This window comes from Homarus americanus, unplaced genomic scaffold, assembly GCF_018991925.1.
Source record: "Homarus americanus isolate GMGI-L3 unplaced genomic scaffold, GMGI_Hamer_2.0 scaffold52512, whole genome shotgun sequence".
NCBI lineage: Eukaryota > Metazoa > Arthropoda > Malacostraca > Decapoda > Nephropidae > Homarus > Homarus americanus.
This window is the reverse complement of record NW_024735442.1, coordinates 5,885,710-5,957,798: the sequence shown is the minus strand read 5'-3', so window position 1 is coordinate 5,957,798 and position 72,089 is coordinate 5,885,710. Positions and strand designations below refer to the sequence as shown.

The following is a 72,089-nucleotide window of genomic DNA, read 5'->3' as shown; positions in this document are numbered from 1 at the left end:
TTTTTGCGTTTTTCATGTCAAACCCAAAAGTATCCACAAACCTTCTAATGCAATGATGTAAAAAACTCAAACATATTCGGAATTAGCGTGGCCGATAGACAAATAATCCAACCCAAGCAATTAGATTTTGAAAACTTTTGCCAAACTGTCACTCCCTACTGTACACTGTACGCATATATTTAATGAGAGAGAGAGAGAGAGAGAGATTCACCTTGCGTACCACAGCCTAGAGGAAGAACATTGGTGTTCTAAAGGGGTTTGAACTCCGCCTCGAACTTATTCACGAGTTTCAACTCTCTCCTGGCTCCTGTTCCAGACACTGCGCAGAAGTCAGGCTGTGTTATAGTCGTAAATAAGTTAACATACTATAGAATAGGGAGGTCGTACAAGAGACAAAATGAGGTAGTGAGGTTGTACTGGTATCAACATGAGTTTAGTCGAACATGGGGTGTTGTGGTCGTATATGAGTTAACATGGAGTGGTGAGGTCGTACTTCAGTCAAAATGAGGTACTGTAGTCATACATGAAAGGAACATAGGGTGGTGTGGTCATACATAAATCAACATGTCGTGGTATGGTAGTACATAAGTCACCTTGTGATGGTGTGGTCGTACTTAAGTCAACATAAGAACATAAGAACATAAGAATGGAGGAAAATGCAGCGGGCCTATTGGCCCATACTGGGCAGTCCCGTTTACACCCTACCCCTATTGCTCATATAAGCATCCAACCTATGTTTGAAGCTATTCAGCATATTCGAGTTAATGATGATATTTGGTAACTTATTCCATTCATCCACTACTCTGTTTCCAAACCAGTGTTTACCTATTTCACGCCTAAATCTAAATTTGTCTAATTTAAAACCATTGTTACGAGTTCGCTCCTGGTTGGATAGTTTGAGTACCTTTGTAATGTCCCCTTTGTTTAGCCCTGACTTCCACTTATACACCTCTATCAGGTCACCCCTCGCTCTACGTCTCTCGAGGGAGTGCAAATTAAGATGCTTTAACCTGTCTCTATATTCAAGGTTCCTAATGCCCGGGATTAGTCTTGTCATTCTCCTCTGAATTTTTTCCAATGATTCTATATCCATTCTGTAATACGGTGACCAGAACTGAACTGCGTAATCCAGGTGTGCTCTCACAAGTGCAAGATACTGTTTTAGGATGACCTCGCTAGTCTTGTAACTAACACTCTTTTGTATGAACCCAAGTACTTTATTAGCCTTGTTACGAGCAAAAACACATTGTTTACTTGGCTTAAGGTTCCTACTTATCATTACTCCTAAATCTCTCTCGCAGTCGGATTTCTCTATGGCATCGTTGTTCATCTGGTATCTGGTTTCCCTGTTTACATCTCCTATACTGAGTACTTTACATTTGTCGACGTTGAATTTCATCTGCCATTTTTCAGACCTTTCGAAAAATTTGTTTAGATCTTCCTGTAGTTTTGCTGAGTCCTCGTCAGATTTAATAACACGTCCTATTTTAGTGTCATCAGCAAATTTACTTATGCTGCTGTCTATGCCGATATCTATGTCGTTTATGTATATAATAAATAATAATGGTCCAAGTACTGAGCCTTGGGGAACTCCACTAGTGACGTTGCTGCAATGGGACTTAGTGCCTTTAATGCTCACTCGCTGTTTCCTGTCCTGTAACCACGCCCTAATCCATTTAAGGATGTTACCTTTGATGCCATGTGCTTCTACCTTTCTAATTAGTCTTTCGTGGGGGACTCTGTCGAAGGCTTTGCTAAAGTCGAGATATACCACACCATAATTGTGCCCCTCGTCCACCGATTCGAAAACTGATGAAAAGGATGTTAACAGATTAGTTAGACAAGAACGTCCGCTTGTGAAGCCATGCTGGGAATCATTGATCAATCCGTGCTTCTCCAGGTGGTTTCGAATAAAGTTTGAAATGATTGCTTCCAGGAATTTGCCTACTATTGATGTTAGACTGATTGGGCGGTAGTTAGAGGATAGTGATCTATCCCCCTTCTTGAAAATCGGTATTACATTCGCTATCCTCCAGGATTCTGGAACTACACCTGTTTTTAAGGACATGTTAAACAACTTTGCTAAGGGCATACTAAGCTCTTCCTTACATTCCTTTAATACTGTGGCAAATATCTCATCGGGACCAGGTGACTTATTAGGCTTTAGTTTGTCTATTTGCTTACTAACATCGTTACTAGTCACTACTATCTCGCTTAATTTGTTTTCTTCACTATCTCTGAATAGAGTCGGTGCCTCGGGTATCATGTTTAAATTTTCGGTGGTGAAAACTGTTGAAAAATATTTATTCAGATTATTGCTCATTTCTCCTTCGTTATCAGTTAGCTCGCCGGTATCTGACCGTATTGGTCCAATCTTTTCTCGTGTTTTAGTTTGAAACATTTGGTAGAATCCCTTGGGGTTTGTCTTCGCCTCCCTTGCTATCCTTACCTCATTATTCCTCTTGGCTTTCCTTATATCGGTTCTAACCCTACTCGCCAATATCTTATAATAATCGTGGAGGTAAATTTCGCCATGCTTTATCCTTCTACCTATAGCCTTCCTTTGGCCAATGATGTTCTTTAAATGATTATTTATTCATTTAGGGTCATTGTTGTCTGATCTAAGTTTTTTGTATGGTATGTTCTGCCTTTGTGCATTAAGTAACTCATTATTTAAATTGTAGTGGAACTCGGCAATCTCAGATCTCGTTATCAGGTCGGAGTCATCTGTCAGGTTCATGGCCAAGAGCGACACCCCCTCTCTCAGCTGTCTCTTTAAACTGTCAAAGTTTGCCTTTCTGAAATCTGGTACTTTAGTGTTATTTTACTTACGTCTGCCCTGAAAATCTAACTGGAATCTAATTTCTTTGCGATCGCTGTTTGCAAGTTCGTTCCCTACCTCGACGTTGCTAATGAGGTTTTCTCTCTTCGACAGAACTAAATCGAGTATATTATTACCCCGTGTGGGTTCGGTTATATGTTGACTTAGGAAACAGTCCTGGATCGTCTCGAGAAAATCCTGTGATTCTGAGTTACCAGTAAGGTCTGTCCAATCTATCTGGCCAAGGTTAAAGTCGCCTACTATACAGACTTTGTTGTGTATGGAAGCCCTGCGCATTTCATCCCAGATAAGTCGCTCATTGACTCTATCAAGATTGGGAGGTCTATATATTACTCCTGTGATTAATTTTTCCCTACCGTCGCTTAATTCTATCCAAATTGTTTCTGTATTCCGCTCAGTTTTTATTTCCTTATTTATTTCACACTTCAGATTATCCCTAATATAGATTGCTACTCCTCCTCCTTTCCTGGTCTGCCTATCGGTATGGAATAATTTGTAACCCGCAATTTGGTATTCGACCGGCAACTCACGTGAGTCTAGGTTGATCCATGTTTCAGTGAATGCTATTATATCAAGGCCCTAATATCATCCATTTTGTTTCTCATAGTTCTACTGTTTGCGTAGTAGACATTTAAGTTAGTCGTGTTCTGAGTCCTCCCTTTACCGCGTTTAGTTTTAAACTCCCTGTTTAATTTAGTTTTGTCATCATTCCTAACACTATTTCCCTGTAATCTTTTACTTTGTTTACCCGCTCCCACTGCAGCTTCCCCCACCCCCGTGCCCATATGTTCCCCTAGCAGTGGTGGTATGGTCATACATAAGTTAACATGTGGTGATGTGGTCCTGTGTAAGTCAGCATGTTGCATTGTGGTCGAACATAAGGCAACACGTGGTGGTGTGGTCGTACATATGACAACATGTGATGGTGGTGTAATTGTACATACAGTATGACAAGTGGTGACGTACATAAGTCTACATGTGTAGTCGTCGTACATATGATAACATGTGGTGGGGTGGTGTGGTCGTACATATGACAAAATGTTGTGGGGTGTTGTGGTCGTACATATGACAACATGTAGTGGGGTGGTGTCGTCGTACATATGACAATATGTGGTGGGGTTATGTGGTGGGGTGGTGTGGTCGTACAGATGACAACATGTGGTGTTGGTGTGGTCGTGTGAACTGTGCAAAGCGAATGACTGTAACGCACGACATGTACGCTCTCAACAAAAACTTCTCCAACACCTGGGCATGGTGGATGTGAGAATGAGCAGAATGGAGCTTGTCATCTCGGAATGGTTTCAGATTCTTCATTCATTTTTCAGATTGCATTGTGTCAGTAGTCTGATATGCCAAGAGAGTATCTTAAATATCCTAACGGAAAACTTAAAACGTAGATTCACAACCAGGAATCTCTAACGTTAATAAAATCACATTCTTCATAAACGTAAGGTTGAGCTCCAAGATAAAAGTATATTAACTTTGTTCTAATATATCGAACAAACGCTGAAATTTTATCTCATTTCGAAATGTGAATGAAATTGCCTGAAGCCTCCGGCACTCATTCCACCAACCTACAAGCAGACTGACACTCAAACAAACATGTTTAATTTAATCGATTACTCCAACAGTAAAGGTTCAAAATAATAAGAATTATATTTATTCCTAAGTTGAATACAAAGTGAGTTTGGAGATATTAACAATTATTTAAAAGGTCTTGCATTTCTTTAAATTTAATAACTCACTTCATTATACTGCATTTACGGCCTTAAATTTAACGCTAACCTTGAAATATTGTATTAAATCCTTTAAATGCAATACAAGTTAAATATAAAACAACTTTCTTAATTATATTGCCACAAAAAGTTGTGTGTGTTACATTTTAGAGAGTTTTTGTTACATTTAAAGGAAGCATTATATTTAAGGAGGTTATTAAATGTAAATGTAATAACGTCCGTATGGTAATGGCTCCCTTAAGGAAGTCATTATATTAAAGTGAGGTACTACAGTTAATGGAGTTATTACATTTCGGAAGAGAGAGAGAGAGAGAGAGAGAGAGAGAGAGAGAGAGAGAGAGAACGTGATATAGTCATTAAATCTTCTCATATTCCTCGTGCAGAATGGCTCAAAGTTTATTTATCCAATCACGCTCTACGATTAACTTCCTTGCTATCTCATTGGTGGCTTCGCTGGTGACGTCAAAGGGTTGGTATATTCTTTGTCAGGGGAGCCACAATGGCGGAATCTAAATCAAGTTGTGTGGATCAGGTAGCGAAACCTTGAGCCGTCTCCTGTATACCGTGACTACCACACCATATTACCTTTCTTTATAACCCAACACGAGAACCGCTGTTTCTGTCGATCTAATGTATGTATATATGTATATATGTATGTATGTATATATGCATGTATATATGTATGTATGTATGTATGTATGTATGTATGTATGTATGTATGTATGGATGTATGTATGTGTGAATATATGTATGTATGTATGTATGTATGTAAAATTGTATGTATAATTGTATGTATGTATGTATGCATGATTGTATAATAACATAAGAACACAAGAAAATAAGAAGTCTGCAATAGGCCGATTGGCCTGTGCATGGCAGCTGCTGTCGAGAGTTACTACCACTCTCTATCATCCATGAATCTATCTAGGCCTCCTTTTAAAACTTTCCATTGTTCCAGCACTTACTACAAAGTTGCTAAGTTTGTTCCATTCGTCCACCACCCTATTTGTGAACCAGTTCCTTCCTATCTCCCTCCTAAACCTAAACTAATCCAGCTTAAATCCGTTGCTACGCGTCCTATCCTGCTCGGATATTGTAAGAACTTTATCTATATCGCCTTTATTGATTCCTTTCACCCACTTAAATACTTCTATCATTTCTCCCCGCACTCTTCGTCTTTCTGTGGAATGCAAGTTTAGTTTCTTTAACCTATCTTGATATGGTAGGTTTCAAAGTCCCGGAATCATTTTCGTCATTCTTCGCTGCACCGACTCCAGTGAATTGATATCCATTCTATAATAAGGGCACCAGAACTGAACCGCATAATTGAGGTGCGGCCTGACTAGCGCAAGATATAGTTGCAATAAGACCTCTGCACGCGTATTACTTACACTTCTAGATATAAAACCTAATACTCTGTTTGCCATATTTCGAACATTAACGCACTGTTTTCTAGGCCCTAGGTCCAGGCTTACAAGTACCCCTAAGTCTCTTTCACAAGTCGACTTCTCTAGGTTGATGTTGTTAAGGCTGTATATATTGACAGTATTTGTTCTTCCAATATTAAGTACGCTGCACTTGCTGGTGTTGAATTTCATATGCCATTTTTCTGACCACTCCTGCAATATATTTAAATCCTCCTGTAATGCATTTCCATCCTGCCCTGAATTAATCTGCCGCCCTATTTTGGTGTCATCCGCAAACTTGCTTGTCACTGGTGATCCCAGTATCTAGATCGCTTATGTAGATTATGAACAAGAGTGGGCCCAGTACTGACCCCTGGGGAACCCCTCTGGTTACACAGCCCCACTCAGATTTAACACCATCTACGCTGACCCTCTGTGTTCTATCGGTGAGCCATGATTTTATCCAATTTAAAACTTTCCCCTCGATTCCATGAGCCTTAACTTTTCTCAGAAGCTTCTGATGCGGTACTCTATCAAACGCTTTGCTAAAGTCTAAGTAAATACCATCGTAAATTTCGTCATTATCTACTACCCCGAAGACTTTCCTAAATGTATGTATGTTATGTATGTATGTATGTATGTATGTATGTATGTATGTATGTATATATGTATGTATGTATTTATATATATATATATATATATATATATATATATATATATATATATATATATATATATATATATATATATATATATATATATATATATATATATATATACACGTGTCAAAGGAGTAAGGCTCGCAACAAACAAAAAGTGAAGGTATTTAAAGAGAATTACAATATATGGTTCTTAAATTTGTATCGAGAACAACAACTACGGTAAAATGTATGGATTGAATGCAACCCCTTTTAAGAAATGAATACTTGATGATTGGAGTAAAGAAACTTAAATGAATTGTATAAGTATATTTACAAACGCTTACCACCAATAACAATGAAATAAAGCTTATCATACGAACATACTAGGTTACTTTAAGGTTGACAAGCAAATTAAGAACATAAGAACATAAGAAAATAAGGAGTCTGCAATAGGCCGGTTGGCCTGTGCATGGCAGCTCCTGTCGAGAGTTACTACCACTCTCTATCATCCATGAATCTATCTAGCCTCCTTTTGAAACTTTCCAGAGTTCCCGCACTTACTACAAAGGTGCTAAGCTTGTTCCACTCGTCCACCACCCTATTTGTGAACCAGTTTCTTCCTATCTCCCTCCTAAACCTAAACTTATCCAACTTGAATCCGTTGCTCCGAGTCCTATCCTGCTCGGATATTATATGAACTTTATCTATATCCCCTTTATTGATTCCTTTCATCCACTTAAATACTTCTATCATATCTCCCCGCACTCTTCGTCTTTCTAGGGAATGCAAGTTAAGTTTCTTTAACCTTTCCTGATATGGAAGGTTTCTAAGTCCCGGAATCATTTTTGTCATTCTTCGCTGCACCGACTAGTGAATTTATATCCATTCTATAATAGGGGCACCAGAACTGAACCGCATAATCGAGGTGCGGCCTGACTTGCGCAAGATATAGTTGCAATAAGACCTCTGCACTCTTGTTACTTACACTTCTAGATATAAAACCCAATACTCTGTTTACCTTATTTCGAACATTAACGCACTGTTTTCTAGGCCGTAGGTCCGGGCATACAAGTACCCCTAGGTCTCTTTCACAAGTCGACTTCTCTAGGATGATGTTGTTAAGGCTGTATACATCATAAGTATTTGTTCTTCCAATATTAAGTACGCTGCACTTGCTGGTGTTGAATTTCATTTGCCATTTTTCAGACCACCCCTGCAGTTTATTTAGATCCTCCTGTAATGCATTTGCATCCTGCCCTGAATTAATTTGCAGCCCTATTTTGGTGTCATCCGCAAACTTGCTTATGTCACTGCTGATCCCAGTATCTAGATCGTTTATGTAGATTATGAACAAGAGTGGGCCTAGTACTGACCCCTGGGGAACCCCACTGGTTACACGGCCCCACTCAGATTTAACACCATCTACGCTGACCCTCTGCCTATCGGTGAGCCATGATTTATCCAATTTAAAACTTTCCTCGATACCATGAGCCTTAATTTTTTTTCTCAGAAGCCTCTGATGCGGTACTCTGTCAAATGCTTTGCTAAAGTCTAAGTAAATAACATCGTATTTTCGTCATTATCTACTACCTCGAAGACTTACCTAAAAAACGTTAGCAGATTTGTTAGACAAGATTTTCCCTTTGTAAACCCATGTTGAGAGTCGTAGATTAATTTGCTTTTCTCTAGATGCGATCTGATGCTATCTGCTATAATTGATTCAAGAAATTTCCCCACTACTGACGTCAAACTGATCGGCCGGTAATTTGACGCTGATGCTCTGTCTCCTTTTTTGAATATGGGTACTACATTTGCCTGTTTCCACAAGTCTGGCACAACTCCAGTGTCTAATGATTTTGTAAATAAGTTTACGAGGGGTCCGCTAATCTGTTCCCTACACTCTTTCAAGACTCGAGGGAAAATTTCATCCGGCCCTGGGGATTTTGTTTTCTTTAGTTTATTTATCTTCTTAAGAACATCCTCTTTTCTGATAGTGATATTCTTTAATTTCTCTTCTTCCTTTCCCTTAAATATCAGTTCCACCTCTGGAATTTCATCGCAAATTTCTTCTGTGAAAACTGGTAAGAAGTAGCTGTTCAATGCTATGCTTATTTCTCCACTGCCATTTATCACTTCTCCCCTCCCTGACTTTAAAGGCCCAACTTTGTCCTTGACCTTTGTCCTATATACCTGGAAAAATCCCTTGGGATTCGCCTTGGATTCTCTTGCTATTTTGATTTCATAGTCTCTCTTTGCTTTCCTTACATTTTTTTTAACATTCCTAGATAGTTCATTATACCTGTTTCTGAGCTGCTCCTCCCCTCCCTTTAATTTCTTATATATTCCTTTCTTTATTCCTATGTCATGTTTAAGTTTTCTGGTCATCCACCTTGGCTCATTCTTATTTGACCTAATTTTTCTGTATGGTATATTTTGTTCTTGTGCTTTATGTAGTTTACTAGTGAATATATTAAAGTCATGATCAATTGTTGTGTCATCTATGACCTCACCCCTTCCTACTGGGAACTGACGTGACTGTTCCCAGGTGACCTCACCTAGGTATCTTTTTAACCCCCCATAATCCGCCGATCGAAAGTTTGGGACTCTGACCATATTGTCATTGTTTTTCGTTTCCCAATCTAGGGTGAACCTGATTTCTCTGTGATCACTGTTACCTAGTTCTTCCCCTACTGTGATATCTCTGATAATATTTTCTTTATTTGTTAATACTAGGTCTAATATATTGTCACCTCTAGTAGGTTCTGTAATTAGTTGTTTAAAAAAATTGTCCTGTACTGCGTCTAGGAAGTCTTCAGATTCATAGTCGCCTACAATGTTGATCCAGTCAATATTTCTGAAGTTGAAATCCCCCATAATGCATAGGTTGTTATATTTTGCTGCCCTACTCATTTCCTGCCATAGGAGCTGAGCTGCTTCTTTGCCAAGACTTGGGGGCCTGTAAATCACTCCCATAATTAGTTTTTCTCTTCCTTCCGTCATTTCTACCCACACAGACTCGGTTCCTATTTCACCCTTTATTGAATTATTAATACAACATTTTAATGTATCCTTGACGAAGAGTGCGACCCCTCCCCCCTTCCTACCTTCCCTGTCCTTGTGAAAAAGGTTGTACCCTTCTATGTGGTACTCTGATAAAAAAATTTTGCTCGCCAGATTCATCCAAGTTTCGGTGATTGCTATGACGTCTACATTCTCGGTACATACAACCGCTCTCAGCAAGTCTATTTTATTTCTAACGCTCCTACTGTTTGTATAGTATACATTTAAACCTACCCTTCCCTGGTCCTGTTTTACCCCTTGTCCTGAGCAACTAATTTTATTTCCCAGGACCTGCTTGTTTTTTGACTCCCACTTTCCCCGACCTCTCTCTACTGGCGAAACCCCCCCTTCTGAGTGACAATTTCACGCTCCAGGGATGCAGACAACGTCTTTACCCCCTCACGAGACAAGTGTACTCCGTCGCGACAGTACAGTTAGTCGTTGCCATAGAATCGTTGCCAGTTATCAATGAATGCCCAACCATTGTTTGCACAATGTTTTTCCAGTCGGCAATTTATAGCAATTGCCCTGGACAGCCATTCACGACCAACCCCTCTTCTAGGCAAGACACCACATACTATCGGGATCCCTCCCCTATCTCTAATCTTCCCCAGCGCCTCCCTATACCTCTTGAAAAGTTCCTCACTCCTAACCTTACCTATGTCGTTTCCTCCCACACTAAGACACACTACTGGATTGGTACCCTCCCCTGACAAAACCCTGTCTAACCTCTCGGCTACATGCCCTATCCCAGCCCCAGGAAAACACACCCTAGTCCTACGTTTCCTATCTCTCGCACAAAAAGCCCTATCCACAAACCTCACCTGGCTGTCCCCAACTACCACGGTCTTACCTGTGGGCAGGGTTTGTACAACTGCCCTTTCCTCTCCTTGATCCATACCGTCCTGCCTCTTCTCTTCCTCGCCAGCTTCCTGCAGCACCTAGTAAGGGTTACTACACTCCACACCCTGGTCAGCTTTCCTGAGCCTGACCCTAGTCCCCTTGGAGACAACCACTCTCCACGCCTGCTCCTCCTTCGCAGGTGTCCTGCTAGGCAGGACACCTACCTGAAGGAGTTCCGTCCTGAGGGCTTCATTTTCCCCCTTTAGAGTGTCAACCTCACTCCTCAACTGCCCCAGCTGCCTTAACAGAGTAAATTGATACATGATTCTAGAACAAAAATAAATAAAACACCAAAAACATCCAGCCAGCCTCAACAATGAATACCATGAGTACATCACCCGATCGAAGACAGAAGTCAACTTTTTTCTTTTTTCTTTTTTTTTAGGTTAAGGTGGGGAATGGATGGAAGGCATGCTGGGGCTCAAGGCACAGACAGACATGAGGGATAGAGAAATCACAACATATAGTCGTGAGGGGAAAGGTTGGAAAAGAAGTTTAATGAGTTAAACAGAGGGGGACGACACCCCTTGTTTTACATATTACAGAGTTTGTTGGCTAACTAAGCTAACCTAGGATTTAGGATGAGGTTGCACAATGGTTACTTTGGTGGACAATGACTAGTTTCGTTTTACAATTACAAGTTTAATAAAATCTTATACTGCATTATGTTATGGACTCACTAGATTGTGACTTGTTAAAGGTGAACTTATATCATCTAAGTTTTAATCTAAGGTGGATCACTGTGGCGGACATAGATGGGTCGCGGCAAATTAATTCAGGGCAGGATGCAAATGCATTACAGGAGGATCTAAATAAACTGCAGGGGTGGTCTGAAAAATGGCAAATGAAATTCAACACCAGCAAGTGCAGCGTACTTAATATTGGAAGAACAAATACTTATAATGTATACAGCCTGAACAACATCAACCTAGAGAAGTCGACTTGTGAAAGAGACCTAGGGGTACTTGTAAGCCCGGACCTACGGCCTAGAAAACAGTGCGTTAATGTTCGAAATAAGGCAAACAGAGTATTGGGTTTTATATCTAGAAGTGTAAGTAACAAGAGTGCAGAGGTCTTATTGCAACTATATCTTGCACTAGTTAGGCCGCACCTCGATTATGCGGTTCAGTTCTGGTGCCCCTATTATAGAATGGATATAAATTCACTAGAGTCGGTGCAGCGAAGAATGACAAAAATGATTCAGGGACTTAGAAACCTTCCATATCAGGATAGGTTAAAGAAACTTAACTTGCATTCCCTAGAAAGACGAAGAGTGCGGGGAGATATGATAGAAGTATTTAAGTGGGTGAAAGGAATCAATAAAGGGGATATAGATAAAGTTCTTATAATATCCGAGCAGGATAGGACTCGGAGCAACGGATTCAAGTTGGATAAGTTTAGGTTTAGGAGGGAGATAGGAAGAAACTGGTTCACAAATAGGGTGGAACAAGCTTAGCAACTTTGTAGTAAGTGCGGGAACTCTGGAAAGTTTCAAAAGGAGGCTAGATAGATTCATGGATGATAGAGAGTGGTAGTAACTCTCGACAGGAGCTGCCATGCACAGGCCAACCGGCCTATTGCAGACTCCTTATTTTCTTATGTTCTTATGTTTATGTTTTTATGTTGTTGTAGTGCGGGCAGACACCGGGTCCACCAGGCGTGGGGTCGCCCTCCGTTGATGTCTTCCCCGCGTAGGTGGTCTGGGCTGTGAGGGTCGTCCAGGAGCGTGTCCCAAACCTTCTTCCCTAGGCGATGGGACCTGACGTTGAGGGCCTCTGTTTTATTTCTTAGGTGGATGGTTTCCACTGTCTCCTGGTAGGGTGGCGCTTGGCCACTGGCTAAACTCAAACACTTGTTCTGGAAGCTCCGTAGTTGTTGTAGTCTAGTCTTCCCGAGTGTGACGAGTGGTATATGTGGGTACTCCAACACAGGCCTCACCAGCGCCTTGTACAGGTGAACTTGTATCTTCTCAGGCATCAGTTTAAAACGTTTTAATTTGGCTGCGGCGACTTTGGCTTTATTTAGTCTGTCCTTTACGTGGGAAATGATGCCCGTCCGAGAGATGATGAGGCCGAGCAGCCTGCCTTGTTTAGAGTACTCAATCTCTTGTCGTCGATCATCAATGGCGCCGGCTTGAATTTGGCTGTGGGTATGACCTCGAATTTCGTTTTTTTTTTCATTTATTTTCATACTCCGAGATATCCTCTATTGCCCGAACAGTGAGTCGCGCCATCCTTGCCGTGGACCTTCCTGGGCAGGTGACGCTCTGTGTTACATCGTCGGCACACATGACGTACTCGCTGCCGACGATTGTGGGTAGCAGGTCAGCGGTGTAGAGCGTGTAAAGGATTGGTGAGAGACAAGAGCCCTGAGGCACGCCGCTCGAGAGTGAGAATTCTTCTCCAAAATGTTCTTGCAACCTGATTTTGGCTATGCGGTCTGTAATGAAGTTACACTGCAGGCGCGTCAGGTTTTCGGGTAGCCCCAGTTGTATGATCTTATACTGCAGCCCCGCGTGCCAAACCTTGTAAAACACCCCTCAGTACTATGTTGCAATGTAGGCGGCCAGTCATGGCATTGGTGATCTGCTCGTAGACCTGGGCTATGGCGGTGGATGTGCCTCGGTACTTGCGGGGATTATGACAATGCAGGCCAGTCGTGCTACTGATCCTGGGCTCTGAAGCCGTCGGCTTTTGTAGGTTGCATTGAGCAGACTGACCCAGGATTACTGAATTTAATAATATAAACTATTCACACACAAAATAAACAATGTAATTCTACTCTGAAAAAAATATAATCATACAATATATATGTCAAGAATACATCCTCAGTTACAGTACGTCTGGCAGGGGCATACAGCTCATTTAGTAATTGGTTGTTAGGGATAATTCTATCATGATACGTTGCACGTAATTCACATCTTCAGGGGTGAGTACAAACTAAGGAGTAATACTTGACAAGGCTAATATATACAGTAGAGGAGAGTGACATCAAGTTCCTAGGGGACAACAGGTGTCCACAATGTTCCGGTCATAAGGCAGTGACCCAACCCTTACTAATCTTCTTAATCAAAAAATTTACCAAGCCATCTCTAAGCACAGCAGCTGTCCATAGTCAGGTCATAGGGTAAGATGACCCAACCATCTCACCTGGTTACAAATCTTCTTTATCACAAAATTATCCAGTTTGTACATACCATTACTCAAATTCATGTTGACAGATTCGGTATGTTTAATGAGACTGGATTCGATAATGTTCCTACAGACAGTTGAATTACAAGGTAATATTGAGGAGGCATTATCCCAGTCAATGCAATGCTTATTATCTCTCATATGAATGAACAGTGCACTGGATTCCTGGCCTGTCCTAACACTATACTTATGCTGTTTAAGTCTAGTTATAAGATCTTTACCAGTCTGGCCTAAGTAAAACATATTACATTCCTTGCAAGGAACCTTGTAAATGCAGCCGCCTGCATTGTTGGGGGACTTCTTAATTAACATTTGTTTTGCAGTGCATGAGTTTTTAAATGTCACATTATCGTTCCAGGTTTTCAGTTGTATAGGAATTTGAGATAATTTTTTGTTAAATGGTAATACTAAGAGATTCTTATTGTCATGGGTTGGCTTAGGATCAGTTCTATAAAAAGATTTCTTAGTAATGTTAAGGCATTTGTCTATAAAAGACCTAGGGTACTTAAGGTTCAAGCCAATATTTTTGATATATTTATATTCCTCATCAATGAATTCCGGACTGCATATTCTTAGAGCGCGTAAAAACATTGATGAAAATACTGACTGTTTGACTCTATTATGGTGGGTAGAATAATAATGTATAAACACACATTAGTAGGTTTCCTATAAATATTGAACTTCAGTGGATCAGACAGTCTAGGAATGGTAATTTGTAGTCATTCTCTAATTCCACAGTGAATTGATCGAGGGGGCTAAGTTGTTAAGTTGTGGTAGAAAAGCTTTTAGGTCCTCATTAAATGGCCAAAGACATATTACATCATCTACATATCTAAACCAGACTGCTGAAGGTGGGAAAATATTACTTAATAGTTTCTTCTCAAGGAATTCCATAAATAAGTTGCTTAATACTGGTGAAAGCGGATTACCCATTGCCATACCAATTTCTTTTCGTATAATATTCTCCATTGAATTCAAATTTACAATTTACATTGTTTGGGGAGTTCGATGAAGTCATCTTTCGAGACGGGCAAAGAAATATTCTTCAAGGAATCTGTGAGGAACTTCAGTAAATCATCAACTGGGACCTTTGTGAAGAGTGATGTTACATCAAAACTGACCAGTTTAAAATCATAATTAATGTGTAAGTTATTGAGTTAATCAACCAGATCCATATTATTCTTATTATTAGAGTTAGAAATGTTGCCAACTAGGGGCTTTAGTAAAGAAACTAACCATTTAGATAACTTACAAGTGATTGACCCAACTGAGCTAATGATGGCTCTTGCTGGGTTATTAGGCTTGTGAGTCTTGATTAGACCGTACATGTATGGCAGTGAAGGGGACGTTGAAGAAAAATGTTTAATGAGATTATCCTTACGTCTCAATAGAGACTTAACTTTTTTGTTAAACTGAGTGTTAACTGTGTTGAGAGGATAATTTATGAGCTTAGAATATGTTACAACATCACATAAAAGGTCATTCATTTTAGAAAAATACTCATCTTTGTTTAAAATCACTACTGTGTTGGCTTTATCTGCTTTAGTAACATGTAGATCCTTATTTTTCTTAAGGGCTTGGATTGTTTTGGTGAATCTTTCTGGACAATTTGGAACACAAGGCTTAGACATAGATGCATACACAATACCTTTACACATGTTCACTTCTTCATTTGTCAAATTACTGAATTTCTCCAAATTGCAAAATGCTCTAGCTATATCAACTCTGTCGACTCTCTTGTTTGAGCCATCAAAACTTAAACCATAATCGAGGGCACACATTGTCTAGTTGTTTTAGAGGAGAGATTCACTACACAGTTGTGATTGGCATCCTTAGTCCAATCACTATTTCTAATAAGGAGTGCCAATTTGTGGTCTAACTTAGCATGAAAATCAGAATGCTCACATCTCAGTTTATCAAAACAGTAATCCAACATAAACTTTTTCCAATCACTCGGTATGGTCATATTAAAAGCATGCTCTTTCTGTCTTATAATGCGGAAAGCTTCATCCACTTCAATTTTCTTTATTTCAAAGAGTTTCTTTAGGATGAGGGGCCTGACGTGGAGTAGTAATTCCCTCACAGATGGTGTTATGAGGGACCTCACGTGGTGTAGTAATTCCCTCACAGGTGGTATTATATGAGTGAGGTGTGTTCCCAGGCTTTCCTATCGTAGACGGATTAACACATCGCTGGTTGTTGTTGGGTCTCACAGGCAGTTATCACTGGGTAACTGGGACCTCACTGTGTGAAGTTAATTTGGGTACGACTCGGCTGTTACTGTTGAGTTGTTCTCACTGACTTAAGCACTGTTCACCTCTGTTCAACACTGGTTCCTTTCATTTCCAAAATGAAATTGTAACTTCTGGTGAGAACTTGTTGATATTCCGGTGGGGAGGAGGGTTCAGGGGAGGGAGTTGGTATGGGCCAACTTAACAGTTGACCTGGCTGCTCCCAGAAGAGCGCCAGGTACGTCTTGACCCACGTTTCCATTGTGGATCTACATGAAATATAAATATATATATATATATATATATATATATATATATATATATATATATATATATATATATATATATATATATGGGCTAATGAAATATATATATATCATCCATTACTTTTTAGTGCCAGGAGGTTTCGTGTGACTCCTTCCCTGTCGCGAAGTTTGTTGTTGTTGTAGTTGCTGTTTGCCGGTCGCAGGCTTTGAGTTGGTTAAGCACTTGCTATGTGATGTGGGTAATTTATGGGTGTTTTTCTTGAATCCAGGAAAAAAGGTCACAAGAAAAAAAGTCAAAGGAAAAAAGGCACGGAAAAAACCTAACCTAACCCAACCCAACCTAACCTAACCTATCCTAACTTAACCTAACCTAACCTAACTTAATCTGACCTACGTGCAATGCCATCATATATATATAATGTGTTGTCAATGTTTACAAGTCATGTGACTTTTTTTCCTGTGACTTTATTTCCGTGTACCGTTTTTCTTAGCACTTACAGGAGAGACCTCATGATACAAAGGCCTATATAAAAATAATGTGTACAATTAGGTGTCATTTTAGAGAAACAAAAATTCTTCATAAATTAAATCGAGTGTAGAAGTCAGTGTCAACGATAGATGTTAAGGATCACCCAGCTTAACTTTAGGGTCAATCAGATGTTCAAAGATGGCACGATACCGTTTCTGGAGCTTAATTGTCCACCAGAGATATTCCTGTTGTGTTTATGGGACTATCACTGTGGAACTCTAAGGTTTGAACAGAGATTCACTTGAAACGGGAAGACATATGACTCACAAACATATGTTATTAATGCTTCCTGCCTACGCACATAGACAAAATATTATCGTCTCTTACACACACAGACACACACACAGACACACACACACACACACACACACACACACACACACACTATTAACGTTTCTTTCATACACTCATAGACACAATTTTAATGTATCCTGTATACATACATAGATATTCATTTAAAGTGCCCTGTATACACACATAGACACAATACATATTATATCATTATGTCTATATCAAATGTAAGTCTGTATATTTTCAGCCACCGGCTACAACTCTATTAATAAACCGTTTATTATTATTATTATTATTATTATTATTATTATTATTATTATTATTATTATTATTATTTATTAGTACTATTGGCGCTTGTCCACACACAAACACACATAGAGGACGATAAACTATATCGTGCCAACTATAAACCAAGAAGGAGCTCCTTTAATTTCTTCTAGATCTGTTATAATATCATTTTACGATCACCTCCACTTTTATTCATTTTTCCTGTAAGACTTTACATCAGGACCCGCTAAGGTGCTGCTGACGCCGATCCTCGTAAATTTTAGTCAAGTCTGAGGCTTCGTCAACACTGTTGAAGGTTAACTCGTGGCGTCATAGAGTGTAGGACAAAAGCCCCCCTAGGAGAAAAGCCCCCTAGGACAAAAGCCCCTAGGACAAAAGCCACCTAGGACAAAAGCCCCCTAAGACAAAAGCCCCCCAGGGGAAATAATATTTTTTGTTTAAATAATTATTTTATTTTTTTACAGCTAATGAACACTTCTCTAACCAAACCTAACCTAGCCTAACCTAACTTAACCTAACCTAACCTAACCTAACTTAACTTAACCTAACCTAACCTTCGGGAAATCTGTTATAGTTATAAAGAAGTATACAAGGAATGTTGATTAAATCTGCAATGACGTATGTCTTGTCTACTGGGGTAATTACTCCCCTGACATTCAGTGACCTCACTGTAGTCACCTCAGTAAATACAGAATGAAGTTGAAGGTAAAATATGTCGTATTTTTTCTTTTCTATTTATTTGATAGTGTTATATATCAAAATTGAAAGAGTAATAATATTCTAATTATTTAAGTGGAAATAATTTCATATTTAAATCTATATATTTTTAATATTTCTAATGACCCTCTCTTTAACATAAAAACAGGGGGCTTCTGTCCTATTTTGCACTTTTACTGAGGGGCTTTTGTCCTAGGGGCTTTTGTCCTGGGGGCTTTTGTCCTAGGGGGCTTTTGTCCGGGCCCCGGCGTCATAACAGGTGATACCTTGCTCTTCGCCAGTGGCCAGCTGGTATCTGGAAATGAATCTAACCTCCGTATAAAATAAAGAAAATATGTTTCTTATTTGCAAAAGTTGTTTGCTAAGTTCATCTCAAGAAATGCTCGCCAAGAAACTCACGCTTTGTTAACTTTCAAAACATAATTAATTTTTCAGAAGTTTCTCAAACTACGATTTACATTTCCACTGAAATAATAGTCCGTGTTTTTACGAAAAATCTATAACAGTCTTAGTATGAGAGGCCAGAAATATGTAGAATGGTTTAAGAACTTTAGGTAATGTTGACACTCATACATCTATACAACGAGCCCTGACACGTGAGCTGTACAACAATACCAATATACTTTTGGTCTCCCAAGCTCCTTCAATCTACCCATTACCTTTACTCCTTCCTATTTTACTTGTGTGTAGAGAGTATCAAGGGGCACAAAAACCTTGGAGAAATGAAGGACCATTGACGCAAGAGAAGTGTACAGAGCAAAAGGAAACATGTATTATAAAGAATTAGTACCCACTCATAATTGTTCGTTTCTTCAATTATACGTAATGTACAGATTATTCCTCTAACAAAACAAGAGCACAAAGTCACAAGAAAGTGCTAAGCCTACAAGTAATACTACACGCACATACTTTTTTATATCGTCTATATAAATCCACAATATACTATGCAAAGTGAATTTTAGTTTTCCCAACAACTGAAAAAGAGAACACCAATATTAAGTTTAGAGGGAATGAGATATCAGCACACGTCGCCATATTGAACCTTAGTGGTCACATAAAGGTGTCGAAGAGGGATCCTATCTTATGATTCCTTACCTCAGAGATTGGATCCTTTCCCGCGAAAGTCCACAAAGGATTGGATGGGCACAAAATGTCTTGCCAATGAAGACTGGATATCGAGTTTGATCAGCGGGAGGAATGAATTCAATGGTAGGTTTAAAGGAGGATTGGTTCTGATTCATGATTGGTTCACAGAAGGATGGGTTCGATGACGGTTTTCACAATGGGATACCGGCCCATGCCCTTAAAGGGTTCAAAAGGGTAACAGACCATCCCCAGAATATTAGTTAAATACTAACTAACTGTCATAGGGAACAGCTCTGCTCACACTACCGAGTGTTGGGTAACTACTAACTATCTTAAGGCACAGCTACACTCACACTACCGAGTATTGGGAAAGTACTAACTGTCTTAGGTCACAGTTACACTCACACTACCGAGTGTTGGATAAGTACTAACTGTCTTAGGGCAGAGCTACTGTACACTCACACTACCGAGTGTTGGGTAAATACTAACTGTCTTTGGGCGCAGCTACTGTACACTCACACTACCCCAGGCCACGCCCAAGGGAAGGCCTCAGTAAGCACTGTGTCTTGTGTACGAGTAAGCACTGTGCGATAACGTGTTTTGACTGGAGCTTGTTACGGGACGTATCAAACTCCGGTCTAAACAAAATCCCGGATCCCAACATCCTGACTCAAAACACAAAACAGAGTGTCTCAATTAACTATTGGAAACAATAAATAATTAAACTAAGTAGTACTGTACTGTGCTGTACTGTACTGTACTGTACATGGGGCCCGGACAAAAGCCCCCTAGGACAAAAGCCCCCTATGACAAAAGCCCCTAGGACAAATGCCCCTCAGTAAACGTGCAAAATAGGACAGAAGCCCCCTGTTTTTACGTTAAAGAGAGGGTCATTAGAAATAATAAAAATATATAGATTTAAATATGAAATTATTACAATTTAAATAATTAGAATATAACAACTCTTTCAATTTTGATATAGAACATTATTAAATAAATAGAAAAGAAAAAAGACGACATATTTTACCTTCATGTTCATTCTGCCTTTACTGAGGTTACCCTAGGGCCCATGAGGTCACTGACTGTCAGGGGAGTAATTACCCCAGACAAAACATACGTAATTGCAAATTTAATCAACATTCCTTGTATACTTCTTTATAACTATAACAGAATTCCCGAAGGTTAGGTTAGGTTAGGTTAGGTTAGGTTAGGAAAGTGTTCATAAACTGTAAAAAAATAAAATAATTATTTTAAAAATTCTTATTATTTCTCCTGGGGGACTTTTGTCCTACACTCACTGCACATACTAACCCGAAAAAATATTATTGTGATATTGTACACATCCTTCAACTAACACCCATAACCTGTCAGATATGAATATCATTTGTTCTCTCTGAGAATTTCACGATTTTTTTTATAAACTGTCGATTCCTTTTATCTCACCATTGATATTTAGATTCTGAAATTGCCTCAGGAGTGTTCCCAAATATAGACTCAAAAGGACTTGAAAGGTAACAACTAAGAAGAAGAATTTGAGTTATTTATGGCGTAATATGAATGGGCCTCTAGTGCGTTCCTTCCCGCCTTTGTTGACGAAGCTGCCAACGTTCACCAGACACTACCACCACACAACTGACTTCACTGCGGGATACTGGCGTTATTACTTTATATTAGAGTTGTTGGTATTGCAGTTGTTATTATTATTATTATTACAACAATAGGAACGTCTACTACTACTGCTGCTGCTGCTATAATTATTACAATTAATATAATTAAGTTTATTTCAATTATTTGTTGTTCATGTTGTGGTCGTTGATGTTATTCGTATAGCAACTATAGCTGTTATTTCTATTCTCATTCGGGTTTCGTATCAAAGATTCAAAGTTAGTATGATATTGATTTTGGAAACTGTGTAATAATAATAATAATAATAATAATAATAATAATAATAATAATAATAATAATTATAATAATAATAATAATAATAATAATAATAATAATAATAATAATAATAATAATAATAATAATAATAATAATAATTAACTGTTTACGGAACAGCATAGCAGCCAAAGCTTAAATTATATCATGGCCAAAAGTTACATACCACACACTGTATACTGTGAGTGTGTGTGTGTGTGTGCGATCAAGTCAAAATATCAGCCTCGTGTTTCTCATTATTCACTCAGTTCCACCATTAATAAAATTCCGATATCAACAACAACAACAACTGTTACTTGAAAAATCACCATAATTACTTAGCCCGTGTCCAACGCGAGACTGCTTATGTACACAGAAAAACGTACACGTTCATACATACATAACACAAGGCCCGCCATACCAGCGTTTGTATACATGATTGTACTATTTCCTTTAGTGAAACTGAATTGCATGTCAATTGTTTCAAATTCCTTTCAGAAAATTAATTTATCGCTTAGTACAAGTTTTATAAAAACAAAAGTAGTGATGAAAAATAACTCAGCAGTGAACGAATGGCTAGAAAGACCGAAAGGAGAAATACCGGACGACAAAGCCAAACCGAGTATCGAGAAAATTTTGTGTAGTCCCCCGTGAGGCATCAAGCCAAGCCAAGTACCAATGCCTTGCCAGGTGCAGTTAATTATACCGTTGTCACCTTTTGTTTTCATTTTGTTTTACGGCTGTGGTTCTTCAGTATGGCTTGCACGCTGCTCCGCATCGTCCAGGCAGCCGTAAATCTAAGGAGGAGGTTTGAATGTGCCTTACAGTCTTCGTTCGATTCCGTAGAAAGTGGCGACGTTGGCGAGGAGCGAGACGATCACGCTAACACTGAAGAAAATGGACAAACTCGGGCTGGCGAAGAAGACATGAACACAAGCGAGCAACTGTCTCAGAATTTTCAACTTTCGTTCACAGAAGCAGATGAGGAGATAGAAAACATAGGTGAACCCATTCAGACAACGACAGACGACATTACCTCGCACAGAATGACGTTCATTCATTCACAAGACAATCACGGCTCCGAGAACACAGAAAATGGAGCCTATAAAGATGCTGCCACATCCAGCTCGATTGAAATCATCGAAGAAAACGAGTTTATCTCAATAACCAAAGAAAGTGAAAACTCTGAACCACAAGCTGAAGAAAATAACGAAAGTCTCACAGAAATGGACAAAAATGCATTAACAATGAAGAAAAGCCAGGGAGGCGCTAACCGAAAGATTCCTCTAGTGCAAGTTAACGAAATTAGTGGCTCAGATAAGAGTAGCGACAGTGATAGTGATAGTCGGTGTAGTATTAAATCAGTGAGATTACGTTACGCCGATGCCGTGTCGCCCTCTAGCGGGTGTAAACCAGCTAAGCTAATCAGAAGTGACGCGCTCGAAACAAATGCGGAAAAAGAATCGAATAATTTGCAGTGGATTTTATTGGTGAAAGAGTCGGGTTCTGAACTAGTGAAAGACAGTGATAAGGAAAATGGAGATAGTAACACCGAAAGTGATCTTGATAAAAGCGAGTTGTTAGGATATTCGGAGTGGCTGCTTAAAGGAAAAGAAAGTTTAGAGGCAGAAAACTCTTCTGATGAGAGCGACATTAATATTGTGAGTCCTGGTACAGACGAGGACAAGGAAGAGAATGACAGCGAAAATTACCTAGAAGACGACGACGAGCTCATGGCTGACGAATCCTTCGACGAATCCTTTGTGGATGACGGGTTCGTCAGCCTGGAACTGGAAGAGTACGATGATAACGTTATCATCGAAGAAAATGAAGAAGACTTAGAGAGAGAGAGAATAGAGGAGGAGATGATGGAGGACATGAGAAGATACTTCCAACAAGGGTAAGTACATGTTTATTAAGGTGTCTAGAGAATATATTAACAGTGTGTTTATTGAAAAAGTTACCAGTACGTCTATGTGTATGTGTAGGGAAAATACTGACTATGTGTATAACTGTATATGTGTGTGTGTGTGTGTGTGTGTGTGTGTGTGTGTGTGTACAAAAGAGCTGTTTGAAATAGTTTCAGCATTTCTATATATTATTACTGCTGTCTATCAGTTTACTAACCAATCTAAGGTATTCTGAGTTGTTTGTAGCCCTTACCTATCTGCCTGGATAAAAAGTTACCTTCTCTCAGGTTAGGGTCATCTTAACACTGCTGGTATGCTGACCACAATGTCAAGCTTGTATTCCTTGTATCAGTCATGGGAAGTCTATGAACTTGTTTTCTTGTCTTGCTTAGATGTCGGTCTTCATCGGTTCAGTTTAACACCAGGCAGAGTGGCAATGCTACATGTTATTTGGCCAAAATTGGACTATGGTTAGAAATAAGATCAGTGACTACGTCATAGCTACGAGTTTTGTATAACAGGTTGAATCCAACACTCTAGTATAAAGCCTCACCACAAACGTTTGCTGGTATGATCAATGATTTGGACATTATCATATGCATTTAGTATTGAGGTAAGTCTCCTATCATTGATATTGGTGGTAAGGTCACCAAACTTCTTGTGTCTAGTGGTTTCAGTGTGTGCAAAATAAAATATGTCCATATACTGAAGATGATCAGAGGAAACCTTGGCGTTTATTAGTCTGAGTGTGTACTTACCCAGGTGTATTGTGACTCCATGAAAATGTTTATTAGTGATGTTTTTTTAGCACAAGACATGTGTTGACAAAACTTTGATCGTGATATACAAAGTTAGGCAGACTGGACAGTGGTTTACCAGTACGTGCGAGACATTCACTAAGACACACAATGTCATTCTAGCTCACAAACTGGTAATAGAGGTCTGAGTACCATTATTTTTAATTCACTGTACATTTGTTTGGTATTACAGTTACATTGGCTACCATCGTCACGTTTAAAGAGGAGCTGAACACTATATGACGTGTTATTCTCAGTTGTCTGATTGTACATAATAATGTTAATAGTGTGTCCATGTGTGTGGGTGCGCGCGCGCGTGTGTGTGTGTGTGTGTGTGTGTGTTAGATTTTTTTTAATTTTGTCACTTACAGCGGCTAATTTATTGTGCATCCCATACTCGTCCTGTGAGCTATAGCGCAAAAGGATTACAGAGCAGGGTTCACAGTGGTCAGGATATTATGGCATTGAATGTTGCAAAGTATTTTGAATAAATTTTCTGCTTAGTTCTGTACATAGAAGATGACTTATTCGTAACTGCGTGAGTACAGCAGTGTGAGGCAGTATGTCTGGCCGCACACTTTGTTATTCACATTTGCGTGAGAGGTAATGAAGCACATTGTGTATTTGGTTCTATACATGGGAAATGATATAGCTACTTAGTGAAAAAAAGTGGATACAATCTTAATTTGCCAGCTATCTTGCCAATAGAGATAGAGTGTTGTGCCATTTCACTCACAGAGTGATTGGACCTGTCCCTAGAAGGTTCTATCTTCACACAGTCGAGGAAGTAGTGTTCGAAATGTCTGTCCACACACTTTGCATTTACCACTTCAGCCAGTCCGCGTTCGACATGCGCACCGTGAAACGTCAACAAAGGCTGTGAGTGAGCTCTCCCTACAATTCCCAATTCTGATGAATTTAGTGAGACGACTACCTTCAGTCTGTTTAGAGAACTAAAGTGGAGCCCAGTTGTAAGCACAGTGTCCCTTGTGAAATTTATAGTTGTTGGACTTGACAATATTTTAGATAAAATATCTGGACTTCCTGCCTGGACCCTCTGGTCGGTTATTTTCGTATCTGCGCATGCGCAGTGCGAAGAGCGTGACGTTGAATGACGTGGTAGTGACGTCGTTGCCTCTCCATCTCGCCTGTGACCGAACACAAGCATTGCACAATGCCTGGGGAGAGTAGTGGGCAGAAACCTATGAAGGCTTTGGCTAAAGAAGAAAAGATTGCCCTACTGAACAGCTTAGAAGACGACCTGAGGCTTTCAAGTAGTGAATCAGAAGCAGACAATCCGCGGCCAACAACAATAGAAGTGATAGACAATTTTCAAGAAGTGATTAGTAAGAAAGAAAAGAAGAGGAGGCGAGAGGAGGCGAAGAAAAGTGAAGGAAGCGACAGTGATGAGATCATGAATGATAGGAAGAAAAGGACGACACACACAGAAGGAAGCAGAAAGAATTCAACTGGGAATAAAACACAGCAGGTCTTGACTGAATCCAACACCCTTCAAGAGTCAGACCCCAGTGATTATGACAGTGAAGGTAATGTTTCTATGGGAAACACTAGCCACAGTGGAAACAGCAATGCCATGGACCCTATCACCCTGCCCTCTGCCAAACAAACAAGTAAGCTGAATCTCCACTTTCCCAAGGACTCATTAAAATCTGTCGAGGATCGGTTTAATTGGATGATGAAGTACTGCAGACAGCATGGTCCCAACATTCAATTCCGACAGGGTAAGAACCGGAACTTTATCAAGTGTCAGACTCCTGAAGTCTATAAAACCCTTAGTACTGTTGGCTTTGACGGGGTTGTCCTAGTGGCCCCTCCAGCAGACGCTGATGAATGTTGCCACATCCTAGTGAAACGATTCCCCCTATACGCTGACATCGAAGATGCACGTGACTTTAATTCTAATATACTCAGTATACGTCGACATTACCGGGGACACACTCCACAAGCTGCTGTTATTGTCAAGTGGAAGGGAAGGGTATGTCCAACCACTGTGGAAGCCCATCCAATCCTTCCACCACTTTATGCAGAGCCCTATCATCCTGGGCCTGCATTTTGTGTTATCTGCTCTCATTGGGGTCACACCTTCACTGCCTGCTGCCGACGTGATCGTCCTAGATGTCGCTTCTGCTCACGTAACCACAACTCTGCCGCCTGTGCCCAGAAAATCAAAGACCACCTTAATAGGGGTGGTGTAGGCTATGTAGTTGAGCCCAGGTGCTGTAACTGTGGCGGCCGGCACAATGCTGACTCACGGCAGTGCCCCAGTCGCCCTTCTGTCCCAGAGGAGAGGCCTCCCCAAGGGCTGCGTCTACCACAACGCCCCCCTCAGTCTACTGGGTCACCTGCCCCTGCCTGGCTTCACCAGGCTGCACCACAACAGCACCTACCATTCCCTAACTCAACCACTACTGAGCCTCCTCCCCGACTCTACTCTGACGCTATCAAGCCTCGTGTTCCCACCAGTTCCCCCCCAACAACCCCGTCGCTACTCTGACGCAGTCAAGCCTTGTGCCGCCACCAGTGCCCCCCCACAACCCCGTCTCTACCCTGACGCTGTCAAGCCTTGTGCCACCACCAGTGCCTCCCCACAACCCCGTCTCTACCCTGACGCTGTCAAGCCTTGTGCCGCCACCAGTGCACCCCCACAACCCCGTCTCTACCCTGACGCTGTCAAGCCTTGTGCCGCCACCAGTGCCCCCCCACTACCCGTCTCCAGTGACATGACACAGATCATGTCCCTCTTCCAAGAATTTACCAGTCATGTTGAGAAACTCTTGGTTACACTCTGTACCGCCATCTCCGACCTACACCGCCAACTCCTGCCCTTTGCTGCCACCCAGTCACTCCCCTCTTTTGGTTTGACACAAGCTGGTAGTCCCCCTGTGAGCCCCCCCTGCTCACAGGTTGTGTGTACTGGGGCCCCCGAGCCAAGCCCTGCCTCATCTTTACGTCACGTGGTGCCTCAACCTGTCTACCCACCTCAAGCCTCGCCTGCTCCTGTGTCTATGCTGTCTCCACCAGGGCTACCTGTTGGACCTGAGGACTCCACCCCCGGCTACCCATACTCCACCGACATGCCGGCACCTAAGGCCCATCCGTCCAAGTCAGGGGTAATCAGTCTAATACACCACAATGGATAGCAACGCTACAGGACTGCAGGTACTCACCTGGAACATAAACGGCTTGCAAAGCAAGTTTGGTGCCCTCAAAACCTACGTCTACACTGAAGACGTCGACGTGCTGTGCCTCCAAGAAACGCGGTGTGCTGCTGGTACCTATGTGCTCAGTGGCTACACAGGTGTTGAGAGCCCATCCACTCCTGTTCTCCGCATCGACGGACTACCACGAAGCCATGCACGTGGACTACGGATCTACGTCAAGAAGGATGTCCCCTACCAACCTCTCGACGCCCCCCTTGATGACGAAACCACCGACGCACATGCCATCATAATCACACTAAAAGGTATGTCCCTCAATATTGTCAATCTCTATGTGCCTCCCTCCACCCCTACTGTACCTGTCCTACCACACCATATCACCTCCACCCCCACCCTCCTTGTGGGGGACCTCAATGCCCGTCACCCTAGTCTCGGCTCCCAGGGGCCCCACTCAAACTCCCGGGGTAACTCCTGGCTCTCCTACCTACAAACCACCGATGACCCTGTACGTCTTCTCTGCCCTCCATCACCCACCCACATCGGGGGAGGGAAACTTGACTTCATAGCTCTCTACTCTGACCCTCACCGCCCACACTCCACCCGCATCCTCCACTCCCCCCACAGTGACCATTTCCCTATCCACACTACCCTCCAGTATGTGAGAATACCCGTTCCATCCAAGGGCCCTAGGCTCAGGCTACCCCCTGCCAACATACCTGCCTTCATCACTTCCATTGCTGAATGGTTTCAGGGTTACACTGTCACCACCGCAGACCAACTCTACCTTGATCTGTCCAAACAATGCACTGACCTCCTCCGCCCTGTCCCAAAACACCGCCGCCCTAACCGCCAGCCCAGGAGTCAGTGGAACGTTAACCGTGACCCTCATGTTAAGTCTATCCGAGTATGGCACCGAATAGCAGTCGACCAGTGGAAGAAATCTCCCAGCTCCCCTGACTCTCTACGCTTCCTGATGCGCACAAATATAGAGCTCCAATCTGCCATCACTCTCACACGAGAGAAGCAGTGGTTTGATTTTGCTTCTTCTACTGACCAGTCTACATCTATAGGTGATATATGGCGCACCATTAACCGTGCCTGGGGCACCAACGCTAGACCCGCGCTCCACCCCAGACCAGCTGCCCGAGCTGAGGCGCTCTCCCAGACGTGGCAGGAGGCCGCCTCCATTGATGCGCTACCACCCGCTGTACGAGACCTCACCCTCGCACTGCAACCACAACGCCGACAGCGCATCTTCGAGTACCAAGACCTATTTGCAGACACTGACGTGCCTGTCACACAGTGTGAACTACTAAATGCTGTTAAGCGTGGTCGGTCCACCGCCCCAGGCGATGACGGCGTCACATATGATGTGTTAAATGCCCTTATTGCCACCCCTGGTAACCCCCTCCTCTGTCTATTTAACCTCTCTTTTGATACTGGTCAGCTGCCTCACTCATGGAAGACTGCCACCACCATCCCAGCCCCTAAACCAGGCAGACAAGATGAATATCGTCCAATATCCCTCATCTCCTGCTTCTCAAAGATGATGGAGCGCATGATACTCCACCGCCTCCACTGGAAAATTGAAGCCCACCTGCACCCTGACCTCTATGGTTTTCGCCCTGGAAAGAGTACTGCTCACTGCATCGCTCACTACATGGCAAACACCTCCGCCAAAACCTCCCTCTTCGTCGACTTCAAGGGTGCTTTTGATAAAGCCAACAGTGAAGTAATCCTTGAGGGCCTCACTCACATGGATGTGAAGGGCAAACTCCTCACGTGGATTGCTGACTACCTCTCCCATCGACAGGCCCGTGTCCGTTTTCAGGGCCACTACTCTAAGATCAGGGACCTTGATCTTGGCACGCCTCAGGGAGGTGTACTTAGCGCTACACTCTTCAATGTTCTCATGAACTCCATCTGCCGTCTCAACGTCATCTTTGCTGATGATATCCTCCTCCAAATTACTACAGTGCAACATGAACAACCTATACTCTCCACGTTCGCCCGGACCTGTCAAACACTCGGGCTAGTCATCTCACACACTAAAACCAAGTTCATCTCACGCTTCCGGCGTCAGACACCACTGATTTTGCAAGGACAAGACATCGATCAAGAACGCACCTACAGGTACCTTGGTCTACCTGTGCGAGCCACTACCAGAGCCACGACCTCCGCTGTCGCCGCCCACGTCATCTCCCAGTGCCGCCAACGAACGAGGCCCCTCCAGTCCCTCACTCATGGCCTCAAAGGAGCCTCTGTCAGGGTCCTACGTCTCATGTACATTGCCATCGTCAGAGCAGTCATAGATTATGCCTCTCCTGTCCTTGTAGTTGCCTCCCAGCGCGAGAAACAAAGCATAGAGAAAATCCAAAACAGAGCGATGAGACTCATCCTCGGCTGCCCTATAACCACCAGAATAGAAGTCATGCAGCGCGAACTAATCCTGCTTCCCGTCTGCGATCGAATTACTGCTCTCAATGCCATCCTTGGTATTAAACTTCTTCGCAGTGAGAAACCGACTCCCCTGTCGCGCTCACTGAACTCACATCTTAACACCCTCCTGCGCCGGCCTGTCCCCATTACTTCCCCCCTCCCTCTCAACTCTGGCCCGTCCACACTGCTGCTGACATCCTGCGTTATCACCTCTACACCCCCTCGACCTCTCTCCCTCCCGAGTACACTCATCCGCCTCTACCGCCGTGGACCTCCCCGTGTGTTGATGTTGTCGTCCACACTTTCCCTGGTAGTAAATCCACCCAACTGAGGTATATGCTCAAACTTAACTGCCTTGAGCAGATTAATGATGTCGCTTCTTCTCTAAAGACCTCCCACCCTCCTATCCTCGTCTACTGTGATGGGTCTGTTACCACGCTGGGCAGCGCTGGGGCAGCTGTGTGGATTCCTGAGCGCCAGGCCTGCAGGAAAATCAGGGTCCACGACTGGGCCTCCTCCACTGATGCTGAAAGCATAGCCATCCTCGCGGGCATTCATGAGGGGGCGAGCTATGCTCGCACTGAACGCCGGAACCTCCTTATAATCAGTGACAGCACTTCTGCGCTAGCGAGGCTCAAATTACCCTCCCCCTCCTCCCCTGCCGCCCAACACACCCTAGCCGCCGTTGCCGGGCTAGAACAAACTGATGACATCCGTGTCAAGTTTCTTTGGATCCCGTCACATATAGGAATAATTGCCTGTGACACTGTGGATCGGCTTGCCAAGGAAGCTACACAAGAAAAAGATACTGAAGCCACTCTCGCCCTCTCCCTGAATCATCTCAAATCTCGCATACACGCCACACAACGAGAGGCATTCGACGAAAATTGGACACACCTGAAACAACGGGGTAGCGTCACACTATGCCACTATGACGCTGTAACCGGTGACGACAACCGCCACTACAAAGAATATCAATCCCTGACTCGATCTCAACAGCTTATATACATGAGACTGCGCCTAGGGTACAGGTACCTATGGGAGTACATTGGCAACCCTGAGCCTCACCGCACTGTTTGTAAACTTTGTGGCCAACCCGACTCTCACACCCTCTCTCACTACATCCTCACTTGCCCTATGACCTCCTCCTATAGGTCCCCAGCCGTTACCAACACCTCTTCCCTCCCAGACCAGATATCCCTCCTCCTAGTCACAGGCCTGGCATTTGACATTATTAGGGACCTGCCACTCTTTGCCATAAACAGATAAAATGTACCGGGAACTTTCCCCCCACACACTCATCATTCTCTCACTTTATGTAACTTGACAGAACCTATGACCCTTCAGGCTTTTACGCCCTTAATGTACGAGTCATAAAGGCAAGTATGAACTTTTCATACTTCCCTGTTGGGCGCTGTAAACGCTTCTGCGCTTCACCTTGCACAGGATGTAAGGGGGTGCCCAATAAACTAGCCCCCTCGGGGGCAAATCTGAAATCTGAATCTGACTTTGCATTTAGTTTTGTTCACATCTGCTTGAGGGATATACTGCCAGAGGTACTTATACCCTAACCTTAGTCTAGCGGTTACAACATCTTGTAATCTAGTGATCTTGTTACTTGCTCCATATACATGTTTGACATGTTTCACTTGATACATCTCATCAAGATAAACAATTAATTGACTAATGCCTGTTTGCATCAAATTCATCAACAAATTCTTTCCTAATGGGAGTTTTAAGGGTTCTTTTTGACAGACCCACATTGTATTCAACAGTGTCATTGTCAGACGCGAGTTTGGCGAGGGCATCAACTCTGACATGTTCTTTGAAATCTATGTGAGAGGGAATCCACAACAATTTGATCTTGACACCCCGGTCAACAAGGTACGCATATTTGTGTCTGGCTTCAGAAACAAGCGCGTGACAACATTCTAGCGTGTTGCTAGGGATACCCAGAGAATGTTCTATACTACTGAGGGTATACACAAACACTTGTTGTCTTTAAAAGTAGGTTCTATTCTCGTACGGGAGATATTTACAATGGGACGCAGAAGCCCGTGGTCACGCCACCAGGACTCCGTCTTCTTTGTCTTTACATCTATCTATGTATTACTACGCGCTGGCCTGTACAGATGCCAGCATTCACAAGCTGAATACATAAAGTATAAATGTGATAATTTATATACATAATATGGTGCACAATAAATGGAATATTACATAGAATTAATACATTTTCTGTAATACTTTACTATACATAATTAATAAGAGAAATATAACAATATACAGCTGAAGATACTACTTTGTGTCCATATATATCATACACCTCCCTCCCCCCTATACGCTCATAGTTTCATCTTGAGCGGACCTTTTGTTTCTGAGTCGCTCGGACTTGCGGAGTACTGGGGCAGAAACACAAGGTGGGGATGGATTTACTTTAGAGACATCAACATTAGGGGACTCAACTGGGGAGGGGTCAACACTAGGCAGCTCCACAGGTCGGAGGAAACGATGGTTCCTCCACCATACTCTACCACTAGGAAGACGCACTTGGTAGTCCCTGGACCGGCCAATACCCATAACAACCCCAACCTTGTCCCAGCGGTGAGATACCGGATCTTGAATCCTGATCTGCTGGCCGATACTCAACCTGGGAAGGGGGCGGGCATGACAGTCGTACCAAGCAGCGACATCTGCGGCTCGTTCTGCTGCACGGTGGTCACATTCCTCAGTCTTGGCCTGCCACTCTTGAGAAAAAGACTTCGGGTGGGCAGGAACACAAGACCTGGGCTGGGGAGCGTCCGGTGAAGTTCGAGGTGTTGCGTAACTCCAACAAACCTCGATCGAAGTCCTCGCAGTCGATATTTCCTGAGGGTGACACCTTAAGGATCAGGTGTTTCACAGTCTTGACTGCGGCTTCAGCGTGTCCATTCGCCTGGGGGTAGTGGGGCGAGGTCACGACATGACAGACTCCCCAACGGTCCATGAAGTCCCGGAACTCGTGGCTGGTGAACTGGGGTCCTCCATCAGTCCTGAGGCGGAGGGGAACACCAACTTCTCTGAAGTAATGCCTGAAGCTCCGGATGGTAGCAGTAGCCGTTGTATCACTACCACAGGGGACGACAACAGGCCATCCAGACAGTCGGTCGGCAATGACGAGGAAGGACTTCCCTGCTACTGCAAAGAAATCGGCCGACACAGACTCGAAGGGTCTTGAAGGGTTATCGTCGCACATTAAAGGTTCCTGTTGCTGGCTAGGTTGCAGAATCTGGCATGGTTCACAGGCACGGACGGTACTTGCAATGTCCGCGTTGATTCCGGGCCAAAATACAGTCTGCTTCACCCGTCGCTTGGTGGCCTCCACTCCTCGATGGCTGTCGTGAAGGCGGGCCAAGGTACGGCGGCGTAGGGCAGCAGGAATAACTACTCGTGGGCCATATAAGACGAGGTCTCCGTCACAATAGAGATCCTCGCGTATTTTCCAGTACGGGAGTAGCGATTCATGAAGGTCGTATCGGTTCGATGGAAATCCCTGAGACACACAGTCGACGAGCCGGATGTAGGAAGGGTCGGCCCGGGCTGCGGTGCGGAGATCTTCAAGAGTCTTGTCTGCATCCGGTGCTGTAGACTCTTCTGATGTGAAGACGGCCTTTAAAATAGGTTTAGGGAATTCCTTGGAAATAATGGCCAACTCTTGACAATGGCCATATGATAAGAGCGGAGTCGGGATACCATTATGAACATCAATCCGGGCTGAGCAAGATTGCTTACCAAAGGTAAGGGTAGCCCAGAAAGATCCTAAAGCTGGAGCCATCTTGGAACCATCAGCTGTCAGTTTCGTTGTCTGAGGAGGGGGCTGTAGGTTGCTCCGGGGTATTCCCAAACTTGCTAAATGTTGTGGACCAATTACTGAGACGTCAGCACCGGTGTCAGGTAACATCTGAAGACTGGATGACGAGTTACCGTAAGAAATGACGACATTGATGTGCTGGGGCGTCGTGTCTGTGGAACTATGTACACGACGGCAGGAACGACTGGACACAGCGTCTTGATGCTTGCCAGAAGGAGGGGGCGCGCCAGCACTACCTGAGGATGACTTCTCGGATCCTAGGTGGCGTCCTTTATGTGTCTTAAGTTGTGTCTCTTCACAGACTTGAGAATGTCCGGGACAAACATCAACTTCCTCTGAACACCTTTTGAGCGTTACATAAAACGCGTCAAAAGATTCTCCATCAAGCTGTTTACATTGGAGGAGTTCTCTTTTCCTGAGTGCTTCGTTGCGCTGTCCCTTGACGTGTTCCTGCAACTTGTCGAGCACGGCCTCTACCGTCAGAGTTGTCGTAGGAGGCACTTGAAGTGTGTGCTCGAGAGTACGTTGCGTCTCTAAGGACAAGCACATACGAAGCTGTATCATTTGTTTCGGCTGTGATAAACTGGACAAGTCAACCATTGTTGCGTAGTCTTGCCAACGTCGACGCCATTCCCGAAACATCTGATAAGAAGCGTCAGACATCAGAGAGGGAGGCGTCTGTACAGCAGCCTTTTGAGGTGTTGTTCCGACTCTGGGAAATGAGGTACCAGTACCTCTAGTCGCATCAACATTAGTAGCAGACGAATCTTGTACGGTAGAACGTTGTGGGGAGGCTAACAGAGAAATCAAGACTTCAAATCTGGCTTGATCCTCTTTTCTTCTAAGGTCATCCTCACGTCTACGTATGTCTTCGAGTTCTCTGCGTGTTTGTTCCTCTTTGTGGCGTCGTCTTTCAGACTCTTTGTACCGAATTTCTTCCTCTTCTCTCCTTGCAATATCGTCCCGGCGTCGAGAAGTTTCCATCCACTTTATCAGTTGAAGGAGATCTGTGGACGCATGCATCGCAGGAGAGCTGGCTCGCGACGAGCGAGGAGATTCTGTGGGTGACTGGGCATTGTCACTGTGGGGAGCGTGGGGCGTAAGCTTGGGTGGGGAGAGGTCTCCCACACTAAAACTCGTAACCCCATCGTCCAGGGTATCGTTTTGATCCCTGTGAGACATGCCGACTGCTTCTGTACTCTATCTGTGCAAAAGATCGGGTCAGCCCCTCGTAATCTATGCACAGAATTACAGAAGTAAGTAAGTCAAAAGAAAATAAGGTGAATGCGTGTGTGTGTGTGTGTGTGTGTGTGTGTCTGGCGGGAGGGGAGAGACTTGGCGCGCTGCCAGACGTAGGAGCGGGTGGGCCGCGTCGCGCTAGCTCCTCAGTCACCCTCAGACCAGAGACGGGAGAGCACGTACTGTCGGGCCGCTCCCTTAGTCATCTGACCGCAACTTGCACAGACAATTATGATTAAAATACACAGCACAGCACTTCACAAAACACTTCACTTCACAGCACAGCACTGTACACAGCATAGCACTTCACAACACTGTAAGTCTAGAGGCTTGTAGTAGTCTTGCTGTCTGAAGCTGAAGGAGACTGAAGACGCGACGCCATTACCAGAGTCCGGGGGAAGGCTTGGTCCACTGTATCTCACTGAGAAATAATCACTGCGCCATCTAGCGTGTTGCTAGGGATACCCAAAGAATGTTCTATACTACTGAGGGTATACACAAACACTTGTTGTCTTTAAAAGTAGGTTCTATTCTCGTACGGGAGATATTTACAATGGGACGCAGAAGCCCGTGGTCACGCCACCAGGACTCCGTCTTTGTCTTTACATCTATCTATGTATTACTACGCGCTGGCCTGTACAGATGCCAGCATTCACAAGCTGAATACATAAAGTATAAATGTGATAATTTATATACATAATATGGTGCACAATAAATGGAATATTACATAGAATTAATACATGTTCTGTAATACTTTACTATACATAATTAATAAGAGTAATATAACAATATACAGCTGAAGGTACTACTTTGTGTCCATATATATCATACAAACATAAGTTGAGGGTGTCAAGGGCAAAAGAGTGTTGAGGATAGAGAATCAGTAATGATGAGACTGTCTGTGACAGTGGTTTCAATAAATTTAATAGCTGTGGGTATAGCAACTAATTCAGTTTGTAGAGTGGATGCCGATTTGTTAACTCTACCTCCTTTCTCAATTGTATTACCGTTAGCTTGAGTCTACATAAGTAATAATAATAATAATAATAATAATAATAATAATAATAATAATAATAATTAACGGTTTTTTGTAAAAGTTCTGCAGCCCGAAGGCTGAAAATATACAATGGACATAAATGACTTATTTCATACATTGGTGGTTTAACAAAAGCTTTCATTAGAGAAAGGAAAAGGAACAAACAGTGAACATACAGATTTATGTTTACAGTGGAGGTCACGTAGATCATGGGCGCTGAGGTATTGAACAGCAGACACGTAGTGTAGTAACTCCCTCACTACCTGACCTAGCTTAGAGAAGGTTGTGCCCCTAAGTGCTCGTGTTAGTGACCATAGGAAATGACCGGCGTGGATCGTTGTGTTGTGGGGGAAGAAGGCCGGTGTGTGAGGAAAGACGACCCCTTGGCCACTCTGTTAAGTCAGCTGGATCAGTTGAGGAGAGAGATAGACGCTCTAAAGGGGAAGAACGAAGCCCTCAGGACTGAACTCCTTCAGGTAGGTGTCCTGCCAAGCAGTACACCTGCGAAGGAGGAGCAGACGTGGAGAGTGGTTGTTTCCATGGAGACTAGAGTCAGACTCAGGAAAGCTAACTAGGGTGTGGAGTGCAGTAACCCCTACCAAGTGTTGGAAGAAGCAGACAGGACGGTGTGGTGCCAGGAGAGAAAAGGACAGTTGTTCCAACCCTGCCCAGTGGTAAGGTTGTGGTAGTTGGGGACAGCCAGGTGAGGTTTTTAGATAGGACTTTTTTTGCAAGAGATAGGAAATGTAGGACTTGGGTGTGTTTTCCTGGGGCTGAGATAGGGCATGTAGCTGAGAGGGTAGATAGGGTTTTATCAGGGGAGGGTAAGAAGCCAGTAGTGTGTCATAGTGTAGGAGGTAACGACATAGGAAAGATTAGGAGTGAGGAACTTTTCAAGAGGTATAGGGAGGCGCTAGGGAAGGTTAGAGATAGGGGAGGGATCCTGATAGTATGTGGTGTCTTCCCTAGAAGAGGAGTTGGTGGTGAATGGCTGACCAGGGCAATTGCTATAAATTGCCGACTGGAAAAAAACATTGTGCAAGCAATGGTTGGGCATTCATTGATAACTGGCGACGATTCTATGGCAACGACTACCTGTAGTCGTGACGGAGTACACTCCTCTCGCTCGGGGTAAAGACGTTGTCTGCATCCCTAGAGCGCGAAATTGTCACTCCAAATAGGGGGGTTTTGCCAGTAGAGAGAGGAAGGTCAGGGTAAGTGGGAGTAAAAAAACAAGCAGGACCTGGGGAGTAAAATTGGTTACTCAGAACAAGGGGTAAAACAGGACCAGGGAAGGGCAGGTTTAAATGTATACTATACAAACAGTAAGAGCGTTAGAACTAAAATAGACTTGCTGAGAGCGGTTGTATGTACTGAGAATGTAGACGTCATAGTAATCACCGAAACTTGGATGAATCTGGCGAGCAAGAACTTTTTATCAGAGTACCACATAGAAGGGTAAAACCTTTTTCACAAGGATAAGGAAGAAAGGAATGGGGGAGGGGTCGCATTCTTCGTCAGGGATACATTAAAATGTTGTATTAATAATTCAATAAAGGGTGAAATAGGAACCGAGTCTGTATGGGTAGAAATTGCGGAAGGAAGAGAAAAACTAATTATGGGAGTTGAATTACAGGCCCCCAAGTCTTGGGAAAGAAGCAGCTCAGCCTATGTGGCAGGAAATGAGTAGGGCAGTAAAATACAACAACCTGTGCATTATGGGGGATTTCAACTTCAGAAATATTGACTGGCACAACATTGTAGGTGACTATGAATCTGAAGACTTCCTAGACACAGTACAGGAAATTTTTTTAAAACCACTAATTACAGAACCTACTAGAGGTGACAATATATTAGACCTAGTATTAACAAATAAAGAAGATATTATCAGAGATATCACAGAAGGGGAAGAACTAGGAAACAGGGATCACAGAGAAATCAAGTTCACCCTAAATTGGGAAACGAAAAAGAATGACAATATAGTCAGAGTCCCAAACTTTCGATCGGCGGATTATGGGGGGTTAAAAAGATACCTCGGTGAGGTCGCCTGGGAACAGTCAGGTCAGTCCCCGGTGGGGACGGGTGAGGTCACAGGCGACACAACTATTGATCATGACTATAATATATTCACTAGTATACTACGTAAAGCACAAGAACAAAATATACTATACAGTAAAATTAGGTCAAATAAGAATGAGCCAAGGTGGATGACCAAAAAACCTAAACATGACATAGGAATAAAGAAAGGAATTTATAAGAAATTAAAGGGAGGGGAGGAGCAGCTCAGAAATTGGTATAATGAACTATCTAGGAATGTTAAGAAAAATGTAAGGAAGGCAAAGAGGGACTACGAAATCAGGATAGCAAGAGAATCCAAGGCGAATCCCTTAGGATTTTTCCAGGTATATAGGACAAAGGTCAAGGACAAAGTGGGACCTTAAAAGTCAGAGAGAGGAGAATTGATCGATGATACTGAGAAAATAAGCAAAGCATTAAACAGCTACTTCTTATCAGTTTTCACAAAAGAAATTCACGAGGAAATTCCAGAGGTGGAACTGATATTTAGGGGAAATGAAGAAGAGAAATTAAAGAATATCACTATCAGAAAAGAGGATGTTCTTAATAAGATAAATAAATTAAAGAGGATAAAATCCCCAGGGCCGGATGAAATCTTCTCTCGAGTTTTGAAAGAGTGTAAGGAACAGATTAGCGGATCCCTCGTAAATTTATTTACAAAATCTTTAGACACGGGAGTTGTGCCAGACTTATGGAAACAGGCAAATGTAGTACCCATATTCAAAAAGGGAGACTGAGCATCAGTGTCAAATTACCGGCCGATTAGTTTAACGTCAGTAGTGGGGAAATTTCTTGAATCAATTATAGCAAATAGCATCTGATCGCATTTAGAGAAAAAGAAATTAATCTATGACTCTCAACATGGGTTTACAAAGGGAAAATCTTGTCTAATAAATCTTCTGACGTTTTTTTAGGAACATCTTCGAGGTAGTAGATAATGACGAAATTTACGATCTTATTTACTTTGACTTTAGCAAAGCGTTTGACAGGGTACCGCATCAGAGGCTTCTGAGAAAAGTTATGGCTCGTGGTATATAGGGGAAAGTTTTAAATTGGATAAAATCATGGCTAACCGATAGAACACAGAGGGTCAGCGTAAATGGTGTTAAATCTGAGTGGGGCTGTGTAACCAGTGGGGTTCCCCAGGGGTCAGTACTGGGCCCACTCTTGTTCATAATCTACATAAACGATGGTGTTATGAGGGGCATCACGTGGTGTAGTAATTCCCTCACAGATGGTGTTATGAGGGGCTTGATGTGATGTAGTAATTCCCTCACAGGTGGTGTTATGAGGGACATCACGTGGTGTAGTAATTCCCTCACAGATGGTATTATGAGGGGCTTGATGTGATGTAGTAATTCCCTCACAGGTGGTGTTATGAGGGGCATCACGTGGTGTAGTAATTCCCTCACTGATGGTGTTATGAGGAACGTCACATGATGCTTTAGCAACTCATTCACTACGTGCTGTCGTAGCATCAGGGGGACACCACGTGGTCTGGTGTCACAGGACCTCACTCACTCAAGTGAGTGAGGTGTGGTCCCAGGCCTCCCTATTGTGGGAGGCCCAGTTATCTCTGGGTACCTGGGACCTCACTGTGTGAAGGTTAGCTTGGGTACGACTCAGCTGTTACTGTTGAGTTGTTTTTCACTGACTTAAGCACTGTTCACCACTATTCAACACTGGTTCCATTCCTTTCCTTTATGAAATAGTAACTTCTGGCGAGAACTTGTTGATATTCCGGTGGGGAGGAGGGGTTCAGGGGAGGGAGTTGGTATGGGCCAACATTACAGTTGACGTGGCTGCTCCCAGCGGAGCGCCAAGTACGTCTTGACCCTTCGGTGGTCAAGGATGTAGTGTGTGTGTGTGTTTACAGAAGACGGTAGTAGGCTAGTGTGCCTATGTGTGTGTATAACAGTAGTAGTGGCCACGGTCATTCAGATTCAGTAACACACACTCATCTTTGACATATGTCCTTGAACTAAGTTATGGACTTTTTTGGAAAAATTCCTTTACCTTATATCAATAACAAGTTTTTCCTTTCACCTCCCTCCCGTCCCTCCCTCCATTTCTTTGATACAGGGTATCTGAAAGTTTGGCTACATTAGATTTAAATATCATGTCATTAAGGATATTTAAAGAAAATTAGATAATCTGACAATATTGAATGCATAGGGATGACAGAATAATGGCTGAATTAAATTAATATTTAGACATCGGAGAGCTACCAAAGCTGGAAAGATAGTGAGGGCTGCCCAAAAATATCTGAAGTTGGTTGGACTTGATTACCAACCCTCAGGCCTGGGGATGGCACCCTTGACTAACTAAATGTTCACACTATTGAGGATTTAGATGTTAACGCTCTTTGGGTCTTTTAAATGTTACGGTTAGGTGGAACACTTTCACTAAGCATATTATATACTATAGACAAAAGTTTAGACGGGAAAATAAAGCACCAGAAGTAGGACCACATGGGAGAAATATTAATTAACTTTTGTAAGGAAAACACGATGATAAATGCAAATACTAATCTATTAACATTCTTTTCATCAGTCTTCGAATCGGTGGACAAGGGGCACAATTATGATGTGGTATATCTCGACTTTAGCAAAGCCTTTGACAGAGTCCCCCACGAAAGACTAATTAGAAAGGTAGAAGCACATGGCATCAAAGGTGACATCCTTAAATGGATTAGGACGTGGTTACAGGACAGGAAACAGCGAGTGAGCATTAACGGCACTAAGTCCCATTGGAGCAACGTCACAAGTGGAGTTCCCCAAGGCTCAGTACTTGGACCATTATTATTTATTATATACATAAACGACATAGATATCGGCATAGAGAGCAACATCAGTAAATTTGCTGATGACACTAAAATAGGACGTGTTATCAAATCTGACGAGGACTCGGCAAAACTACAGGAAGATCTAAACAAATTTTTCGAATGGTCTGAAAAATGGCAGATGAAATTCAACGTCGACAAATGTAAAGTACTCAGTATAGGAGATGTAAACAGGGAAACCAGATACCAGATGAACAACGATGCCATAGAGAAATCCGACTGCGAGAGAGATTTAGGAGTAATGATAAGTAGGAACCTTAAGCCAAGTAAACAATGTGTTTTTGCTCGTAACAAGGCTAATAAAGTACTTGGGTTCATACAAAGGAGTGTTAGTTACAAGACTAGCGAGGTCATCCTAAAACTGTATCTTGCTCTTGTGAGACCACACCTGGATTACGCAGTTCAGTTCTGGTCACCGTATTACAGAATGGATATAGAATCCTTGGAAAGAATTCAGAGGAGAATGACAAGACTAATCCCGGGCATTAGGAACCTTGAATATAGAGACAGGTTAAAGCATCTTAATTTGCACTCCCTTGAGAGACGTAGAGCGAGGGGCGACCTGATAGAGGTGTATAAGTGGAAGTCAGGGCTAAACAAAGGGGACATTACAAAGGTACTCAAACTATCCAACCAGGAGCGAACTCGTAACAATGGTTTTAAATTAAACAAATTTAGATTTAGGCGTGAAATAGGTAAACACTGGTTTGAAAACAGAGTAGTGGATGAATGGAACAAGTTACCAAATATCATCATTAACTCGAATACGTCTGAATTGCTTCAAACATAGGTTGGATGCTCATATGAGCAATAGGGGTTGGATGTACACGGGACTGCCCAGTATGGGCCAATAGGCCCGCTGCAGTTTCCTCCATTCTTATGTTCTTATGTTCTTATGTCCCTAGTAGGAAGGGGTGAGGTCACAGATGACACAACAATTGATCATGACTATAATATATTCACTAGTATACTACATAGAGCACAAGAACAAAATATACCATACCCAAAAATTAGGTCAAATAAGAATGAGCCAAGGTGGATGACCAGAAAACTTAAACATGACATAGGAATAAAGAAAGGAATATATAAGAAATTAAAGGGAGGGGAGGAGCAACTCAGAAATAGGTATAATGAACTATCTAGAAATGTTAAGAAAAATGTAAGGAAAGCAAAGAGAGACTATGAAATCAAAATAGCAAGAGAATCCAAGGCGAATCCCAAGGGATTTTTCCAGGTATATAGGACAAAGGTCAAGGACAAAGTTGGGCCTTTAAAGTCAGGGAGGGGAGAAGTGATAAATGGCAGTGAAGAAATAAGCAAACCATTGAAAAGCTACTTCTTATCAGTTTTCACAGAAGAAATTTGAGATGAAATTCCAGAGGTGCAACTGATATTTAAGGGAAAGGAAGAAGATAAATTAAAGAATATCATTATCAGAAAAGAGGATGTTCTTAAGAAGATAAATAAACTAAAGAAAAAAAATCCCCAGGGCCGGATGAAATTTTCCCTCGAGTCTTGAAAGAGTGTAGGGAACAGATTAGCGGACCCCTCGTAAACTTATTTACAAAATCATTAGAAACTGGAGTTGTGCCAGACTTGTGGAAACAGGCAAATGTAGTACCCATATTCAAAAAGGGAGACAGAGCATCAGCGTCAAATTACCGGCCGATCAGTTTGACGTCAGTAGTGGGGAAATGTCTTGAATCAATTATAGCAGATAGCATCCGATCGCATCTAGAGAAAAGCAAATTAATCTACGACTCTCAACATGGGTTTACAAAGGGAAAATCTTGTCTAACAAATCTGCTAACGTTTTTTAGGAAAGTCTTCGAGGTAGTAGATAATGACGAAAATTACGATGTTATTTACTTAGACTTTAGCAAAGCATTTGACAGAGTACCGCATCAGAGGCTTCTGAGAAAAATTAAGGCTCATGGTATCGAGGGGAAAGTTTTAAATTGGATAAAATCATGGCTCACCGATAGAACGCAGAGGGTCAGCATAGATGGTGTTAAATCTGAGTGGGGCCGTGTAACCAGTGGGGTTCCCCACGGGTCAGTACTAGGCCCACTCTTGTTCATAATCTACATTAACGATCTAGATACTGGGATCAGCAGTGACATAAGCAAGTTTGTGGATGACACCAAAATAGGGCGGCAAATTAATTCAGGGCAGGATGCAAATGCATTACAGGAGGATCTAAATAAACTGCAGGGGTGGTCTGAAAAATGGCAAATAAAATTCATCACCAGCAAGTGCAGCGTACTTCATATTGGAAGAACAAATACTTATAATGTATACAGCCTTAACATCAACCTAGAGAAGTCGACTTGTGAAAGAGACCAAGGGGTACTTGTAAGCCCGGACCTACGGCCTAGAAAACAGTGCGTTAATGTTCGAAATAAGGCAAACAGAGTATTGGGTTTTATATCTTGAGGTGTAAGTAACAAGAGTGCAGAGGTCTTATTGCAACTATATCTTGCGCTAGTCAGGCTGCACCTCGATTATGCGGTTCAGTTCTGGTGCCCCTATTATAGAATGGATATAAATTCACTAGAGTCGGTGCAGCGAAGAATGACAAAAATGATTCCTGGACTTAGAAACCTTCCATATCAGGATAGGTTAAAGAAAGTTAACTTGCATTCCCTAGAAAGACGAAAAGTGCGGGGAGATATGATAGAAGTATTTAAGTGGGTGAAAGGAATCAATAAAGGGGATATAGATAAAGTTCATATAATATCCGAGCAGGATAGGACTCGAAGCAACGGATTCAAGTTGGATAAGTTTAGGTTTAGGAGGGAGATAGGAAGAAACTGGTTCACAAATAGGGTGGTGGACGAGTGGAACAAGCTTAGCAACTTTGTAGTAAGTGCGGGAACTCTGGAAAGTTTCAAAATGAGGCTAGATAGATTCATGGATGATAGAGAGTGGTAGTAACTCTCGACAGGAGCTGCCATGCGCAGGCCAACCGGCCTATTGCAGACTCCTTATTTTCTTATGTTCTTATGTTCTTAAGTAGAATCATAATTAGAATAGACACCGAGTTATCTGGTCAAAATGGATTTAGAAAGGATAGATAACTAGAGAAGCTATATTTGGTTTGAGAATTTTGGTAAAAGGGCTTTAGAGGTCCAAAGAAATTTGTATATCTGCTTTTTTTAAGAATTGTATAAGAAAAAACACAATAAACTTGTAGACATCTTGGATAAAAGATTTTAATGAAAGAGATAATTATTAGAGTTCTAAAAAAATCCTTATTGCCTTCAGGAAGCTGCAGTGTTAGTTTTTTTTCTTTTCTTACGGGGAATAGCCCACCCGGGCACAGGTTATCGACCCACAACGGGGCCTAGGGGCGTAAAAATAAGAGTAATAAGAAATTACAAATAGAAAAGAAAAAGATTTATTAATCTACACCACGAAGATGCCGGAAAACAAGCTTTTTTGAAATGAGACAGATTGCATGAGTATGGGAACACGGAAGAAGGCAGAGCATTCCACAGTTTGGCTGTGTGTGGAAAGAAGGATATACTATAACGGATTATTCTAGCATGACCGACATCCACAGGGAAACGGTGGCCACCGCGGGCAAGACGAGTGTTACGAGCCCACGGCCTTGCTGACGGTACACAAGATGCCAAATCCACCGAACATTGCCCGTTAAGTACCTGTAAAAGAGATTAAGTGAAGCAACATTGCGGCGAAGAGAAAGGGAAGGAAGATTATCAACTAAAGGAGGAGAGTCAATTAGACGAAATGTCCTTGATTCCACCCTATCTAACAGTTGGACAGAAAAAGAGCTACTCCAGATATGAGAGCAGTACTCCAAGTTAGGACGAATGAATCCCTTATATACTTGAAGCAACTGCTCAGGAGTGAAGAAGCTACGGCATCTGTACAGCATTCCCAGCTTTCGGGAGGCAGCTTTAGCAATGTTGTGGATGTGTGGCTTCCATGGCATATTAAAAGGGAGTAAGATAAGGCTGTGTTCTAACTCCAATATTGTATAATTTGTAAGGAACAATGAAGGACTTAAAATTTAATATCAAATTATATTGTGCAGATGATACTGCTCTTATCACGGTTAGTGTAGAAGCGTTACAAATATTGGTTAACAGATTAGTAGAAAAAGGTGAAGAATATGGGTTGAGTTAATGTTGTAAAGACGAAAGTAATGGTTATTGTCAATTTGGAGATAAATCCTCAATTAAAATTTATGGTCTGCAACAGGGAACTTAAACAAATTAAATTTGTTTGCGTATTAGAAAAGTAACATTAGCTGTAATGGTAGATGTATGGAAGAAATCAAAACAAGAATAGGGCAAGCAAAAGACAGCATCTAATAATCTAAAAGACCTAATAAGAAAGGACATCGTCTTCATTTTGAGAAAAAAGGCTGCTATATTTGGGTCAGAAGCATAGACACTTTCAACAGACACCAGGAAACGGTTAGAGGCCTTTGGAATATGGTGTTAAAGAAGAATGTCAAAAATAAGTTACGCTGACAGGAAAATAATAAAAAAAATAATGAAACTGGCAAAAACATCAAGAGAAATACTTGAAATTTATAGAATGGGGAAAATTAGATACTATCATCGCATAATTATGGACGAGGGGATAATGATAGAAATATTAATGAGCGAAGTTGAGGGTAGGAGGGCCAGGGAGAAGCAGAGACTGGGAGAGATGAATGAAATTAAAAACTGGGTCCCCAGAGAGATAAAAAATCTCAAATGATTGGTAAAAACAGCCCAAAAACGTTTAGAGTGGAGAACTGTGGTCGCCAATCCTCAGGTATGAGGATGGCGATTTTGATTGATTGACTAACACTAACCTTTTTGACTTGAAGACATTGCAAAGTATAATAAACATGAGGGTGTAGATGTGGAAGTGCCAGACATAGCAACAGATGTCGGGGTGTAGACACTAAATGTGAAGTGTGAGATCTTGTACTTCAACATAGTACAGGCGTGATATACATGTGTCTTCTCCACATGCAGAGGTACTGGAAAAGACGTTTCCTCGCAAATAACACAGGCACAGGTTGAGGGACACAGGTGAAATAGCACGGAGGCAAGGGCTGAGTAGCATCAAGAATTCTATACTCTAGGACAGGGATGAACAACCAGTGGCCCACGGGCCGGATCCAGCCTGCAAGAAAATTCTATAAATTAAGGCACCAAAATGCGCTCTATCATCGCATCTCAGATACCATTTTTGTTTAGATATGTTTAACTTTAACATTTATTTTTTTTTATATTACATATTTTTGTGGGATCTTAATGGCTAATTATATAGTGTTATAAATATAGTTTACCTCACACCACGGAGGTTGGATGGATGGAGGCGGTGTTCGCTATGTATGTAACAGAGACACATGAAGCCAGGCCGCCATCTTGGTGAGGGCAACAAGGCCACAGTTCCCGCAGTTACTTACGAACAAACGTTGGATACAGATAACTCTGCAGGATTTATACTATTGTTTGATTTCTTATGCACATTATAGAGGGATCAACAAGGAGGATGAAGCCACAGAGAGAAAAGCGCCACCATTTTGGTCAAGGCATCAGTCACACTCAGTGACTTCACTTGAGGCAGCGGGTGCCGCCTCCATCCATTCAACCTCCTTGCCTCACACCATTCATACAGTTGCGTGGCCACCCAGGTATTGCGAGGCATTAAGTTTAGTCGTCTTGTTTTTGTTTTTTATCCTCCCTCGTCGGTGGGGTTGCCAAGTGGCCACTGTGTATGAACACATTCAGCACTTTAAATGATATTTTACGATAACACTAGATTATTAAATAAAAACAATTTATATGTAGTCAGTAGGTTATTGGCATCCAACTTTAAATATCTTTACGATGATGGCAGTCTGCACCACACTTTGGACACTTCATCTAAGTTTGTAGGAAAACATAGACCTTCAAAATCTGAATTGCAGTGGTGATATTAATTTTACAAAAATATGTTGAATTGTGTGCAGTTGTGAGAAATAGCATCCCTTGCACAGAGAAACCATCTTTCAACTGACAAATTCCAACTCAAAAGCCTGGGCATGCACAGAACTATAAGGTGACATAAGTGAATAAGTGAATAAGTAAACAATATATCCTGCAAAATTGGTAGTGTGAACTTATACCTCTCCAAATTGTACTTTAAAACTGAAATCGAAAAATAAAAATACAGTAACTGGAAAAATGCAAATTTTGAAACGAAAGCACAATGCTTTCCTGCTGTATCTCCCCATATAAAAATGAACATAGAGTTCCGTGGGTATACTATACCGATTCTTAACCATTTACTTTTTCACAAAACGACACAAATTGCCGAGACAAACGTATGGAAAGTTAAATAAAGCTAGGTTAGGTAAAGATAGGTTAGGTAAAAATAGGTTAGCCTAGGTAAAGATAGGCAAAGATAGGTTTAAGTAACGCTAGGTTAAGTAAAGATAGGTTAGGTAAAGTTAAGTTAAGTAAAGATAGGTTAGGAAAAGTTATGTTAGGTACAGATAGGTTAGCTAAAGATAGGTTAGGTAAAGATAGGTTAAGTAAAGATAAGGTAGGTAAAGATAGGTTAGGTAAAGATAGGGTAGGTAAAGATAGGGTAGGAAAAGATAGGGTAGGTAAAGATAGGCTAAGTAAAGATAGGTTAGGTTAAAGATAGGTTAGGTAAGGATAGGTTAGGTAAAGATAGGTTTGGTAAAGATAGGTTAGGTAAAGACAGGGTAGGTAAAGATGGGTTAGGTAAAGATAGGTTAGGTAAAGATAGGTTACGTAAAGTTAGGTGAGGTAATGATAGGGTAGGTAAAGATAGGTTAGGTAAAGACAGGTTAGGTAAAGATAGGGTAGGTAAAGATAGGTTAGGTGAAGATAGGTTAGGTAAAGACAGGTTAGGTAAAGATAGCTTAGGTAAAGATAGCTTAGGTAAAGATAGGGTAGATTAAGATAGCTTAGGTAAAGATAGGTTAGGTAAAGATAGGGTAGGTAAAGAAAGGTTAGGTAAGGATAGGGTAGGTAAAGATAGGTTAGGTAAAGATAGGGTAGGTAAAGAAAGGGTGGGTAAGGATAGGTTAGGTAAAGATAGGTTAGGTAAAGACAGGTTAGGTAAAGATAGCTTAGGTAAAGATAGGTTAGGTAAAGATAGGGTAGGTAAAGATAGGTTAGGTAAAGATAGGTTAGGTAAAGATAGGGTAGGTAAAGCTAGGTTAGGTAAAGTTAGGTTAGGTAAAGATAGGTTAGGTAAAGAAAGGTTAGGTAAGGATAGGGTAGGTAAAGATAGGTTAGGTAAAAGTTGGTTAGGTAAAGATGGGTTAGGTGAAGATAGGTTAGGTAAGGATAGGTTACGTAAAGATAGGTTAGGTAAAGACAGGTTAGGTAAAGATAGCTTAGGTAAAGATAGGTTAAGTAAATACAGGTTAGGTAAAGATAGGGTAGGTAAAGATAGGTTAGGTGAAGATAGGTTAGGTAAAGACAGGTTAGGTAAAGATAGGTTAGGTAAAGATAGGTTAGGTAAAGATAGGGTTGGTAAAGAAAGGGTGGGTAAAGATAGGTTAGGTAAAGATAGGGTAGGTAAAGATAGGTTAGGTAAAAGTTGGTTAGGTAAAGATGGGTTAGGTGAAGATAGGTTAGGTAAAGATAGGATAGGTAAAGATAGGTTAGGTAAAGATTGGGTAGGTAAAGATAGGTTAGGTAAAGATAGGTTAGGTAAAGATAGGTTAGGTAAAGATTGGTTAAGTAAAGATAGGTTAGGTAAAGATAGGTTAGGTAAAGATAGGGTAGGTAAAGATAGGGTAGGAAAAGATAGGGTAGGTAAAGATAGATTAGGTAAAGATAGGTTATTTAAAGATAGGTTAGGTAAAGATAGGGTAGGTAAAGATAGGTTACTTAAAGATAGGTCAGGTAAAGATAGGTTAAATAAGATAGGTTAGGTAAAGATAGGTTAGGTAAAGATAGGTTAAGTAAAGATAGGTTAGGTAAAGATAGGTTAGGTAAAATAAAATTTAGGTATAGTTAGGTTAGGTTAAGGTAGTTTAGGTTTAGATTAGGTCAGACTTAAGTTAGGTTAGGTTAGGTTTGTTTTTTGCGTGTTTTTACCACACAATTAAGGAAAAACATAGTTTAATCAAAGAGTTGTGGGTGATCTTTAAAGGAATAATTGTCTTAGTTTTCAACAATACAACAGTATACTGCTCATTTTATATATCCTATTGATACTCTGAAGAGTGGAACGTTATAAATAATAAATTCATTAAATAAAGAATGCGCACATAGAATAAACAGTCAAAATCGACAGAGGTAGCTTTACGTCTAACCTCTCTGGATCCTTCGGAAATTGGAAGACAGGTTTCTGTTCCCTTTTGTTTTGTTAGAGCAGTTAATAGCTGCAAGGTAACGAAGTCCCATTGCAGTTGGTAAAAGAGAAATGAGAAACTATTTTGTTTACGTAGCAATTAAAGCATAACATGAACAAGTGCATAACAATTACTAATACACAATCTTAAATACCCAAAATAAAAAAAGGCATTATGCTTAACTTGCTGAGGACATAAAGCAGCCGTGCAAAACAAAACTGCTAAAGACAAGCATACAGTATACAACAAGTATGCTGCATGACATTAGGTCAGTATTGTTAGATATCCAAATCATTAATTTCTATACATTATACAGTGAAACAATTACCATTACCTGGTGCAGATTTCTCACTGGACATGGAGTGGTATGTGTACTGTCGCGATCCCAATATCCTTTATACCTGGGGAGTGAAACCTACCCCAAGTTATTATCAAATAAAGGAACAAATAGGGAACACGGCAATAATTATCCCCACAGAAACCTACTCAACTAAATGTATTTGAATAAGTAAGAACAGTTGAAATAAGTTAATCACAAAAGGGAAGGTAATTAATTAATTCAATTTATGTTCTAAAGGGAGTACTGACTAGCAAAAAGAATTTAAGGGAATAAGTGATTTTATATTAAAATAAGAGTGCTGCCGGAAGGGTGAAAATACACCGTTAAGGAGTTAGACCAAACGAATACTACTTAACATAACTATATTACACAGACATACAAAATATATATATACAACAACCCCTACAAAATAGTTATTTCCTACCAAACAGGAGATTCCTTACCACCAGGACCCCTTCCTAGGCCTAACTAAACGTGTCACTAATACCTGATACCCCTAGGGCATTGCAGAAGACTGGACAAGGCACTAGACAAGGGTCAAGGCTAGAGAACGAATGGACACGTATACCATATGCCACGGTTTTTCGCTACTGGGGAAGCGTGGGGCAAGCCGTGGAGGAGAGGGTCTCATATCACGTGATCCAGGACATTTGCTAGATAATTTATATAATTAATTAACACTACTCTTGATTTGACTTAACAGAGTAACACAATGATGCATTTTAATAACATACATAAATATACAATTAACCTAAGTAACTAAGAACAATAATAATATAATAAGTACAATTAACAAATTATTAATGGCTTGTGTGAAATGGAGGGGTGAACATATGCCTCACGCTATGCGAGTTCCCGAGAGCCACAGGCACGTGACAGTACTGCAGTAAAAATAAAATATTTAGCATTATCTAAATGAAATAATTCACTTTTAACACGTATTTGTTAATTTAATGCTAAATTATTGGGTTAATTCATATACATAATTATGATAGCTGAAGTATGCTGGGAATACATCTATTCAAGATGACTATTTTTACTGGGGGTTTTCAGCCCTTTGTTGTACATTCTAATACCTGTATAAGCAAATAGTCAAACACACTTCCCTTTGAATTAACCTGCTTAATGTATCACCAACAAAATTGAGTAAATACATTTACCATTAGCAGCATGTCCGTGACCACCATCAACCCTTCCCATAGGATTTAAAGCATCTGATGGACCATCTGTTAAACATTGGTTAAAGAATACTCATCATAATTCAGCTTCTGTTTTAAATAATAATTAGTATTGCTTCAGTTAAGGAACACTGATACCTGAGCAGTGATTGGCACTATGCACAAGGTTGACTAAGATCAAACTGTGCTTGGGTCCAAGAAGTAAAAGTCTGGTCCAAAATAAACAGAACATGTATGAAAATATTACAACCATTTCCCATGATAAAGAAAACGAGATAAAATAAATACTGTATAGCAATAAAGTTAAGAGAAAGATAACATATCAACTAACATGTTATTGGAAGTGCAGTAGTTGAAATGGTTGCTACCGACAACATGAGATGTATTTAGTTGATGTAGCGTTTTAGTATTGGGGTTTCTCAGCCAAGTTATACATCTGGAATGACGAACTTTCTAGCAACAATAATTTTAATCTAAGGAAATTAAGTTGGACATGAGAATGATTACTGATACCTTTGTCAATAAGTTGATATTCACAAGATATATTAAAGCAGGTTATAACATTACCTTTTTCCCTTTAATCTTAAATTCCAGATGAAAGTATGAGTAAAGATGTAGTATATAACTAACATCTGAAAGACCGTATTGATTTTGTTCATTTTTGCACAATTGTTTTAATGGTGATACTGAATAATGAATGTAATAAGAGAAATGTGTGTCATTAACTTAACCAAACCTTACTTAACCTCACGAATACTAATCTTAATTTACCTAACCAACCTAACCTAACCTAACCCAATTTTAGTTCCCATTTCCAAATACAGTATGAATATAAAATTGTCAGAAACAAACAGGAAAATGTTACTGCGAATTTAATTGCGTTCAAAGTATGTGCTGGGTTTGTTTACTTTTTTCACAGGTTAGGTAGGTTAGGTAAGGTTAGGTAGGTTAGGTAAGTTAGGTAGGTTAAATAAGGTTAGGTCAGGCTTTAATAGGTTTTGTTATACCATTTTCTTAACATCACCCAAGAGGGTTCTCCTGAAAATTTGGTGCAATTCCATAAAGTCCTTCTCGTGCTGTCTCCTGTAACATTTCCATATTGTATGCTTTTGAAAATGAGCATTGGTTCATGAGTTTAACTCATCTTTTGTACTTTCTTTTCAAAATATGCTTTAAACTTGTGCCAAGCTTACTAAATATATCTACTTACCTTTTCGTGTCCTTTAAGAAGTAATGAAACCTCTGGTCTTTATTGTTGGTTTTATTTGTGCCGCACACAACACACCGGAAAACCCTTTCCTTCTCGCCATGTTTGTGTCACTGTCATGCCCAGCGGCCAATGAAAACAAACAGCCAACACAACTTTTCCCGCCATTTTATCAGTGCCATCTATTGACCAGGCGCGTGCGTTACCGGGATCTACATTAAGTAGCTTTAAGACGCGCGTCCTACCTATATACAGTACTTTCCTTGGTAGCATCCTAGCTGGCGTACTGACACACAAGGCTAGGAGCGCTGCATTCTACATCAACGTGACATATGAATAAAAACCTGCAACAATACGTTATATTTAAAATCGTGTTTGGAGCGGTAAACACACTTTTAACGTTGTAGGACTTATAAACTCAACACTATAAATTGTACAAACACAGTAACACAAATATATGAATTAAACAAAACACAACATAGAACACAAATAACCCCATATGAACCTTAAACCACATAATAACCAATAAACCCACAGGTAGTGGGTGACTAACTGGAGCCAAGTGACCTGCCATACGATTACACCCCGCACAATGACTGACTCGATTCGAACTACACATGAGCAACACCTGCTTCAGAGAGAGCGAGCAAACCCAACACCAAACAACATAGTTCCATCAATCATAAACCTCTTACAGCGGTTCGCGAACCCCCAGAGATACTATGGAGGATTTCCAGGAGCTAGCGAAAATCTATATAGAATATACTAATTTCACCAGATTTAATTCATGAGGTGATATAAAATTAATGTTATATTTATTATATAGACAGTAGCTTCTCTCCAAGCACCAAGCGCCATTCTAAATTGAATTAGTGTTAATGTGGTACCATTCTAGATTCAGTGTCTCAGTAATGGAGGTACGGTCGATGGTCTGATAACTCAGGGGCTTACCTATTGACAAAAAGGACGATTACTAGCTAGACAAGTGGAAGAACCATTGTTTGTCCTGAATCGAAACAAACTGAAATTTCCGACATACTTCAGCAAACCATTATCCTTCAAACAAGCAAAATGAATAATTTGCTCAAAAGTTTTATGAAATTTGATAGAACTCTACCAATTTCTCACACAGACATCAGGAAAAATCTCATGCGCTTCGCCATTAACGTTGATTGTTCAATTTTATTGGTTTGATAATTTTCTACCGAATTATTAGGCACAGCAATGGCTGAAGACGTTGATAAATTTGACAAACATTTCAATGCAGTCTCAACCAGTTGCAATACAGAATAGAGTAATATACAAACTTAGTCATAGAAACTTTTAACTCAAAGGTTTGACGAGGTTATCACGCAAACCAACAAGGTGCAGTATTTACACATAATTTTCTTCTAATTGACGTCTTGGACTAGTCACTTTACATTACAGAGCTTATTACAGAGTGAAACACTGATGACTGTCCCTTAATATCGTAAAGTTTCAGTGATAGGTTGTTGCTTCATTGCGATAGTATTTATGTTTTGGTTTTCTTCTCTATTGTTATGTCTCATCCTTATTATATTCTTACAGTGCTTATTGCTGTAAAAATTATTCACCGAGAATCTATGACATGTTGAAATTAGAACCGACAACTTCCTTCTAGGAGTCTTGAAACGTGTTCGTATACGTGGGTAATGGACCTCTATAACAGTTCATTATTGTGTTCTTTGACAGGGGTAAGTCATTGATTTCTCAGTATACTATATTGTTTGTAATCTTTGATTTACTTGTATCGATGTATGCACGGTGATGGATTAATTATAATTATTATTATTAATCTGATGATAATATTAACATCATATTTGTTCATCAGAAAGAGACGAGTAAGATAGTTCTCGTAGTTTTCTCTTAATTCTAGCAAATTAGTTTCGAGTGAATAAGTTTAGATTGTATTATCATTGTCAATTTTATGGAATAGCACCGAGTCTGATATTACTATAAAATGTAAACTTGTAAATTCAATGTACAGTACATGCGTATGCGTAACGTCGTTCTCGCCGGCTTTTGGCGAAGTACGTCACGACAGAAGACGACAGAAGGACTCGACAACGAGAATAGACGGACGCAGTTGCTCTGTACGCATATTACGACTATCAGCACAGCAACAAAATCAACCATTGGCAAAACCCCATCGTATTCATGATAAATAAAATCCAAATCCCCTTCATGTCAAAGAACTAAGCTACGTATCTGGAAATAACTGGTAAAGCTTAGGTTCATACAGGTGAAGGAGAAGCGAAGGTAAATTTCAATTTGTTTACTGTGAACTACCCAGATGATGTGTTGTTAGGTTAGGTTAGGTTGGTATGTTTTCGGCTTGATGAATGTAAGATTTACTTGATAATTGACATATGTAAGTGTGTTTATTCCATTTCATTCATTATGTTTTGTACAGAAGATACAGTGTCAGTTTGAAGAGTGTTACCTTACTGTAAGTACGCAGCATAGTCTTAATAAGAGCTTCCATCACAGGTGTTTGTTGGAGGTAAGAACCATCGTGTACACAGTTTCTTATTGTAGTTTATGCACATCAATTGAGTTTGCCATTTATAAAGGGTGATTGTTTTATTCGAGAACCCCAAATAATTTCCATACACTGAAGACGTGACATAATCTATTTAATATGTTACCTTAAATGAAATGCTGAAAGTGTTCACCACCATGTCGCAGGCACACATTTATTCTTCGCAGCATGCTCTCCGACACAAAGTGCAGCGTTCCTTGGCTGGCGCTTGTGTTGCTTAACTTTCACTCACCCTGTTCTTTTCCGAACTGCTTCACCAGTTTCCATATCACTGATTTCAAAGGTTTCGTACGACCACCAAAGCGACTTTTAAATGCAATTTGGCAATTCTTATAGGATGCATTCTTGACGTAATGTTAGACGAGAAACACGAACGCTTCCACAGTGAGCGCCTTGGCATGACTGATTTGAGCGAAAACCGTTAAACGCCACTGACGGGTCACGTGACATATCACGTGGTACCTGATAACTCTCTGGTTCATGTCACGTCTTTCTGTAACATTAGGCAACATTTACGCAAAACATGAGGTTACTGATATAGTTTTTAGTGTAGGGGAATTATTTAGGGTCCTCTAATAAAAAAAATCACCCTGGTATTTTTGCTTTTTATTGCATATTACTGCGTTACAGTGTTCTCTGCAGGTGGGTCTATACTGCTACCACCTGTATCGTTGGAAATACATATTTTGTGGGTAGCTGTGTGCGTTATGTCTCCATGTGTGTGTGTAAGTCCATATAACTATGGGGTCACTTACTAAGGTCGTTGTGTTGTGTTACAGGGGTGGTCGCGGGGAACAAGTTGAACACAGGAAACTCAGCCGACAGTACAGCCCAGCCGTCTACCTCCCTGCCGGACCTCTACCCGGTAAGTACCTAATTCCCCGATATTTGGTCACTACCTTCCTCACTGCCTTCTCAGTACTCCCTCCCTAACACCTGGTGAGTACATCCCCCTAACACCTGGTCAGTACCTCTCTCCCTCCCTCACTACCTGTTTAGTACCTCACTACCTCTCTCAATACCAGGGGCTGGATACTCAAAAACATTTATGGGACTGTATGTCCTTGTATACCCAGTAACTGGACTTACAGTCTCAGATCGGTATACTCAAAACGCAGATGGTATACTCAAAACAAATATTTGACATCGAACTCCGTAAGTTAAAGCCCGTAACTTACACCAGCCCCTGAGGCTGTGTAACACTCAACCCGGATGTAGTAGTCGCTAATTCCCGATTGTATAAAAAATAATAATAATATATTGACTTGTTTTATCATAGAATAATGAAGAAAATGTTTTGTACATCAACATACTGAAATATAATATTTCACTTTGTCTTTTTCATAACATTTTTGTTGCCAAAATAAGAGGCTTTGAGTGTTTGTATTTGTCGCAGTTTGGAAGAGACGCATCTTTTGTCTTCTTAAAAGTTATAAAGTATTTTTTACCAAAATAGAAGGTTTGTATTGTTCACACTTAGGGTAAAAATATGTTTTATGACTGAGTAAACTTGCAGATAGAACTTATTAATGTTGTATAGCCGTAAATATCCCTCAGTAATGAAAGCCAAATACGAGGTCAAGTGAACATTCCTGCCAAGACTTCGCCTTGTTTTTCTAATATTCAACCAATAGCCTTAGCCTATTTTCTTATGTATATGGCTTATGATAACATGAAAGGCTATAAATTTCCATAGGCTAGCCAAAATTATATGATATTAGGCGTAAAATATGGATTGCAATTAACTTGATTAATAGGGGCCTATATAACTGCTTTTTCAGTCTTAGGCAAATAAATGTTTAAACGTGGGGCCTACTTAATTTAGTTAGAACATGAGGATTATTTAAATAAGAAATTATACCAATAGGTTAGGTTTGGTTTGGTTATGCTATGGTACGTTAGAGAATGTGTACATGGTTTTTTTTGGTGTGTCAAGCTGTCAGTGAGACACTTTGTCTAGCAGCTATCTTAGGCCTAGTTCCAGACTTTCCTTGAACAGTATCATAGGGTAGAGTATTAATTTAAGAAAATTTTCGGCTAATCCGATATAGTTTCAGGTTTTAAATTGCTGTTTCTTGTATGAACTTGAAGACAATTCAGACCAAATGACGCAAACATTGAAAGGAAAGCACCATGTTCTAGGCTAAATGAGTAATTTAAGAGAAGTGATTTGTCATTTGGGTTAGGCAAGGCTATACTATCATTAACCAATTTATTTAAATTTGCCCAGAATAAGGCTCACACTCAGGATGGGTTGGAGAAAGGAAACTCTTAATGGTGGTTTTCTTATATCAAATATATTATATACAAAACAGTCTGGTGCTGGGAAGTTGCTGCTTGGAAGAGGAGTTGCTGTGTGGTAGAGTAACCACTACAAGATCTCTGTTAGCCGGAACAATTGGTGAAGAGCACTTCCGTGAATGAGTTTTCCCGTTAACGAGACGATTATCTCAAATCAAGAAAATATCCCTCGTCCCCCGAATGTTTATGGTAATGGAAAAATGTTTTCGGTAGTTCCTGAAATTGCCCATTACATCATCTCTCGAACCCAGAAATATATCCCCCATCTCCGGAATTTTCTCGGTTATCTGGGAACCTTTTCTCATAATTTTCAGGAAAATGTGCCCCTTTAAAAGTCATTACCTAAGCCATAAGTTTCCTGCAAAATCATGCTTTGGGAATTAATTGTGGCTTTCAGAAAGTTCCGGGTTTCAGGGATTCCGGCTGACGGAGATATTAGTAAGAATATGAACAAGGGTCAAAAGACTCTACGGCTCCTGAGAATGCTGTTGTTCCTACCAGAAAGCAATTTCAAATGCGAGTATGTGACAGACAAGAGGCAAGATGATGTCTTTTAAATGCTTTTAACACTCTTATTTACTTTCATACTGTACAATTTTATTCATTTTTAAATGAGTACAGAGATTTTAACACGCTGTGCATTTTTTAGTATTTTACCCCTAATGCCAGGCAAAACCTTAAGGCCATAATTTCTTTTTTTTCAGGCATAACCCTTCTATTCTAGGCCTCATGATAAAACTTTGAATAAGTTAGTATCAACATAAAAACACTACTGTTTAATAATTATTTTTTATTGCAGTATACAGAGGTAATGCTAATAAAGCATACATTGAATTAACTTTTATTTTCAATAAACGTACTGTACATAATAAAATAAACTTCTTTATAGAAAATACAGAAAATAATTGCCTTTATTTTACCTTCATAAGATAAATATTTTATATAGGAAAATAAAGTATGTACTATATCCTTGAGCAAATTTTATTCCAATACTTGTACAGTATACTTTTAATACTACTAAATACCAAAGGCACTAAAGTTTGTGAAAACAAAAATCATTATATAAAACATATTTGAGAAATGGAAACAATAAAAAAATATTGCCACTGTTTGCTTCTTAAACTACACGATTTGACATGGGTCACCACATTGTTGTGAAAACTTAATACAACTACTGTTAATTGTTGCCATTTTTAAGATTTAAAAATGGAATACAGTATAATTTTCATATGTCTAGAATTACTGAAGGAACTCTCATGGCTAGAATGTACCTGCATCAATACCTGTATATTAAAGTAAACTTATAACCAAATACTGTACAACTATAAGTAATAAAGAAAACACATAGCAAACTCTTGGCTTGTTAAGCTATACATTTCAGCATGAGACAGCACAGCCTTATGAAAGAACCAATGTAACAAATTGCTCTTTGGAGAATAATGTGTGCAAAATAGCAGCGATTACAGTAGGCTGTTGGTGAATTTGCAGTTGACCTAGTCTGGTTATCATCAGCTGTGGCAGAAGGGGTATGAGACCTACTTCACTGTTCCGTGGTAGCAGCAAGAGGTTTATGAGTCTTGCTTGAGCTACATCTTTCTACCTCATATGTTCTGGATGATGAAGATTCATGAATGTTTTGATGTGCTGAAGTTTCAGGTTCTAAATGCACAATGGGTACTGTTATATCATGTTCCTGTATATCCTCAGTTAGCAAGATGGTTAGAGAATCCTCTTTCTCTTGAACGGCCTAAACATAGATTCCTCGCTGGAATGAACAGCCGTAAACCTAGCTCCTGAGGGTCCGGGGGTTTGTTCTCTTTCTTCTTCTGGAAAGAACTGTATAATAGTTTGATTGAAGTCTATGTTAAGGGTATAATTAAAATATATAAATATATAAAAGTTTAGAAAATAAATGGTCTGAAAAATAGTGTTGACCTTCTTCAAGAGCAAAAATAAATAAAAACTTTCTTACTGTGAGCTGTGGTTACATACACTGTACACAACTATGTTTCATGTACACTACTATGTTAGAAAGGAATCTATTGAAATAGTTCAAAACATTATAACCTAACCTATCATTGTAGCTGTAGCCCCCAAAATTCTCCTCTATCTATGTCAAAAGTTAATTAGATTTACTGTAACAAACAATAAGTGGTAAAATAAGTCAAAAATAATAATAGCAGCCAGAATTTTTCAACCTGTATTAGTTGTAAACGCATAAGAGAAAACATCATTGCCTATAAACCTAACAAAGTAAGATTTGCATATTAATGTATACCAAATATGAATTTAAATCATTTGATGACTCAAAATCAACGATATCAAAAAAACATGAGGAATTCTATGGTAAGCTACATATTATGACCTGCATTACGGTAAAAAATAACGTACAGGTAATTACTAATATGTAGTTTATAACAGTAACCAAACCTACCTAACCTAACCTACCTCCGCCACCCTGGACCACCCAGAAGAATATTAAATATCTCTGTTCCATGTCATTTACGACACAATGATTAGTGTCTTAAAATTGTCTCAACTATATGATAGGCATATTAAGAAAATCCAAAAAGTGTGGGGCAATTATTAGCAGTAATACCGACTAGCCTTTGGGTTCATTTATCGGCGGTACAGTTTTTACTATTTATTCACACGGCAAACTTCGAAGAACGATGTTTCTTTTAATGAATGTGCTCATGTAAAGAAAATATGTGTATTAATTCACGATGAAGAGCCACCATACACTACTTCCTTGAGTTTACAACCACCTCAAATCGTAGCAAGCCTCATAAAAACCAGAGTTAAGTTAGTTTCAGAGTGGCAATCAATACCTAGGCTAACAATATTATGACTTACCTGTTCCACCAGAATATTTATAATCTTACTTTTCCTTTTTAGTTTTAGCCTCTTCGCCACTGATCGGCTCGCGAGCCGCCCGGGCGATCGGTCACGTCTCTGTCACGCACTGTTGTGCTGTTTTTTCTTAACGCTTACAGGTAAATCAGAAAACTTCCGCCTGACGTCTCAACAACATTGTTGGGTATTAGAGCCACAACATTCACTGCCTTTACTACTTCTTACCAGGCATGATTCTTCAATTTGATTGTACATCTCGAGTCCAATTTCCCTAAAATTATTTTCTTTCTTTGGCGACTTCAAACACCATGGCGCATACTTCAGTCTCACTGAAATTTGGTCGTTTCTTCAGGTGGTTGTCCTTCCATCTCTTGTTTACAAACTAATATCACGTGCGTCGCTCTCAGCTGATTTCTCCTTCTCTTGTGATTGGTTGATGATTTTGTTAACTGAGCGCTAATTGGCCAACTAACTCCTGCACTGTCATCTACCTTCCGACAAGAGAACTGAATTTACAGGGTAAACACTAGAGTTATAATAACTTATGGACTGCTTAAGGAACTGTAATTAAATTTTGAGTTTGCTAAATTTACGGGACTGTGAGGAGTCTGCAATATATGGTACTGTATCTCGCTAATATACGTAACTTATGAGGTGTTTTGAGTATCCGGCCCCAGTTTGGTCAGTATCTTCCTCCCTCCTCCCTTACTGCCTAGTCAGTACCTCCCTCCTTCCCTCCATTCCTGGGTCAATTTTCTCCCTCCCACCGTTCTCTCACTACCTGTTCAGTACCTCCCGTCCTTCCTCATTACCGCCTTCCTCCCCCTCTCAAAGGATGGTCTTCGGTATTGCCGAAGACCCTTCCTGCGTCTTCTGAGGACGAGGCATCCACTAGAGGTACCTGTGCCAGCTCTGATCGGTACTGTCGCCTTAGCGTCTTTTGAATTGACAATAGTCGACGGTGCTGCTCCAGGTGTATCGGCAGGCAGTGCTGCCCCAGCAACTTTTCCAGCACTAAATATTCAGACCTACCTAATCCAAGTACATATCTGTTGACATGCCGCCCTTAAGTCTGACCAACAGTGTCAATCAGCCTTGCCTAATGAATTGTATACACCAGCCACTATCATTCAATGTTTGACCAAGGTGTTCCGAGAAATGGCTCCAATTTCGCGTGCAACGAAAGCAGCTTATCTGAGTGTGGTGATTGCTTGTGCGATAAAGAAGAGGAGCAGAGTGAAGAAAAGAACATTGTGGTAAAAACAGTGGTTAATGAAGAGGTGCTCCAAGGAAAGTTAAAAGCACATATTTAATGAATTTGCAATAGGAAGTGAAGGAGATTTTCCAAATTCTGTTAGAATACCAGTAACGGCCATTTTTTCTCTTCTTAAAAAGTAAAACGGCTAACAGAGAGACAAAATATTAGAATCGGAGAGAATATTTCGGTAGGCTTACGTTTCGAAGCTACCGTACAGTATCTAACAACTGATTGCTCAAAATGCAAGTTTGCAATACTCCAAATGGATTTCTAAACAAAGTCTGGGTGTAGTCATTCCTGAGACATGTCAAGGTATCTACTTAAAAACAAACTGCATCCTGTGTGGACATTCCGAGAGTGGGTGTATAGAGAACCCCTGATTGCATAGTGATCAAACGCCAGAAAAGCATTCATTGATCAGGCACGAGCACCGATTTGTGTTGGAAGGTGGCTTTTTGTCAGTAACGCCGGGCGGCATGTCTGCAGATGTGTATCCCCTTTGGGTATATTCACCAACTCCCTTGCCCATTCGTTATACTTATTGACTTCAATAGTCGACCTCGTTTGTGGAGGGAGATAGGAGGGGAGGTACACCTCGGTCAACCCGTGGGTTGACTCTGTTGTTACTTAGATAAAGGATGGGTGACACCACCCATTTCCACATGCAGACTAGCTCTTTCACACCAATCAACTTGTCTATTGGCTCGTCAAGTGAAATATTGGACTGTGAGTGGAAGCTGGACGATGATACACTGACGAATTACTAAGGTTTTATTGATATTAAGGATCACCTGAAGATATCCCTAGCTTATTTTACCTTAAGATTAACCACCCTTACACTAACTAAAACTAACATAACATAATCTAACCTTTCAAAACCAAACCTTACCCATCAGTTAGTTGGTCGTAGGCCCTGCTGCCATATGGCATCTCAAATATTGTGACCAAGTCCCAGGTTGCTGATCTGACTTTCTGCCTCATTCACACACAATTGCAGGGTCTTAATTATTTCTCTTATTATTGACAATACAACATACACACTAAATATCGTATCTCACTCTTGATCTTTTTTTAAAATTTTGTATACATTTATTATTATTATTATTATTATTATTATTATTATTATTATTATTATTATTATTATTATTATTATTATTATTATTAATATAATTATTATTATTATTATTATTATTATTATTATTATTATTATTATTATTATTGTTAATATAATTATTATTATTATTATATTTTCGCCCCCCAGGCCCGAAGTGGGTTAGTGACCTGTGCCCGGGTAGGCTAAGCCGCTTAAAACAAAATAATACTAATAATTAGCTGATGAGCAGTTGGAGGGCTAATGGTGGGTTGGTGGAGGGTTGGTAGCGGACTGATGTTGGGTTGATGGGGGGTTGGTGGTAGGTTGAGGGCGGCTTGGTGGCGGGCTAATGGTGGGATGTGGCGGGTTGATGGTGGGTTGGTGGCGGGCCGATAGCGAGCTGAGGGTGGGTTGGTGGCGGGCTGATGGGGCTGTTGGTGGCGGGCCTGATGGGGGTTGGTGGCGGGCTGATGGCGGGTTGGTGGCGGGCTGATGGCGGGTTGGTAGAGGTTGGTGGCGGATGGTGGCGGGCTGATGGTGGGTTGTGGCGGGTTGATGGTAGGCTGAGGGCAGGATGGTGGCGGGTTGGTGGCGGGCTGATGGGGGTTGGTGGCGGGCTGATGGCGGGTGGTTGGCGGGTTGGTTCAGGTTGGTGGCGGGATGGTGGTGGGCTGATGGTGGGTTGTGGCGGGTTGATGGCAGGCTGAGGGCGGGATGGTGGCGGGTTGGTGGCGGACTGATGGTGGGTTGGTAGCAGGTTGGAGACAGGTTGATGGCTGTATGGTAGTAGGCTGATGGTGATTGTGCGGATTGATGGCAGGCTGAGGGCGGGTTGGTGGCGGGTGATGGTGTGGGTTGGTGGCGGTGATGGTGGGTTGGTGGTGAGCTGATGGTGGTTTGGTGGCGGGCTGATGGCGGGTTGGTGGCTGTATGGTGGTAGGCTGATGGTGGATTGTGGCGGGTTGATGGTGGGTTGTGGCGGGTTGATGGTAGGCTGAGGGCGGGTTGGTGGCGGGCTGATGGCGGGTTGGTGACAGATTGATGGTGGGTTGATAGAGGTTGGTAGCAGGTTGATGGCGGGAAGGTGGCGGCTGATGGTGGGATGTGGCGGGTTGATGGTGGGTTGTGGCGGGTTGATGGTAGGCTGATGGCGGGATGGTGGCGGGTGATAGTGGGTTGGTGGCTGTATGGTGGAAGGCTGATGGTGGATTGTGGCGGGTTGATGGTGGGTTGTGGCGGGTTGATGGCAGGCTGAGGCGGGTTGGTGGCGGTGATGGTGTGGGTTGGTGGCGGTATGGTGGTGGGCTGATCGTGATTGTGGCGGGTTGATGGCAGGCTGTGGGCGGGTTGGTGGCGGGTGATGGTGGGTTGGTGGCAGGCTGATGGTGGAGTTAGGGCGGGTGATGGTTGGTTGGAGACGGGCTGATGGGGGTGGGTGGTGGCGGGTTGGTGGCGGGCTGATGGTGGGTTGGTGGCGGGATGATGGTGAGTTGGTGGCGGGCTGATGGGAGTTGGTGGCAGGCTGATGGTGGGTTGTGGCGGGAGATGGTGACTTTGCAGGTGATGGTGGGTTAGTGGCGAGCTGATGGGGGTTGAGTGGCGGGTGATGGAAGGTTGGTGGTGGGTGATGGTGGGTTGGTGGAGGAGTGATGGTTGGTTGATGGCCGGTGATGGTGGGTTGGTGACAGTGATGATGGGTGGTGGTGGCGGGTGATGGTGTGGGGGTTGGTGGGGTTGGTGGTGGGTTACAGGCAGATGGAGGGTTGGTGCAGGATGGTGGGTTTGGTGGCGGGTGATGGTGGGTTGGTGGCGGGCTGATGGGTGGTGTTGGTGGCGGTGATGGTGGGTTAGGTGGCTGGTGATGATGGTGTTGGTGGCGGGTGTGTGATGGGTTGGTGGGTGGTGATGGTGGGTTAGTGCCTGGTGATGGTGTGTGGTGGCGGTGTTGGTGTGTTCGTGGCGGGTGATGGTGGGTTGGGTTCAGGCTGATGGTGGGTTAGTGGCGGTGATGGTGGGTTATGGCTGGTGATGGTGGGGTTAGTGGCTGGTGATGGTGTGTTGGTGGCGGGTGATGGTGGGTTGGACGCGGGCGATGCTGGGTTAGTGGCTGGTGATGGTGTGTTGGTGGCGGTGATGGTGGGTGGTGATGGTGGGTTATTGGCTGGTGATGGTGTGTTGGTGGCGGGTGATTGGGTTGGTGGCGGTGATGGTGGGTTAGTGGCTGGTGATGGTGTGTTGGTGGCGGTGATGGTGGGTTGGTGGCGGGCTTATGGTGGGTTAGTGGCGGGTGATGGTGGGTTAGTGGCAGGTGGCTGGTGGGTTAGTGGCGGGTGATGGTGGGTTGGTGGCTGATGATGGTGGGTTAGTGGCTGGTGATGGTGTGTTGGTGGCGGGTGATGGTGGGTTGGTGGCTGGTGATGGTGGGTTATTGACTGGTGATGGTGTGTTGGTGGCGGGTGATGGTGGGTTGGTGGCGGGTGATGGTGGGTTGTGGCTGGTGATGGTGTGTTGGTGGAGGGTGATATTGGGTTGGTGGAAGGCTTATGGTGGGTTAGTGGCGGGTGATGGTGGGTTAGTGGATGGTGATGGTGGACTTTTTGCGGGTGATGGTGGGTTAGTGGAGGCTGATGGGGGTTGGTGGCGGGTGATGGTGGGTTGGTGGCGGGTGATGGTAGGTTGGCGTCAGGTGATGGTGGGCTACTGACATGTGATGGTGGGTTAGTGGCAGGTGATGGTGGGCTGGTGGCGGGTGATGGTGGGTTGGTGGCGGGTGATGGTGGGTTGGTGGCGGGCTGATGGTGGGTTGATTGCGGGTGATGGTGGGTTGATGGCGGTGATGGGTTTGTGGCGGGCTGATGGTAGCTTGGTGGTGTGCTGATGGTGGGTTGGTGGCCAGTTGGGGTTGGTGGCGGGCGATTATGGTTTGGTGGCGGTGATGGTGGGTTGGTGGCGGGCTGATGGTGGGTTGGTGGCAGGTGATGATGGGATGGTGGCAGGTTAGGAGGGTTGGTGGCGGGTGATGGTGGGTTGGTGGCTGGTAACGGGGGTTGATGGTAGGTGATGGTGGGTTTGTGGTGGGTGATGGGGGGTTGGTGTTAGGTGATGGTGGGTTGGTGATGGGGTTAGTGGTGGGTGCTTGGTGGCAGGTAATGGTGGGTTGGTGATGGGTGATGGGCTTGATGGCGGGTCGGTTGTTGTGCGGTGATGGTGGTGTTGCTGGCGGATGATGGTGGGTTAGTGGCTGGTGATGATGTGTTGGTGGCGGGTGATTGTAGGTTGGTGGTGGGCTGATGGTGGGTTAGTGGCGGGTGATGGTGGGTTAGTGGAGGGTGATGGTGGACTTTATGCGGGTGAGTGGTTAGTGGAGGGCTGATGGTGGTTGGTGGCGGGTGATGGTATGTTTGCGTCAGGTGATGGGCCAACATATGATGGTGGTGGGTTAATGGCAGGTGATGGAGGGTTGGTGGCGGTGATGGTGGGTTGGTGGCGGCTGATGGTGGGTTGTTGGCGGGCTGATGGTGGGTTGGTGGCGGGTGATGGTGTGGGGTGGTGATGGTGTGTTAGTGGCTGATGGTGGGTTATTGGCTGTGATGGTGTGTTGGTGGCGGGTGATGGTGGGTTGGTGGCGGCTGATGGCGGGATGGTGGCGGGCTGATGGTGGGTTGTGGCGGGCTGGGTGTGTCTGGCCCACAGCGAGCCGGAGGGTGGGTTGGTGGCGGGCTGATGGGGTAGATGGCGGCTGATGGCGGGTTGGTGACGGATTGATGGTGGGTTGGTAGAGGCTGGTAGCACGTTGATGGCGGGATGGTGGCGGGCTGATGGTGGCTTGTGGCGGGTTGATGGTGGGTTAGGGCCGGTGATGGTGGGTTGGGACCGGCTGATGGGGGTGGGTGGCGGGTTGGTGGCGGCTGATGGTGGGTTGGTGGCTGATGGTGGTGAGTTGGTGGCGGGCTGATGGGGGGTTGGTGGCGGGCTGATGGGGGTTAGTGGCTGTATGGTGGTGGGCTGATGGTGGATTGTGGCGGATTGATGGCAGGCTGGCAGGTTGATGACGGGTGATGGTGGGTTGGTATCGGGCTGATGGTGGGTGGGCTGATGGGGGTTGGTGGCAGGCTGATGGGGTATGGTGGCGGGTAATGGTGGGTTGGTTGCGGGCTGATGGTTGGTTAGTGTCCGGGGATGGTGGCTGATGGGGGTTAGACGGTGATGGAGGACTTTGCAGGTGATGGTGGGTTAGTGGCGAGCTGATGGGGTTGGTGGCGGTGATGGAAGGTTGGTGGCGGGTGATGGTGTTGTTGACGAGTGATGGTGGGTTGATGGCGGGTGATGGTGGGTTGGTGACGAGTGATTGTGGGTTGTGGCGTGTGATAGTGGGTTAGTGGCGGGTGATGGTGGACTTTGCGGGTGATGGTGGGTTAGTGGCGGGCTGATGGGGGTTGGTGGTGTGTCAGGCAGATGCTAGTTGGTGGCGGATGGTGGGTTGGTGGCGGGTGATGGTGGGTTGCAGGGTGATGGTGGGTTAGTGGCTGGTGATGGTGTGGTGTGGGTGATGATGGTTAGTGGCTGGTGATGGTGGGTTAGTGGCGGTAGTGGTGGGTTGGGGGCGGTTGATGGTGGGTTGGTGACGAGGATGGTGTGTTGGTGGCGGGTGATGGTTGTTGGTGGCGGGTGATGGTGGTTAGTGGCTGGTGATGGTGTGTTGGTGGCGGGTGATGATGGTTAGTGGCTGGTGATGGTGAGTTAGTGGCGGTGATGGTGGGTTAGTGGCTGGTGATGGTGGGTTAGTGGCTGGTGATGGTGGGTTAATGGCTGGTGATGGTGTGCTGGACGGGGTGAGTGGGTTAGTGGCTGGTGATGGTGTGTCGGTGGCGGGTGATGGTGATTGGTGGCGGGTGATGGGTGAGTGGCTGGTGATGGTGTGTTGGTGGCGGGTGATGTGGGTTGGTGGCGGGTGATGGTGGGTTATTGGCTGGTAATGGGGGTTGATGGTAGGTGATGGTGGGTGATGGGGCTGGTGTTAGGTGATGGTGGGTTGATGATGGAGTTAGTGGGTGCTTGGTGTCAGGTAATGGTGGGTTGGTGATGGGTGATGGGCTTGATGGCGGGTCGGTTGTTGTCCGTGATGGTGGTGTTGGTCGGATGATGGTGGGTTAGTGGCTGGTGATGGTGTGTTGGTGGCGGGTGATTGTGGGTTGGTGGTGGGCTGATGGTGGGTTAGTGGCGGTGATGGTGGGTTAGTGGAGGGTGATGGTGGACTTTTGCGGGTGATGGTGTTAGTGGAGGCTGATGGGGATTGGTGGCGGGTGATGGTATTTTGCGTCAGGTGATGGTGGGCTACGACATGTAATGGTGGGTTAGCGGCAGGTGTTGAGGGTTGGTGGCGGGTGATGATGGGTTATTGGTGATGGTGTGTTGGTGGCGGGTGATGGTGGGTTGGGGCCGCGCGGGTTAGTGACGAGTGATGGTGGGTTAGTGGCTGGCGATGGTGGGTTAGTGGCTGATGATGGTGGGCTAGTGGCTGGTGATGGTGTGTTGGTGGCGGGTGATGGTGGGTTGGTGGCAGGCTGATGGGGGGTATGGTGGCGGGTAATGGTGGGTTGGTTGCGGGCTGATGGTTGGTTAGTGTCCGGGGATGGTGGCTGATGGTGGGTTAGGACGGGTGATGGAGGACTTGCAGGTGATGGTGGGTTAGTGGCGAGCTGATGGGGGTTGGTGGCGGGTGATGGAAGGTTGGTGGCGGGTGATGGTGGGTTGTTGACGAGTGATGGTGGGTTGATGGCGGGTGATGGTGGGTTGGCGGTGATAGTGGGTTATGGCGGGTGATGGTGACTTTGCGGGTGATGGTGGGTTAGTGGCGGGCTGATGGGGGTTGGGTTGTGGGAGATGCTGGGTTGGTGGCGGGTGATGGTGGGTTAGTGGCGAGCTGATGGGGGTTGGTGGCGGGTGATGGAAGGTTGGTGGCGGGTGATGGTGGGTTGTTGACGAGTGATGGTGGGTTGATGGCGGTGATTGTGGGTTGTGGCGTGTGATAGTGGGTTAGTGGCGGGTGATGGTGGACTTTGCGGGTGATGGTGGGTTAGTGGCGGGCTGATGGGGGTTGTGGTGTGTTTGTGGCGGAGATGCTAGGTTGGTGGCGGGTGATGGTGGGTTGGTGGCGGGTGATGGTGGGTTGGTGGCGGGTGATGGTGGGTTAGTGGCTGGTGATGGTGTGTTGGTGGCGGGTGATGATGGGTTAGTGGCCGGTGATGGTGGGTTAGTGGCGGTAGTGGTGGGGGTAGGCGTTGATGGTGTTGCGACGAGGATGGTGTGTTGGTGGCGGTGATGGTGTTGGTGGCGGGTGATGGGGGTTAGTGGCTGGTGATGGTGAGTTAGTGGCGGGTGATGGTGGGTTAGTGGCTGGTGATGGTGTGTTGGTGGCGGGTGATGATGGGTTAGTGGCTGGTGATGGTGGAGTTAGTGGCGGGTGATGGTGGGTTAGTGGCTGGTGATGGTGGGTTAGTGGCTGGTGATGGTGGGTTAATGGCTGGTGATGGTGTGTTGGTGACGGGTGATGGTGGGTTAGTGGCTGGTGATGGTGTGTCGATGGCGGGTGATGGTGGATTGGTGGCTGGTGATGGTGGGTGTGGCTGGTGATGGTGTGTTGGTGGCGGGTGATGGTGGGTTGGTGGCGGTGATGGTGGGTTATTGCTGGTAATGGGGGTTGATGGTAGGTGATGGTGGGTGATGAGGGGCTGGTGTTAGGTGATGGTGGGTTGATGATGGGGTTAGTGGTGGGTGCTTGGTCAGGTAATGGTGGGTTGGTGATGGGTGATGGGCTTGATGGCGGTCGGTTGTTGTCCGGTGATGGTGGTGTTGGTGGCGGATGATGGTGGGTTAGTGGCTGGTGATGGTGTTGGTGGCGGGTGATTGTGGGTTGGTGGTGATTGGTGGGTTAGTGGCGGGTGATGGTGGGTTAGTGGAGGTGATGGTGGACTTTTGCGGGTGATGGTGGGTTAGTGGAGGGCTGATGGGGATTGGTGGCGGGTGATGGTATTTTGCGTCAGGTGATGGTGGGCTACTGACATGTAATGGTGGGTTAGCGGCAGGTGTTGGAGGGTTGGTGGCGGGTGATGGTGGGTTATTGGCTGGTGATGGTGTGTGTTGGTGGCGGTGATGGTGGGTTGGTGGCGCTTATGGTGGGTTAGTGACGAGTGATGGTGGGTTAGTGGCTGGTGATGGTGGGTTAGTGGCTGATGATGGTGGGCTAGTGGCTGGTGATGGTGTGTTGGTGGCGGGTGATGGTGGGTTGGTGGCAGGTAATGGTGGGTTAGTGGCTGGTGATGGTGTGTTGGTGCGGGTGATGGTGGGTTAGTGGAGGCTGATGGGGATTGGTGGCGGTGATGGTATTTTGCGTCAGGTGATGGTGGGCTACTGACATGTAATGGTGGGTTAGCGGCAGGTGTTGGAGGGTTGGTGGCGGGTGATGGTGGTTATTGGCTGGTGATGGTGTGTTGGTGGCGGGTGATGGTGGGTTGGTGGCGGGCTTATGGTGGGTTAGTGACGAGTGATGGTGGGTTAGTGGCTGGTGATGGTGGGTTAGTGGCTGATGATGGTGGGCTAGTGGCTGGTGATGGTGTGTTGGTGGCGGTGATGGTGGGTTGCGGCAGGTGATGGTGGGTTAGTGGCTGGTGATGGTGTGTTGGTGGCGGGGATGGTGGGTTGGTGGCGGGCATGGTGGGTTATTGGCTGGTGATGGTGTGGGTGCGGGTGATGGTGGGTTGGTGGAAGGCTTATGGTGGGTTATTGGCGGGTGATGGTGGGTTAGTTTAGGGTGATGGTGGACTTGCGGGTGATGGTGGGTTAGTGGAGGTCTGATGGGGGTTGGTGGCGGGTGATGGTGGGTTGGTGGCTGGTAATGGGGGTGATGGTAGGTGATGGTGGGTTTGTGGTGGGTGATGGGGGTTGGTGTTAGGTGATGTTGGGTTGGTGATGGGGTTAGTGATGGGTGCTTGCGGCAGGTAATGGTGGGTTGGTGATGGGTGATGGGCTTGATGGCGGGTCGGTTGTTGTCCGGTGATGGTGGGTTAGTGGCGGGCTGATGGTGGTTGGTGGCGGTAATGGTGGTTGGTAGCTGGGTGATGGGGATTAGTGGCGGGTGATGGTGGGTTGGTAGCAGGCTGATGGGGGTTGGTGGCAGTTGATGGTGGGTGTTAGGAGGGTTGGTGGCGGTGATGGTGGGTTGGTGGCTGGTAATGGGGGTCGATGGTTGGTGATGGTGGGTTTGTGGCGGGTGATGGGGGTTGGTGTTAGGTGATGGTGGGTTGGTGATGGGGTTAGTGGCAGGTAATGGTGGGTTGGTGATGGGTGGGTTGTTGTCCGGTGATGGTGGGTTGGTGGCGGGTCTGATGGTGGGTTGGTGGCAGGTGATGGTGGGTTGGTGGCGGGTAAAGGTGGGTTGGTAGCTGTGATGGGGATTAGTGGCGGGTGACGGTGGGTTAGTGACTTGTTGGTTGGTGAGTTGATGAGGGGTTGGTTGGTGGGTTAATGGTGGGTCATTTATATACATTGTACGTATTGAGTAGATTTTATATTTGTTCTGCGAACTATGATTTTGTCCTATCCTCCGTCATGCGATCTTTACACCTTGGCCTGTCCGATGCTTGTTCAGTTGTCTCTCTTAGGGCATCACCTTTAGAAGCCCTCCCATCTTCTTTTACTTCTCTGAATGTCAAAACAATTTCCTTTACCATTTTACATTTCTCTCCACGTTTATCCCTACCCGTGTCTTCTACTCTCCTCTTTGTTCCTACCTAGGCGTTTCCTGTTCTCTACTCCCCCCACACGCACATGACAATATGCTGCCTTACCCACCCACGCATTCACGTACCCCTACCAGTCCAGACACAACCCGCCTCCTCCCACCCTGTCTACCCACGCGTCACAAAACACTGTTACAGAGATGGATATCCTAGATGGCTATTTTAAGAAAATTATTCAGTACTGTCTAATTCGCATATCACCACGTTTACTCCATCTTAACGTTACCATGTTTTTAAATTACTGCGTTTTCTCAGATATGATGTGACTGCAGCACCAATAAGTAACATTAAGAACATTGGAAAGAAAAATTGCTCGGTGTTCAAGGATTACTACTAATTGGACTGCTTTCTGCTTACCATTGGTGTTTACCTACACTGTCCCGACACACAAGAAACTGTATACTGTACTCCCACAGCCTACGTGCACTGTTTACCTACACTGTCTATATACCTGTTGAACTGTATAACTGCAGTGTTTATTTTTGTACATGCCTATCTATTTATAAACCTGTATGAAAGTTACTGTATTATTATTATTGTTGTTGTTGTTCTTGTACAGTCCGACACGTTTCCTACATCAGGCTCCTTAAATTCCTTTTTGTCGATACAGTAAGAGAAAACGTTGGAGTCACCAAATTGAAAGAAAACGTAACAAAACTAGTTACAAACTAGGGTACACTTTTATAATAAGTAAATGGTAGTATTTTTTTTACTAAACTGTAAATTATTGTTCTGGCCCTTTAACCGTTGATTCCTTTTGGGTTAATGAGGTTGGAACATGCATATTATATCGGGTTTTAGTAGCGAAACCCAATTGTTCGTTATCTATTTATTGAGGAACTATCTCTGATACAGCTCCAAGTGTATATCACCTAAACTTAATTATATCACCGTAAATTAATCGCTGCAGCTAAGTGAGTGTTAAAATGAGGATGGAGGCTATATAACAGCTCTGCTAAGTAAGTCCTGTCGATGAGAGGTGAGGATAATGAGTAGGGACCCATCGAGGAGAACGAAAAATCCGACGTCCCAGCTTGGAGAAGGTCGTGCTGATAGTGCTCCCGCTAGAGACCAAGGAAAATGGCCGCTTTGGATCGTTGTGCCGTGGGGGAAGAGGAGGGGAGTGTGGGGAAGGACGACCTCCTTGCCACGCTGTTAAGGCAGCTGGGGCAGTTGAGGAGTGAGGTTGACACTCTAAAGGGGGAAAATGAAGCCCTCAGGACGGAACTCCTTCAGGTAGGTGTCCTGCCTAGCAGGACACCTGCGAAGGAGGAGCAGGCGTGGAGAGTGGTTGTCTCCAAGGGGACTAGGGTCAGGCTTAGGAAAGCTGACCAGGGTGTGGAGTGCAGTAACCCTTACCAGGTGCTGCAGGAAGCTGGAGAGGAAGAGAAGAGGCAGGACGGTATGGATCAAGGAGAGGAAAGGGCAGTTGTACAAACCCTGCCCACAGGTAAGGTCGTGGTAGTTGGTGACAGCCAGGTGAGGTTTATGGATAGGGCTTTTTGTGCGAGAGATAGGAAACGTAGGACTAGGGTATGTTTTCCTGGGGCTGGGATAGGGCATGTAGCCGAGAGGTTAGACAGAGTTTTGTCAGGGGAGGGTACCAATCCAGTAGTGTGTCTTAGTGTGGGAGGAAACGACATAGGTAAGGTTAGGAGTGAGGAACTTTTCAAGAGGTA

The 72,089-nt window shown here is 43.1% G+C and overlaps 1 protein-coding gene across 1 annotated transcript; it reads left to right on the top strand.

Moving 5' to 3' along the window:
* Nucleotides 1-21,522: 21,522 nt before the first annotated feature.
* On the top strand, nt 21,523-56,962 carry LOC121870897 (dentin sialophosphoprotein-like). The gene is made up of 3 exons (XM_042372869.1): nt 21,523-23,004; nt 54,884-54,969; nt 56,820-56,962. Exons 1-3 carry the CDS (start codon nt 21,860-21,862, stop codon nt 56,960-56,962), a joined length of 1,374 nt encoding a protein of 457 aa, XP_042228803.1. The 5' UTR covers nt 21,523-21,859.
* The last annotated feature ends 15,127 nt before the right edge of the window (nt 56,963-72,089 follow it).

Excerpts from the sequence above, each read along its gene's own strand:
- LOC121870897 (XM_042372869.1), top strand. The coding sequence starts at position 21,860 with ATGGCTTGCACGCTGCTCCGCATCGTCCAGGCAGCCGTAAATCTAAGG. Across the intron at positions 23,005-54,883 it reads AGAAGATACTTCCAACAAGG|GGGTGGTCGCGGGGAACAAG; the intron begins GTAAGTACATGT and ends GTTGTGTTACAG. Across the intron at positions 54,970-56,819 it reads CCCTGCCGGACCTCTACCCG|GGATTCCGGCTGACGGAGAT; the intron begins GTAAGTACCTAA and ends TCCGGGTTTCAG.